General features: G+C 40.2%; 3 protein-coding genes across 5 annotated transcripts in view; 2 read left to right on the top strand and 1 right to left on the bottom strand.

Annotated features, from left to right (window-relative positions):
* Positions 1 to 3,286, top strand: part of LOC115022956 (kinesin-associated protein 3-like) — an 11,936-nt gene extending 8,650 nt beyond the window's left edge. The window contains exons 9-10 of the mRNA XM_029454078.1: positions 300 to 384; positions 1,845 to 3,286. Of these exons, the coding sequence (XP_029309938.1) occupies positions 300 to 384; positions 1,845 to 1,947 (188 nt within the window). The 3' untranslated portion in view covers positions 1,948 to 3,286. The remainder of the gene's footprint in view (positions 1 to 299; positions 385 to 1,844) is intronic.
* A 19,050-nt stretch (positions 3,287 to 22,336) lies between these two features.
* On the bottom strand, positions 22,337 to 36,300 carry LOC115021919 (protein Niban-like). Its single transcript, XM_029452646.1, has 14 exons — positions 36,108 to 36,300; positions 33,312 to 33,442; positions 33,058 to 33,195; positions 32,836 to 32,953; positions 32,244 to 32,405; positions 28,486 to 28,601; positions 28,184 to 28,288; positions 27,285 to 27,447; positions 26,895 to 27,073; positions 26,021 to 26,167; positions 25,767 to 25,877; positions 25,212 to 25,319; positions 25,002 to 25,113; positions 22,337 to 23,926 (listed from the first exon to the last, which is right to left on the bottom strand). The coding sequence occupies exons 1-14, from the start codon at positions 36,160 to 36,162 to the stop codon at positions 22,575 to 22,577; spliced, it is 2,997 nt and encodes a 998-aa protein (XP_029308506.1). The 5' UTR covers positions 36,163 to 36,300; the 3' UTR covers positions 22,337 to 22,574.
* A 1,153-nt stretch (positions 36,301 to 37,453) lies between these two features.
* Positions 37,454 to 46,812, top strand: olfml2bb (olfactomedin-like 2Bb). 3 transcript variants are annotated; one of them, XM_029453554.1, is made up of 10 exons: positions 37,454 to 37,568; positions 37,953 to 38,208; positions 38,931 to 39,203; positions 39,363 to 39,470; positions 40,429 to 40,593; positions 40,733 to 40,928; positions 41,429 to 41,977; positions 42,118 to 42,294; positions 43,813 to 44,009; positions 44,893 to 46,812. In XM_029453554.1, the coding sequence occupies exons 2-10, from the start codon at positions 38,005 to 38,007 to the stop codon at positions 45,280 to 45,282; spliced, it is 2,259 nt and encodes a 752-aa protein (XP_029309414.1). In that variant the 5' UTR covers positions 37,454 to 37,568; positions 37,953 to 38,004; the 3' UTR covers positions 45,283 to 46,812. The 3 variants fall into 3 exon arrangements, with proteins under 3 accessions (XP_029309414.1, XP_029309415.1, XP_029309413.1); XM_029453555.1 differs by lacking the exon at positions 37,454 to 37,568 and having other exon boundaries at positions 37,732 to 38,208; positions 41,900 to 41,977; XM_029453553.1 differs by lacking the exon at positions 37,454 to 37,568 and having other exon boundaries at positions 37,732 to 38,208.
* The last annotated feature ends 25,277 nt before the right edge of the window (positions 46,813 to 72,089 follow it).

The raw sequence follows: 72,089 nt of genomic DNA, 5'->3' as shown, positions 1-72,089 counted from the left end.
TAAAACTATCATGCATTCAGCGGCAATAATAGTTTTAAAGTTGACTACATGCGAAATTTACAGGAAGGAAACTCACATTTAAATATATTGTTTTATTTATTCACCAACAATCAAGTTGTTGGTGTCAGTGTGGATTGTCTTATTTTCTTATGAGACCAGTGTGTGTGTGTGTGTGTGTGTGTGTGTGTGTGTGTGTGTGTGTGTGTGTGTGTGTGTGTGTGTGTGTGTGTGTGTGTGTGTGTGTGTGTGTGTGTGTGTGTGTTGTGTTGTGTTGTGTTGTGTTGTGTGTGTGTGTGTAGATGGAATAACTCCAGCAGAAGGTTCAGTCAGCCCAGATTTCTTCAATGACCTACAGCCTCAAAATGGAGACTTGCACCATACAGGGTGAGTTAACATACACCAGAAACATGATAAACTGGTTTGGGTTAAAGAAAAATATATTCACCAGCTTAAACTGTACCAGCAGTTAGGAAAAATGTCAGAAAGTGCTTTCCCACCTGGAGATAACTGAGGCTGGGCGTGTTGTCCATTCAGCACATTCTCATGAATGCGACCTCTCAGGAACGTCTGGAGGGAAACTTTGGCACTAATGTCCACTTGGACTCAGGGATGACCTGATAAAAATGGTTAAAGACCAAGGACACTGTGACCTCACCAAACACGTTTTTGGCCATAACTCAAGAATTCATAGGCTAATTATGACACTTTTACACAAATGTCTATTAGGAAAGAATGATGACATTTTGACATTTTGGACAGATATACCGTCATTTTCGGACTATAAACCGCACCTGACTATAAGCCGCAGACGCTAAATTGACTAATTTGTACATATATAAGCCGCACTGGGCTATAAGCCGCAGACGCTAAATTGACTGATGTGTATGTAGCCGGTCTGTAGCTGACACCACGATCGACTCTGCGTTGTGTTGTGTAGAACCAGGAAATAACGATGGAGAACTTCTGCCTGTTCAATCAGCATTTATTGTCTCTGACCGTTGGTGTTTTCCTTAATTTGTCCATAAATTACCGTTGAAACAGAAGAAACACATGGAAGTCATCATCATACGGTAACTCCACAGTCGGGGTTTTTGGACATGCACCCCTCTCTTCAGGGTATCCTTCTTTCCGTCTCCCGAAAAAGTGGCGCGAACCCCCAGAAAGTGCCGGTTTCAGGAGTATCCGGTTTCAGGAGTATCAACATAAAAGCATATTTAACAAAATAAGACTCCTCGAAATAAATATATATATTTCCATAATGAGGGTGTCTCACACACTGCCTCGCTCTCGTAATGTCCGTCTGTCTCTCGTACCACTCGCTACTTTTGCGCGCTCTTTCCCTGCATCCGGTGGACTGTAACCTGTAAAATCCATAGATTTAGGAATTCCCCTAGTGGCCGTTAGCTGTAAAAATCCATAGATAAGCCGCACTGTTATATAAGCCGCAGGGTCGCAAAATGGGGAAAAAGTCGCGGCTTATAGTCCGGAAATTACGGTAGATGTAAACTGCCACATGACTGGTTGGCGGAGGCATACAACTGCGAGGCGGTAATTCTAGTTTCCCCCACAAACTATCAGAAGGGAATGTGGCCAGCAAACTTATTGCCTAAAGATTATCTGTAAACTGTAAAGAGCAGACTGCCAGGCATTGATTATCTGGTAACGTAAACATCTTAAAACATCAGACAATGCACACACACACATGCACACGTACGCACAAATATGCAATTTGAATTTAGCTAGATTTAGGATCAGACTTAAACTACCTATTTGTATTTATTTACATATAAATTCTTATCCTCTCCAGCTGATTGTCTGTTGATTTGACTGTCTTTGTCTTCCAGAGATGGCAGCGATGTCTTCGACCAGACCAGCTCATCACCTGGACGCCCAGCTACTGCCTACGGCTTCAGACCTGACGAACAACCTTTCTATCAGTACTCATAGACACACACAGGACGTCCTGTCGTTCCCCATCCACCTCCTGCATGTCCACTCTTACATTTTTGGATAAAATGTTCACTGCTAGAATCCCTCATGACTGAAGGCATCACGTTAGTATATTTACTAAGACATTGCTCATAGTGCAGATTTTAAACTAGTTATTATAAACTGCAGTTCCATGCAGTCACATTTCATTACACATTTAATTAATTCACCACTATTTTAAGCATATAAGTAGCTAAGTCTTCCTAAGCTAAGTACGGTGCCTAATTTCCCCAGAGGATTACATTTCAGCCTGTTTCTCGGCGGCTGGCTGCAGCAATTTCAAAAATAGTTGTCCCCATTAGAGAATAGGGTCCAGATTGAAAATATCAAAGTTTCCCTTTAACATTTCTAATATATGTTGATAAGATTTTGCATGTTTTCTTATGTAATAATGAATAATTTGTTGCCTCTTCAAATCCACTGAAAAAACATTTCAAGTCAAATGTTACTTTCCAATGTTTGACTCATCACTATGTCCACATGCTAGCCTCCAGTATGAGAGTTACACAGTCATTTTATTAACATGCACTACAATGTACATAGCTTTCTTTTGTCCATGTCTCTGTAGAATGAGCACATTGTTATGAGTGATCCTCATAACTTAGGGTGCTTTCACACTAGCAGACGTGTCTTCATCCCCGACTGTTGCTTCTTTGCAGCCCACACAGGTGGCTGCGCTCTACTCGCTCATGGTTACATCTCTCTGTCATTATTCTCCATTTTGCGCCTGCATGTCAAAACAGACACAAAACTTTTTTTGCAGGCAACAGTGGTCAGCAGCTGCTGATGAGTAAAGCATTAGCACAGACTGGAAAAACTATCTGAGCCGCAGGCTTAGGACAGAGGAGGGCGGGCAGATTCAAGTTCAAAATTCAAAAACGCAAACCCAGTGTGAAAGCGTCCTAAGAAATGTCGGCTCGAAGTTGAAGCTTAAAACGCTGCAGTCAGGTGCCAGCATGTGGCGCTGGCCACCACTCAGTGTGCTGTATATGTTACTGATGTCAGACCATAACAGTATTACATTTATTCAGTGATGAGAAAAATAGAAACCCTGTCACTGCAGAAGAAGTGGATATAGTGTGTCACTACATAATACAATGATGTTATTGACCTGCCGCAATACACCTCTTACACTATTTCAGTCCCCTTATACCAGCTGAACCTGGATGCAGGGGGGCCTCCACTCACAGTTTTATGGATCTTATGTCTGTTGTTTTTGTTGTTGTCCTGTATTTTAGTGCCTTGAGATTGCTTTTAGCTTTGAAAGGCGCTTTATAAATACAATTTATTATTATTATTATTATTATTATTATTATTATTATTATTATTATTATTATTATTATAGTTCCTTTGAGTCCCGCCAAATGTAGCAGCCAGAAATGGTCTGACACAGTGCTGATTTTTCTGGTTACTGAGTGTATATCTACTTAGTGTTATTCTTAGTTTGTATAAGAGGAGTTCAGTTTAAGCACCTTCCTTAAATGAACTGACTTTAAAGGCACAATGAGTAGGATTGGTCAAAGTTGGCCCCTCCTCTACGAGGGTTACAGTGTTCTCCAGCGTTTTGGAACGAGCTTTGTCCGCTTGGCATTTTGCCTCGCTATATTTGCAGTTTTTTTTTCTGCAATGTGTCTTGACATTTTTGTAGCTTCCTCTTGGATGCTTACGACCTTCCACTTGATTCGCTACGGTTTTATAGAGGTTGATGCCCAGAAACGTCCCAAACACAGCAAAATGAAAAGTAAAGAGAGGGCAGGGTCTCAGATGCTGCCACACACTTTATACATAAGTGATGATTGAGGGGTTATTTTTGTGGGAGGCTGTACATTGTTTTTTTTAAGGAAAATCCTTCTTATTGTGCCTTTTGAGTTTATTGAATAGTAGGAGAGGAACCTGTGGTTTTGTATTCTTGCTAAATTCTATAAATGTATCCATAATCCTTGGTGACCTAGAATAGTGAGAAGGCACTATATTGAAAGCATATACATTCTTCAAGCTATATACTAATAGTGTGCAAGTTTAACCATCCGACATGTTGAGTCCTATACACTAACTCTATTTAATATTCAGCACATGTTTGGACATTTACCAGTTAGGACATGCAGGTTGGAGGAGAGAGGGCAGTGAATGTCCCACAATGAATGTCAGCTCGTACATTTACTCACATATATTATGCACTTCATGTTGTTCATAATGCGTTTGGGTTCTCCATGTTCTAACAGCAGTGTGATCAGACCTGACTCGGAGCCACTTCCATTAGTACACTAACTGAGGAGTCAAATGTAAAAATGCACCAAGGAATGTGACTGGATTCTGAATTTAAATACCAGCGTGGATAAGGGAACAAAATCTGTTCCCTTAAACATGGCACTTACTGCTAGACAACAGAGCATGTCTGAATGTATAATGTGAATCAGAGCAGCATAGATACACTTTTTAAAACAAAAGCATAGTGTGCCATTGACTAAACTACAGATGAAGAGGAGGGCCATACTGCATTTTCAGGACACTGACAGTTAGCTACACGCTGTGTTACTTATAGGCATATTTGCACATATAGTTAAATGTTGATGCATGGTTATGTTTTATTTTTATCTTAATATATGTATATTCTGTTTGGTTTTTTTTTATAATTAATTGTATTACTACTTAACAAGACACTGTAAAAAAAAAAGAAGCAAGTACTGGACTATAGATTCTCTCCATCTCTTATTGTCTGTCATCCTCAGGTTTTTTAATAAAATAATTCCCACATTTCATATGACTGTTTTTCTGTGTTCACAATTGCATCCTGGATATTATGGGCTTGTTCAAATGGCAGTTTTGTGTTCCACACCAAAACGCATTGATTGTGCATTTTAAGCCTGTGTGACGCTTTAAATATATGTCCTCTGGTTTAGTTTGGTTTATCCCTTTGTCACGGATAGGACTGGTGTTGTCACAGTCCACTAACCTTTATCAAGATGGACACAGGCGTTGAATATCCGACAACTAATTTAAAGAAAAATTATTCAAAAATTTTTTCCAGGATGCAGACAAGGAAGAAAAGTAGTAGCAAGTGTAATAGACATCAGCCAGAAATGACATTAAAGACAATGATTATATGACACAGTTCAAGTCATGAAATTACGAAGCATATTGCCCATAAAACATTTGCAAAGTTTTGGATATATATGAAAACTGGCATTGTGTACTCCAATGTTTACTAGATTGTATTCATCTTTCCTGCCTTTTGTTGCCGCTTTTTTCTAATCTGAGAAATGTGTATTGTATTGCCTGTGTGCTGAAGCACAAGACCAACAAAACTAAGACCTCATAAAAACATTGCTCCATAGCCCGGCTGGTGGTCAGAAACGCCACAAAGTACTTTTAAATAAAAAACATTTATATGAACACGAAGTGTGATGTCAGATAAGGGATGGCTCGTAGAGATGAACCTAAAGAGAAATACTACTTTAAGGCCCTGTCACACATATCCGCATGACAGAAACGTATGCCGGCATACATGAAAATTGGTCAGAGTCCAAATACGTCCAACTTTTCATCGGACGTAACGTATAAAATATGACGTATACAAAATATCAGCAATACGCTGGTGTACGTTGATATAAGGTAAGGTATAAGTAGTATTCATTAAGAGCTCACTGTGTTACGCTGGTGTACGTTGATATAAGGTAAGGTATAAGTAGTATTCATTAAGAGCTCACTGTGTTACGCTGGTGTACGTTGATATAAGGTAAGGTATAAGTAGTATTCATTAAGAGCTCACTGTGTTACGCTGGTGTACGTTGATATAAGGTAAGGTATAAGTAGTACTCATTAAGAGCTCACTGTGTTACGCTGGTGTACGTTGATATAAGGTAAGGTATAAGTAGTATTCATTAAGAGCTCACTGTTACGCTGGTGTACGTTGATATAAGGTATAAGTAGTATTCATTAAGAGCTCACTGTTACGCTGGTGTACGTTGATATAAGGTAAGGTATAAGTAGTACTCATTAAGAGCTCACTGTGTTACGCTGGTGTACGTTGATATAAGGTAAGGTATAAGTAGTATTCATTAAGAGCTCACTGTGTTACGCTGGTGTACGTTGATATAAGGTATAAGTAGTATTCATTAAGAGCTCACTGTGTTACGCTGGTGTACGTTGATATAAGGTAAGGTATAAGTAGTATTCATTAAGAGCTCACTGTGTTACGCTGGTGTACGTTGATATAAGGTAAAGTATAAGTAGTATTCATTAAGAGCTCACTGTGTTACGCTGGTGTACGTTGATATAAGGTAAGGTATAAGAAGTATTCATTAAGAGCTCACTGTGTTACGCTGGTGTACGTTGATATAAGGTAAAGTATAAGTAGTATTCATTAAGAGCTCACTGTTACGCTGGTGTACGTTGATATAAGGTAAGGTATAAGTTGTATTCATTAAGAGCTCACTGTGTTACGCTGGTGTACGTTGATATAAGGTAAGGTATAAGTAGTATTCATTAAGAGCTCACTGTGTTACGCTGGTGTACGTTGATATAAGGTAAGATATAAGTAGTATTCATTAAGAGCTCACTGTGTTACGCTGGTGTACGTTGATATAAGGTAAGGTATAAGTAGTATTCATTAAGAGCTCACTGTGTTACGCTGGTGTACGTTGATATAAGGTAAGATATAAGTAGTATTCATTAAGAGCTCACTGTGTTACGCTGGTGTACGTTGATATAAGGTATAAGTAGTATTCATTAAGAGCTCACTGTGTTACGCTGGTGTACGTTGATATAAGGTAAGGTATAAGTAGTATTCATTAAGAGCTCACTGTGTTACGCTGGTGTACGTTGATATAAGGTAAGGTATAAGTAGTATTCATTAAGAGCTCACTGTGTTACGCTGGTGTACGTTGATATAAGGTAAGGTATAAGTAGTATTCATTAAGAGCTCACTGTGTTACGCTGGTGTACGTTGATATAAGGTAAGGTATAAGTAGTATTCATTAAGAGCTCACTGTGTTACGCTGGTGTACGTTGATATAAGGTAAGTATAAGTAGTATTCATTAAGAGCTCACTGTGTTACGCTGGTGTACGTTGATATAAGGTAAGGTATAAGTAGTATTCATTAAGAGCTCACTGTGTTACGCTGGTGTACGTTGATATAAGGTAAGGTATAAGTAGTATTCATTAAGAGCTCACTGTGTTACGCTGGTGTACGTTGATATAAGGTAAGGTATAAGTAGTATTCATTAAGAGCTCACTGTGTTACGCTGGTGTACGTTGATATAAGGTAAGTATAAGTAGTATTCATTAAGAGCTCACTGTGTTACGCTGGTGTACGTTGATATAAGGTAAGGTATAAGTAGTATTCATTAAGAGCTCACTGTGTTACGCTGGTGTACGTTGATATAAGGTAAGGTATAAGTAGTATTCATTAAGAGCTCACTGTGTTACGCTGGTGTACGTTGATATAAGGTAAGGTATAAGTAGTATTCATTAAGAGCTCACTGTGTTACGCTGGTGTACGTTGATATAAGGTAAGGTATAAGTAGTATTCATTAAGAGCTCACTGTGTTACGCTGGTGTACGTTGATATAAGGTAAGGTATAAGTAGTATTCATTAAGAGCTCACTGTGTTACGCTGGTGTACGTTGATATAAGGTAAGTATAAGTAGTATTCATTAAGAGCTCACTGTGTTACGCTGGTGTACGTTGATATAAGGTAAGGTATAAGTAGTATTCATTAAGAGCTCACTGTGTTACGCTGGTGTACGTTGATATAAGGTAAGGTATAAGTAGTATTCATTAAGAGCTCACTGTGTTACGCTGGTGTACGTTGATATAAGGTAAGGTATAAGTAGTATTCATTAAGAGCTCACTGTGTTACGCTGGTGTACGTTGATATAAGGTAAGGTATAAGTAGTATTCATTAAGAGCTCACTGTGTTACGCTGGTGTACGTTGATATAAGGTAAGGTATAAGTAGTATTCATTAAGAGCTCACTGTGTTACGCTGGTGTACGTTGATATAAGGTAAGGTATAAGTAGTATTCATTAAGAGCTCACTGTGTTACGCTGGTGTACGTTGATATAAGGTAAGGTATAAGTAGTATTCATTAAGAGCTCACTGTGTTACGCTGGTGTACGTTGATATAAGGTAAGGTATAAGTAGTATTCATTAAGAGCTCACTGTGTTACGCTGGTGTACGTTGATATAAGGTAAGGTATAAGTAGTATTCATTAAGAGCTCACTGTGTTACGCTGGTGTACGTTGATATAAGGTAAGGTATAAGTAGTATTCATTAAGAGCTCACTGTGTTACGCTGGTGTACGTTGATATAAGGTAAGGTATAAGTAGTATTCATTAAGAGCTCACTGTGTTACGCTGGTGTACGTTGATATAAGGTAAGGTATAAGTAGTATTCATTAAGAGCTCACTGTGTTACGCTGGTGTACGTTGATATAAGGTAAGGTATAAGTAGTATTCATTAAGAGCTCACTGTGTTACGCTGGTGTACGTTGATATAAGGTAAGGTATAAGTAGTATTCATTAAGAGCTCACTGTGTTACGCTGGTGTACGTTGATATAAGGTAAGGTATAAGTAGTATTCATTAAGAGCTCACTGTGTTACGCTGGTGTACGTTGATATAAGGTAAGGTATAAGTAGTATTCATTAAGAGCTCACTGTGTTACGCTGGTGTACGTTGATATAAGGTAAGGTATAAGTAGTATTCATTAAGAGCTCACTGTGTTACGCTGGTGTACGTTGATATAAGGTAAGGTATAAGTAGTATTCATTAAGAGCTCACTGTGTTACGCTGGTGTACGTTGATATAAGGTAAGGTATAAGTAGTATTCATTAAGAGCTCACTGTGTTACGCTGGTGTACGTTGATATAAGGTAAGGTATAAGTAGTATTCATTAAGAGCTCACTGTGTTACGCTGGTGTACGTTGATATAAGGTAAGGTATAAGTAGTATTCATTAAGAGCTCACTGTGTTACGCTGGTGTACGTTGATATAAGGTAAGGTATAAGTAGTATTCATTAAGAGCTCACTGTGTTACGCTGGTGTACGTTGATATAAGGTAAGGTATAAGTAGTATTCATTAAGAGCTCACTGTGTTACGCTGGTGTACGTTGATATAAGGTAAGGTATAAGTAGTATTCATTAAGAGCTCACTGTGTTACGCTGGTGTACGTTGATATAAGGTAAGGTATAAGTAGTATTCATTAAGAGCTCACTGTGTTACGCTGGTGTACGTTGATATAAGGTAAGGTATAAGTAGTATTCATTAAGAGCTCACTGTGTTACGCTGGTGTACGTTGATATAAGGTAAGGTATAAGTAGTATTCATTAAGAGCTCACTGTGTTACGCTGGTGTACGTTGATATAAGGTAAGGTATAAGTAGTATTCATTAAGAGCTCACTGTGTTACGCTGGTGTACGTTGATATAAGGTAAGGTATAAGTAGTATTCATTAAGAGCTCACTGTGTTACGCTGGTGTACGTTGATATAAGGTAAGGTATAAGTAGTATTCATTAAGAGCTCACTGTGTTACGCTGGTGTACGTTGATATAAGGTAAGGTATAAGTAGTATTCATTAAGAGCTCACTGTGTTACGCTGGTGTACGTTGATATAAGGTAAGGTATAAGTAGTATTCATTAAGAGCTCACTGTGTTACGCTGGTGTACGTTGATATAAGGTAAGGTATAAGTAGTATTCATTAAGAGCTCACTGTGTTACGCTGGTGTACGTTGATATAAGGTAAGGTATAAGTAGTATTCATTAAGAGCTCACTGTGTTACGCTGGTGTACGTTGATATAAGGTAAGGTATAAGTAGTATTCATTAAGAGCTCACTGTGTTACGCTGGTGTACGTTGATATAAGGTAAGGTATAAGTAGTATTCATTAAGAGCTCACTGTGTTACGCTGGTGTACGTTGATATAAGGTAAGGTATAAGTAGTATTCATTAAGAGCTCACTGTGTTACGCTGGTGTACGTTGATATAAGGTAAGGTATAAGTAGTATTCATTAAGAGCTCACTGTGTTACGCTGGTGTACGTTGATATAAGGTAAGGTATAAGTAGTATTCATTAAGAGCTCACTGTGTTACGCTGGTGTACGTTGATATAAGGTAAGGTATAAGTAGTATTCATTAAGAGCTCACTGTGTTACGCTGGTGTACGTTGATATAAGGTAAGGTATAAGTAGTATTCATTAAGAGCTCACTGTGTTACGCTGGTGTACGTTGATATAAGGTAAGGTATAAGTAGTATTCATTAAGAGCTCACTGTGTTACGCTGGTGTACGTTGATATAAGGTAAGGTATAAGTAGTATTCATTAAGAGCTCACTGTGTTACGCTGGTGTACGTTGATATAAGGTAAGGTATAAGTAGTATTCATTAAGAGCTCACTGTGTTACGCTGGTGTACGTTGATATAAGGTAAGGTATAAGTAGTATTCATTAAGAGCTCACTGTGTTACGCTGGTGTACGTTGATATAAGGTAAGGTATAAGTAGTATTCATTAAGAGCTCACTGTGTTACGCTGGTGTACGTTGATATAAGGTAAGGTATAAGTAGTATTCATTAAGAGCTCACTGTGTTACGCTGGTGTACGTTGATATAAGGTATAAGTAGTATTCATTAAGAGCTCACTGTGTTACGCTGGTGTACGTTGATATAAGGTAAGTAGTATTCATTAAGAGCTCACTGTGTTACGCTGGTGTACGTTGATATAAGGTAAGGTATAAGTAGTATTCATTAAGAGCTCACTGTGTTACGCTGGTGTACGTTGATATAAGGTAAGGTATAAGTAGTATTCATTAAGAGCTCACTGTGTTACGCTGGTGTACGTTGATATAAGGTAAGGTATAAGTAGTATTCATTAAGAGCTCACTGTGTTACGCTGGTGTACGTTGATATAAGGTAAGGTATAAGTAGTATTCATTAAGAGCTCACTGTGTTACGCTGGTGTACGTTGATATAAGGTAAGGTATAAGTAGTATTCATTAAGAGCTCACTGTGTTACGCTGGTGTACGTTGATATAAGGTAAGGTATAAGTAGTATTCATTAAGAGCTCACTGTGTTACGCTGGTGTACGTTGATATAAGGTAAGGTATAAGTAGTATTCATTAAGAGCTCACTGTGTTACGCTGGTGTACGTTGATATAAGGTAAGGTATAAGTAGTATTCATTAAGAGCTCACTGTGTTACGCTGGTGTACGTTGATATAAGGTAAGGTATAAGTAGTATTCATTAAGAGCTCACTGTGTTACGCTGGTGTACGTTGATATAAGGTAAGGTATAAGTAGTATTCATTAAGAGCTCACTGTGTTACGCTGGTGTACGTTGATATAAGGTAAGGTATAAGTAGTATTCATTAAGAGCTCACTGTGTTACGCTGGTGTACGTTGATATAAGGTAAGGTATAAGTAGTATTCATTAAGAGCTCACTGTGTTACGCTGGTGTACGTTGATATAAGGTAAGGTATAAGTAGTATTCATTAAGAGCTCACTGTGTTACGCTGGTGTACGTTGATATAAGGTAAGGTATAAGTAGTATTCATTAAGAGCTCACTGTGTTACGCTGGTGTACGTTGATATAAGGTAAGGTATAAGTAGTATTCATTAAGAGCTCACTGTGTTACGCTGGTGTACGTTGATATAAGGTAAGGTATAAGTAGTATTCATTAAGAGCTCACTGTGTTACGCTGGTGTACGTTGATATAAGGTAAGGTATAAGTAGTATTCATTAAGAGCTCACTGTGTTACGCTGGTGTACGTTGATATAAGGTAAGGTATAAGTAGTATTCATTAAGAGCTCACTGTGTTACGCTGGTGTACGTTGATATAAGGTAAGGTATAAGTAGTATTCATTAAGAGCTCACTGTGTTACGCTGGTGTACGTTGATATAAGGTAAGGTATAAGTAGTATTCATTAAGAGCTCACTGTGTTACGCTGGTGTACGTTGATATAAGGTAAGGTATAAGTAGTATTCATTAAGAGCTCACTGTGTTACGCTGGTGTACGTTGATATAAGGTAAGGTATAAGTAGTATTCATTAAGAGCTCACTGTGTTACGCTGGTGTACGTTGATATAAGGTAAGGTATAAGTAGTATTCATTAAGAGCTCACTGTGTTACGCTGGTGTACGTTGATATAAGGTAAGGTATAAGTAGTATTCATTAAGAGCTCACTGTGTTACGCTGGTGTACGTTGATATAAGGTAAGGTATAAGTAGTATTCATTAAGAGCTCACTGTGTTACGCTGGTGTACGTTGATATAAGGTAAGGTATAAGTAGTATTCATTAAGAGCTCACTGTGTTACGCTGGTGTACGTTGATATAAGGTAAGGTATAAGTAGTATTCATTAAGAGCTCACTGTGTTACGCTGGTGTACGTTGATATAAGGTAAGGTATAAGTAGTATTCATTAAGAGCTCACTGTGTTACGCTGGTGTACGTTGATATAAGGTAAGGTATAAGTAGTATTCATTAAGAGCTCACTGTGTTACGCTGGTGTACGTTGATATAAGGTAAGGTATAAGTAGTATTCATTAAGAGCTCACTGTGTTACGCTGGTGTACGTTGATATAAGGTAAGGTATAAGTAGTATTCATTAAGAGCTCACTGTGTTACGCTGGTGTACGTTGATATAAGGTAAGGTATAAGTAGTATTCATTAAGAGCTCACTGTGTTACGCTGGTGTACGTTGATATAAGGTAAGGTATAAGTAGTATTCATTAAGAGCTCACTGTGTTACGCTGGTGTACGTTGATATAAGGTAAGGTATAAGTAGTATTCATTAAGAGCTCACTGTGTTACGCTGGTGTACGTTGATATAAGGTAAGGTATAAGTAGTATTCATTAAGAGCTCACTGTGTTACGCTGGTGTACGTTGATATAAGGTAAGGTATAAGTAGTATTCATTAAGAGCTCACTGTGTTACGCTGGTGTACGTTGATATAAGGTAAGGTATAAGTAGTATTCATTAAGAGCTCACTGTGTTACGCTGGTGTACGTTGATATAAGGTAAGGTATAAGTAGTATTCATTAAGAGCTCACTGTGTTACGCTGGTGTACGTTGATATAAGGTAAGGTATAAGTAGTATTCATTAAGAGCTCACTGTGTTACGCTGGTGTACGTTGATATAAGGTAAGGTATAAGTAGTATTCATTAAGAGCTCACTGTGTTACGCTGGTGTACGTTGATATAAGGTAAGGTATAAGTAGTATTCATTAAGAGCTCACTGTGTTACGCTGGTGTACGTTGATATAAGGTAAGGTATAAGTAGTATTCATTAAGAGCTCACTGTGTTACGCTGGTGTACGTTGATATAAGGTAAGGTATAAGTAGTATTCATTAAGAGCTCACTGTGTTACGCTGGTGTACGTTGATATAAGGTAAGGTATAAGTAGTATTCATTAAGAGCTCACTGTGTTACGCTGGTGTACGTTGATATAAGGTAAGGTATAAGTAGTATTCATTAAGAGCTCACTGTGTTACGCTGGTGTACGTTGATATAAGGTAAGGTATAAGTAGTATTCATTAAGAGCTCACTGTGTTACGCTGGTGTACGTTGATATAAGGTAAGGTATAAGTAGTATTCATTAAGAGCTCACTGTGTTACGCTGGTGTACGTTGATATAAGGTAAGGTATAAGTAGTATTCATTAAGAGCTCACTGTGTTACGCTGGTGTACGTTGATATAAGGTAAGGTATAAGTAGTATTCATTAAGAGCTCACTGTGTTACGCTGGTGTACGTTGATATAAGGTAAGGTATAAGTAGTATTCATTAAGAGCTCACTGTGTTACGCTGGTGTACGTTGATATAAGGTAAGGTATAAGTAGTATTCATTAAGAGCTCACTGTGTTACGCTGGTGTACGTTGATATAAGGTAAGGTATAAGTAGTATTCATTAAGAGCTCACTGTGTTACGCTGGTGTACGTTGATATAAGGTAAGGTATAAGTAGTATTCATTAAGAGCTCACTGTGTTACGCTGGTGTACGTTGATATAAGGTAAGGTATAAGTAGTATTCATTAAGAGCTCACTGTGTTACGCTGGTGTACGTTGATATAAGGTAAGGTATAAGTAGTATTCATTAAGAGCTCACTGTGTTACGCTGGTGTACGTTGATATAAGGTAAGGTATAAGTAGTATTCATTAAGAGCTCACTGTGTTACGCTGGTGTACGTTGATATAAGGTAAGGTATAAGTAGTATTCATTAAGAGCTCACTGTGTTACGCTGGTGTACGTTGATATAAGGTAAGGTATAAGTAGTATTCATTAAGAGCTCACTGTGTTACGCTGGTGTACGTTGATATAAGGTAAGGTATAAGTAGTATTCATTAAGAGCTCACTGTGTTACGCTGGTGTACGTTGATATAAGGTAAGGTATAAGTAGTATTCATTAAGAGCTCACTGTGTTACGCTGGTGTACGTTGATATAAGGTAAGGTATAAGTAGTATTCATTAAGAGCTCACTGTGTTACGCTGGTGTACGTTGATATAAGGTAAGGTATAAGTAGTATTCATTAAGAGCTCACTGTGTTACGCTGGTGTACGTTGATATAAGGTAAGGTATAAGTAGTATTCATTAAGAGCTCACTGTGTTACGCTGGTGTACGTTGATATAAGGTAAGGTATAAGTAGTATTCATTAAGAGCTCACTGTGTTACGCTGGTGTACGTTGATATAAGGTAAGGTATAAGTAGTATTCATTAAGAGCTCACTGTGTTACGCTGGTGTACGTTGATATAAGGTAAGGTATAAGTAGTATTCATTAAGAGCTCACTGTGTTACGCTGGTGTACGTTGATATAAGGTAAGGTATAAGTAGTATTCATTAAGAGCTCACTGTGTTACGCTGGTGTACGTTGATATAAGGTAAGGTATAAGTAGTATTCATTAAGAGCTCACTGTGTTACGCTGGTGTACGTTGATATAAGGTAAGGTATAAGTAGTATTCATTAAGAGCTCACTGTGTTACGCTGGTGTACGTTGATATAAGGTAAGGTATAAGTAGTATTCATTAAGAGCTCACTGTGTTACGCTGGTGTACGTTGATATAAGGTAAGGTATAAGTAGTATTCATTAAGAGCTCACTGTGTTACGCTGGTGTACGTTGATATAAGGTAAGGTATAAGTAGTATTCATTAAGAGCTCACTGTGTTACGCTGGTGTACGTTGATATAAGGTAAGGTATAAGTAGTATTCATTAAGAGCTCACTGTGTTACGCTGGTGTACGTTGATATAAGGTAAGGTATAAGTAGTATTCATTAAGAGCTCACTGTGTTACGCTGGTGTACGTTGATATAAGGTAAGGTATAAGTAGTATTCATTAAGAGCTCACTGTGTTACGCTGGTGTACGTTGATATAAGGTAAGGTATAAGTAGTATTCATTAAGAGCTCACTGTGTTACGCTGGTGTACGTTGATATAAGGTAAGGTATAAGTAGTATTCATTAAGAGCTCACTGTGTTACGCTGGTGTACGTTGATATAAGGTAAGGTATAAGTAGTATTCATTAAGAGCTCACTGTGTTACGCTGGTGTACGTTGATATAAGGTAAGGTATAAGTAGTATTCATTAAGAGCTCACTGTGTTACGCTGGTGTACGTTGATATAAGGTAAGGTATAAGTAGTATTCATTAAGAGCTCACTGTGTTACGCTGGTGTACGTTGATATAAGGTAAGGTATAAGTAGTATTCATTAAGAGCTCACTGTGTTACGCTGGTGTACGTTGATATAAGGTAAGGTATAAGTAGTATTCATTAAGAGCTCACTGTGTTACGCTGGTGTACGTTGATATAAGGTAAGGTATAAGTAGTATTCATTAAGAGCTCACTGTGTTACGCTGGTGTACGTTGATATAAGGTAAGGTATAAGTAGTATTCATTAAGAGCTCACTGTGTTACGCTGGTGTACGTTGATATAAGGTAAGGTATAAGTAGTATTCATTAAGAGCTCACTGTGTTACGCTGGTGTACGTTGATATAAGGTAAGGTATAAGTAGTATTCATTAAGAGCTCACTGTGTTACGCTGGTGTACGTTGATATAAGGTAAGGTATAAGTAGTATTCATTAAGAGCTCACTGTGTTACGCTGGTGTACGTTGATATAAGGTAAGGTATAAGTAGTATTCATTAAGAGCTCACTGTGTTACGCTGGTGTACGTTGATATAAGGTAAGGTATAAGTAGTATTCATTAAGAGCTCACTGTGTTACGCTGGTGTACGTTGATATAAGGTAAGGTATAAGTAGTATTCATTAAGAGCTCACTGTGTTACGCTGGTGTACGTTGATATAAGGTAAGGTATAAGTAGTATTCATTAAGAGCTCACTGTGTTACGCTGGTGTACGTTGATATAAGGTAAGGTATAAGTAGTATTCATTAAGAGCTCACTGTGTTACGCTGGTGTACGTTGATATAAGGTAAGGTATAAGTAGTATTCATTAAGAGCTCACTGTGTTACGCTGGTGTACGTTGATATAAGGTAAGGTATAAGTAGTATTCATTAAGAGCTCACTGTGTTACGCTGGTGTACGTTGATATAAGGTAAGGTATAAGTAGTATTCATTAAGAGCTCACTGTGTTACGCTGGTGTACGTTGATATAAGGTAAGGTATAAGTAGTATTCATTAAGAGCTCACTGTGTTACGCTGGTGTACGTTGATATAAGGTAAGGTATAAGTAGTATTCATTAAGAGCTCACTGTGTTACGCTGGTGTACGTTGATATAAGGTAAGGTATAAGTAGTATTCATTAAGAGCTCACTGTGTTACGCTGGTGTACGTTGATATAAGGTAAGGTATAAGTAGTATTCATTAAGAGCTCACTGTGTTACGCTGGTGTACGTTGATATAAGGTAAGGTATAAGTAGTATTCATTAAGAGCTCACTGTGTTACGCTGGTGTACGTTGATATAAGGTAAGGTATAAGTAGTATTCATTAAGAGCTCACTGTGTTACGCTGGTGTACGTTGATATAAGGTAAGGTATAAGTAGTATTCATTAAGAGCTCACTGTGTTACGCTGGTGTACGTTGATATAAGGTAAGGTATAAGTAGTATTCATTAAGAGCTCACTGTGTTACGCTGGTGTACGTTGATATAAGGTAAGGTATAAGTAGTATTCATTAAGAGCTCACTGTGTTACGCTGGTGTACGTTGATATAAGGTAAGGTATAAGTAGTATTCATTAAGAGCTCACTGTGTTACGCTGGTGTACGTTGATATAAGGTAAGGTATAAGTAGTATTCATTAAGAGCTCACTGTGTTACGCTGGTGTACGTTGATATAAGGTAAGGTATAAGTAGTATTCATTAAGAGCTCACTGTGTTACGCTGGTGTACGTTGATATAAGGTAAGGTATAAGTAGTATTCATTAAGAGCTCACTGTGTTACGCTGGTGTACGTTGATATAAGGTAAGGTATAAGTAGTATTCATTAAGAGCTCACTGTGTTACGCTGGTGTACGTTGATATAAGGTAAGGTATAAGTAGTATTCATTAAGAGCTCACTGTGTTACGCTGGTGTACGTTGATATAAGGTAAGGTATAAGTAGTATTCATTAAGAGCTCACTGTGTTACGCTGGTGTACGTTGATATAAGGTAAGGTATAAGTAGTATTCATTAAGAGCTCACTGTGTTACGCTGGTGTACGTTGATATAAGGTAAGGTATAAGTAGTATTCATTAAGAGCTCACTGTGTTACGCTGGTGTACGTTGATATAAGGTAAGGTATAAGTAGTATTCATTAAGAGCTCACTGTGTTACGCTGGTGTACGTTGATATAAGGTAAGGTATAAGTAGTATTCATTAAGAGCTCACTGTGTTACGCTGGTGTACGTTGATATAAGGTAAGGTATAAGTAGTATTCATTAAGAGCTCACTGTGTTACGCTGGTGTACGTTGATATAAGGTAAGGTATAAGTAGTATTCATTAAGAGCTCACTGTGTTACGCTGGTGTACGTTGATATAAGGTAAGGTATAAGTAGTATTCATTAAGAGCTCACTGTGTTACGCTGGTGTACGTTGATATAAGGTAAGGTATAAGTAGTATTCATTAAGAGCTCACTGTGTTACGCTGGTGTACGTTGATATAAGGTAAGGTATAAGTAGTATTCATTAAGAGCTCACTGTGTTACGCTGGTGTACGTTGATATAAGGTAAGGTATAAGTAGTATTCATTAAGAGCTCACTGTGTTACGCTGGTGTACGTTGATATAAGGTAAGGTATAAGTAGTATTCATTAAGAGCTCACTGTGTTACGCTGGTGTACGTTGATATAAGGTAAGGTATAAGTAGTATTCATTAAGAGCTCACTGTGTTACGCTGGTGTACGTTGATATAAGGTAAGGTATAAGTAGTATTCATTAAGAGCTCACTGTGTTACGCTGGTGTACGTTGATATAAGGTAAGGTATAAGTAGTATTCATTAAGAGCTCACTGTGTTACGCTGGTGTACGTTGATATAAGGTAAGGTATAAGTAGTATTCATTAAGAGCTCACTGTGTTACGCTGGTGTACGTTGATATAAGGTAAGGTATAAGTAGTATTCATTAAGAGCTCACTGTGTTACGCTGGTGTACGTTGATATAAGGTAAGGTATAAGTAGTATTCATTAAGAGCTCACTGTGTTACGCTGGTGTACGTTGATATAAGGTAAGGTATAAGTAGTATTCATTAAGAGCTCACTGTGTTACGCTGGTGTACGTTGATATAAGGTAAGGTATAAGTAGTATTCATTAAGAGCTCACTGTGTTACGCTGGTGTACGTTGATATAAGGTAAGGTATAAGTAGTATTCATTAAGAGCTCACTGTGTTACGCTGGTGTACGTTGATATAAGGTAAGGTATAAGTAGTATTCATTAAGAGCTCACTGTGTTACGCTGGTGTACGTTGATATAAGGTAAGGTATAAGTAGTATTCATTAAGAGCTCACTGTGTTACGCTGGTGTACGTTGATATAAGGTAAGGTATAAGTAGTATTCATTAAGAGCTCACTGTGTTACGCTGGTGTACGTTGATATAAGGTAAGGTATAAGTAGTATTCATTAAGAGCTCACTGTGTTACGCTGGTGTACGTTGATATAAGGTAAGGTATAAGTAGTATTCATTAAGAGCTCACTGTGTTACGCTGGTGTACGTTGATATAAGGTAAGGTATAAGTAGTATTCATTAAGAGCTCACTGTGTTACGCTGGTGTACGTTGATATAAGGTAAGGTATAAGTAGTATTCATTAAGAGCTCACTGTGTTACGCTGGTGTACGTTGATATAAGGTAAGGTATAAGTAGTATTCATTAAGAGCTCACTGTGTTACGCTGGTGTACGTTGATATAAGGTAAGGTATAAGTAGTATTCATTAAGAGCTCACTGTGTTACGCTGGTGTACGTTGATATAAGGTAAGGTATAAGTAGTATTCATTAAGAGCTCACTGTGTTACGCTGGTGTACGTTGATATAAGGTAAGGTATAAGTAGTATTCATTAAGAGCTCACTGTGTTACGCTGGTGTACGTTGATATAAGGTAAGGTATAAGTAGTATTCATTAAGAGCTCACTGTGTTACGCTGGTGTACGTTGATATAAGGTAAGGTATAAGTAGTATTCATTAAGAGCTCACTGTGTTACGCTGGTGTACGTTGATATAAGGTAAGGTATAAGTAGTATTCATTAAGAGCTCACTGTGTTACGCTGGTGTACGTTGATATAAGGTAAGGTATAAGTAGTATTCATTAAGAGCTCACTGTGTTACGCTGGTGTACGTTGATATAAGGTAAGGTATAAGTAGTATTCATTAAGAGCTCACTGTGTTACGCTGGTGTACGTTGATATAAGGTAAGGTATAAGTAGTATTCATTAAGAGCTCACTGTGTTACGCTGGTGTACGTTGATATAAGGTAAGGTATAAGTAGTATTCATTAAGAGCTCACTGTGTTACGCTGGTGTACGTTGATATAAGGTAAGGTATAAGTAGTATTCATTAAGAGCTCACTGTGTTACGCTGGTGTACGTTGATATAAGGTAAGGTATAAGTAGTATTCATTAAGAGCTCACTGTGTTACGCTGGTGTACGTTGATATAAGGTAAGGTATAAGTAGTATTCATTAAGAGCTCACTGTGTTACGCTGGTGTACGTTGATATAAGGTAAGGTATAAGTAGTATTCATTAAGAGCTCACTGTGTTACGCTGGTGTACGTTGATATAAGGTAAGGTATAAGTAGTATTCATTAAGAGCTCACTGTGTTACGCTGGTGTACGTTGATATAAGGTAAGGTATAAGTAGTATTCATTAAGAGCTCACTGTGTTACGCTGGTGTACGTTGATATAAGGTAAGGTATAAGTAGTATTCATTAAGAGCTCACTGTGTTACGCTGGTGTACGTTGATATAAGGTAAGTATAAGTAGTATTCATTAAGAGCTCACTGTGTTACGCTGGTGTACGTTGATATAAGGTAAGGTATAAGTAGTATTCATTAAGAGCTCACTGTGTTACGCTGGTGTACGTTGATATAAGGTAAGTATAAGTAGTATTCATTAAGAGCTCACTGTGTTACGCTGGTGTACGTTGATATAAGGTAAGGTATAAGTAGTATTCATTAAGAGCTCACTGTGTTACGCTGGTGTACGTTGATATAAGGTAAGTATAAGTAGTATTCATTAAGAGCTCACTGTGTTACGCTGGTGTACGTTGATATAAGGTAAGATATAAGTAGTATTCATTAAGAGCTCACTGTGTTACGCTGGTGTACGTTGATATAAGGTAAGTATAAGTAGTATTCATTAAGAGCTCACTGTGTTACGCTGGTGTACGTTGATATAAGGTAAGGTATAAGTAGTATTCATTAAGAGCTCACTGTGTTACGCTGGTGTACGTTGATATAAGGTAAGGTATAAGTAGTATTCATTAAGAGCTCACTGTGTTACGCTGGTGTACGTTGATATAAGGTAAGGTATAAGTAGTATTCATTAAGAGCTCACTGTATTACGCTGGTGTACGTTGATATAAGGTAAGGTATAAGTAGTATTCATTAAGAGCTCACTGTATTACGCTGGTGTACGTTGATATAATGCTGATGTTTTGAGCATGTTCAAAATTACCGGACGTACCCGACATGTGCTTCATAAGATATGCAGATGTTACGTTAGATATACGTGAATACGGAATACGTACATAAATACAGTGAATATTTACCTACGTAAATACCTACGTGAATACCTACGTGACTACGTTAGAGGAACGTTAGATAAAGGCTACGTCGGCTGACGGTGAATCCTACAGCCAATTTATTGATAACGAGTGGATACCCTATTCCTACCCTATGTTCAGATTATGCCTGACGACGGAGTAATTTATTAAACGTGTTTCTACAGTACAGCTAGCGTTCAGCATGTTAGCCGTTATCCAGCATCAGCATGACGTGAACCAGATGGCACTTTTCTAGCTCCGTTGGCCAGATGCTCTGATACGTTTTAAATAAGTAAGTGATACGCTATCAATGTTTGACATACGCATAATAATTTGTTATGTATACGTCAGTTACAACACCGCTGTGGAAAAGTTGGACGTATTTGGACTCTGACAAATTTTGAGCTAATTTTCATATACGCCGGCTTATGTTTCTGCCATACGGAACTGTGTGACAGGGCTTTAAGATTATGGAGCTTTTTAGCCTTTTTTTGGTTGTACAACCTACAGTAACAAACAAAGTCAGTGAGTATATTATTTGTTCACAAGAATTGATGGAGACCAAAAACAGCTAAAAGGAGAATTAATGTTGACTTACATTCTTTGGTGGCCAGACACACGACACCAAATGAATGTTGTTCTGTGTCTGCTGGATGTGTCAGTAGACAGCTGGTTGTAATTATATCAACATAATAACAACTTTATAATGTGGTAATAGGTCAGCGAGCTGGACCCAGAGTCCCCTCAAACAAAACCGCATGTTTGCTATCCTGACTCCAAAATGGTGGAACGAGCTCCCCATTGATGTCAGGACAGCAGACAGTCTTCACACCTTCCATCGCAGACTGAAAAAAACCTGTTCTTTGTATGTTGCACTTACATTGGTTTGGCTTATTTGTAGCTAATAGTTGAATTCATATTCTATTGTTTCTGTATGTTACACTTTTGTTTGTCTTATTTTAAGCTATTGTTCTGCACTTAAAGGATTTCACCTATTTGAAGCTAATGTACTTGCAAGATTCTTGCTGTTCGGAGTTGTATCCTCATGATTGTTTTCACTTATTGTAAGTCGCTTTGGACAAAAGCATCAGCTAAATGAACTGTAGTGTAAGGTGTTGGCCCAATAGCCAACAAATCAGTGAATGCAGCTTTAAATCATAATGTTGACAAGTTTTACATCTTTATTGAGTAATTTTATTCATTTGTGTTTGCAGGAAAACAAACAGTAATTGCAACAAGTCGAAAGAAGCTGTAGCTTTTATAAAAAAAAGAAATCCTGACTAAAGTATGTAAAAACAAAATTTTTGTCTCCTTCAAAATGTAGTATAAATGTGATTCAGTAATAATATACCATTTAATAAGATACCAACGGTCAGTTGTCATGGTAACCTGTCTGTCAGGGTGTATGGCTGCTGTTGGGAAAGGGGCTGACTACTGTCTCCACCTCAGTTATCTCAATAACAAGGTCTCTGATGATAGCCACACTGTCCAATGGCAGCTGCGCAGCACTCTCAGACTGCGATTCCATTGGCTGAGGGCTTTGGAGAACCTCCCCTTCGTCTTGTTCTTTCTTTTCTTCTTTCTCCTCTGCTTCCTCCTCGTCTTCTTTTCTTTTCTCGGCCTCAAACTCACTATCTCTCTTTTCATCATCTACCTTTTCTGCACTCTCTGTCTGCTCTGTGGTTAGGGCAGTGGCGCTATCTGCTGGCCACTCAGAGGATTGGCGACCTTCATCGATATGCTCACCTCCTGATTGGGCTCCACCTTCCATTTGTCCTTCATCTCTTTCCTCCTTTATCTCCTCTTCTTTCTCTTCTCCTGCCTGTGTGTCTTCTTTGCCGTCTTTGATTCTCTCAGGTACATCCTTCTCCTCGTTTACCCTCTCCACCTCCCAGTTGTCCTTCATTTCTCCCGTCAAGTAGACAGCTCTGTCAGTGGTGTTCTGTGCCATTGTCTGTGTTATAGAAGGTGCTGCGGAGTTGCAACCAATCGCTTTGCTTAGTGATCCAAGGCTGATTTTCATTGGACTATCTATACAAGGTGGGTGTGACAATGGGGGGCAGGGATGCTGGATGGAGGTTGTGTGTTCTGTTACTCCATCTGAGGACGAGAGGTCAGATGGAGGAGAATTTTTAGGCGCTGCAGATTGATCACTTTGAGCAGATTGATCACTTTGAGCACTTTCAGTTGGAACATCTGTGGACTGCAGCGAGGACAGAGTGGATATTGGAAGGTCAGGATTTGTGGAATCTGGGTTAGCAGGTGCATCGGGTGTACCAACTTCATGTGTAACAGCTGCATCAGCGTCAGGTGTGGCAGAGTTTGGCGGCTCAGCCATAGTTGACTCTGTTGTCGATGGTGTGTCGGTTCCAAGCTGGACCTCTTCTCGGGCTTCCTCGGTTGCAGATTCATCAAACTGTTGTGTCACGACAATCTCAGGAGACAGAAGCACTGTGCTCTGGTCACAACTTTGAGTGATACTGGGCTCAGATTTGGCATCAGCGTTAAGATCTGGGTCACTCTGAGAGCAAACCTTAGCTGTGACTGTCTGACGTCCCTTCTCCCCCACCGGAGCAGGCTCTTTACCTTCACTGGGGGCTGCTAAGGAGGAGTCTCGAGCGGCTATGGCCGGGCTGCCTGGGGCAGAGCGAGGTGGTGTCTGCTCCAGCAGACTGTACTGACTAATGGCCAGATCTGAAGTGTCCAATAAGAGCCTGTTGCTCTTCTTACTGGCTGCATCCAGGACCACTGAGTAGAGGGGAGGACAATTATGTTCCATTTAACATTTATTATACAGCAGACGTTCTTTTTATGAGTAACTTAAAATAGATGGACCTACAGCAGAGGGATGCAACTACTATCAAGAACACAAAGCTCATGTACCTTCAGGGAATTTGTGACCTGAGGAGTTAACATTCGAAAATCACATACACATGACTGGTAAGTCTTTTAAGCCCGAGTGTGTCAGTTTGTAAATGGGAGTGTTTTAGGGGGAATAAACTATATACTTAATAAAGGAATCACTAATCTGAAGGTCAGTGTTTCGATCCCCGGCCCCTGCAGCCTACATGTCGAAGTGTCCTTGGGCAAGATACTGAACCCCCAATTGCGAGAGTGTGCCACCAGTGTGTGAGTGGGTGAATGCTGGCTTGTGTTGTTAAGCACTTTTAGTGGTCGCTAAGACCAGGAAACGTACAATTAGTAAACAACTGTGCACACACTCTTGACCTCAGTATTTCCAAATCCCTGGCTACAGCCCTGCTACAGGAGGTGGACAAAAAAAGAGAAATAAACTGCAGTTTCAATATAAACTGTAGAGGGCATGGGCCTTAGAAATTGTTCCAATTACAATACTCCTGTAATGAAGTATGCACAAATATGTCACTTACTGGCTTTAAATGTTAAATGTGTGTGAGATCATTATCTGTACATATCTTACCTAAAGTGAACACACAACATACTGCCTGGTGTTTTTACTCAAGTCTATCAACATACCACATTTACAGATTAAGATTTCAGCAGGAAATGAGATTGTGAGAGTTTTATACTTCAGAATACAAAAATGTTGTTTAACTTTGATGGACTAAACTCAAACTGGTCTGTACTCGCTGTGAGTGCAATCCTTATATATACAGTCTATGGTGCAAACTAAAAATACTAAAAGAGTTGCTCTGATAATCAGCTCACCTAATTACTCTTGAAAATGATCAGATTTTAAGAAGTTTGCTCCTGTGTGTGTGTGTGTGTGTGTGTGTGTGTGTGTGTGTGTGTGTGTGTGTGTGTGTGTGTGTGTGTGTGTGTGCGTGTGTGTGTGTGTGTGTACCTGTCTCTATCTCCTTACTGAGGATGTTTCTCAGTACATCGTCATAGACATTATGAACCAGGATGAAACTGGTGTAGTCTGAGAAGATGTACTGCTCGAACTGCTGCAGCTCCTGGACAGAAGACACATGTAATATTTCAGAATCAGTACAGTGAGTATGAATGTGTACACTGTAATGTGGGACAGACCGCAGTCGTGTATTTGACTTACGCTTTTCCACTTGCTGTCCATCTTCCTGGTGAGAGCAGGCAGAGTGATCTCCAGTACAGCCTCCTGATAGAGCCTCCTCTGGACAACTCTGCTGTCATAGTCCAGCTGCTGCTCACACACACACACACACACACACACACACACACACACACACACACACACACACACACACACACACACTTCAGCGTTCTGTCTGTCTGTGGTTGTTCATACAATTGTAAATATACAATAAAGATGTATATTCCAGTATATTCTGGAGCAAATATCTGAGGTCTCTCCTGATACATTATTGTCCTACTATAAAGGAAACCGGACAGACCTGCTAATCCTTGTGAGGTGTTTGAAGCGTGTTCTCATCTCTATTTTAATTTCATACCTTATATTAATTTTAATATAAAAAACAACATATTTTCTGCAGTAAATTATTATGCAGCTCACACAAAAAAAAAATTCTAAATTCAATTTTGTCACAAACTGACTGGGTGGATTTCCTCTGCTGAAGAAGCATTTTTTGCCACATAATTCATTTGATATTCTATGTTGTGCTTTCTTTACCTTCATGACTCTTTCTTTAGCTCGTTCCATCTTGACAGGAATTTGAGAAGGCTGCAGTCGGGCTGATGACTGCAGGAACAGCTCTAATGTGTACACAGCGCTGTCCAACAGCTGGAAGACACACATGAAAAAACTGTAGCCTTTCAACTTTTTCTATTTGCTTCAGGTCCTTGAAAAACCTTGGCTGTATTGACTGCAGCATTTTGCCAAAGCCAGCAGAAGGCCATGACTGAACACCCAACACTGCTCCATACCTTTTCCATCTCCAGGTGTGCAGAGTGAACCAGTCTCTGAGTGCTGCTCAATCCAAACCGCTCTTTTAAGATTTCAAGTTTCTCTGTCAGGTTCTCCACCTGCCTGTAGCACTGATCCAGACTGATGGAGCGCAGAGGGGACAAGTCCTGCAGAACACAAACAAAACCACGTACAGGAAGTTAAACTACATAATAATAACAATACAAGCGGTAATTCCAGGGTTTAAGCCAACACAAGGCGTTATAAGTTAAACGCTGCGAGGGGTCTAGACCTTTGACAGTTTCCGATACCTGCATTAAAGATAACAGCTTTAATGACTATCGGAGAGACGCTCATTCTTTTCCGACAAAATCTGTGGCAGGCCACGCCCTGCTTTGTCAGTGCCATCGCCCCCTATTGGTCAATTTCAAAAACATTTTGGGGACATGTTTCAATAACAATAGCTATCAAGTTTGGTGATTTTTGGCCAAAATTGCAGCAGGTCCATGCACATGTTTGGAACTGGTTGCGTCCACTATTCAAAGTAGTTTTACACACGTGGTTCAACTTTGTTATGAAACATATCCTGCGGTTTTGTAAGGATTTCTGATTTATAGTCTGATTTGTGTTATATCATGCTCATGTTTTGCATTTGAAGTGCCCCCTAGTGGTCAATTTCATTGGAACTTTCATGGTATATTCCAAGGACTTATTTTTAAACATATCCTGCAAGTGTCATGATGATTTGACCAACACTTGTGGAGTTAAGTTTATTGATGTTGTCTAGAAAAAAATATAAATCAGCACAAAATGACCAAACTAAAATAAATAAAGTTAAAATTCAATCATAGACTCTTTCTTAAAAGACACACAGACGACACAAATGTTACTCACCTTCTGTGTCTCAGTTCCTCCGTTTGTGTGTGTGAAGGCTGAGTCCATCTGTGTGTGCAGTGTGTGTTGCATCCCCTGAATCCCTGCACTTATGTTTTCTGTAAGTGCTTCAAGTATGGAGGACATGTAGGGTGCTACAGACTCACTGCACACTTTCTCTGCTTCTTCACACATACACGCTGGAACACACGCACACGCACACGCACACACACATACATATTCACTTATAGGACACATAATGTTTAACAGTGACTTAAAAGTTATTGGAGGACTCTTATAAGAAGGGAGTCACAGATATTTGTTTAACAGCATTTTTTGTCCTTAAAAAACAAATCCATTCATATTCTAGGTCTGTTCAAACTGTTGGGGTTAACGTTGAACATGCAGTACCTTTCACTTTCTCCCGCAGGAAGCAGTGAGAAGACATTATCTGGTCCAGGTTGGATCTGATCAGTGCCTGATTGGCGGATGCTGTCTGACGACACTCCTCCCTCAGAGCCTCCAGACTTGCAGTGAGTTGTTCCAGCACCAAAGAGTAGGTAGCCTGCACTGTCTATGCATACATACATAAACACATAATAATGCATGGGTGCAGCATTCTGAGAATTATAAGATTATAATCTGAAATTGGAGGAAAGCAATGTCTAAATACTTAAAAGGTCAAAGCTTCATTACACTGAACGCATTCATTGCTTTGTGTGGCTACTTGTGGGCAACATAAAAGCTGTAAACATAAAATTGACATATTTTCATCTTATAAATAAGTATAAGTGTTAGTCCTATTAAAACATCAGATGGTTGTGAGTTCAATACCAGAGCTGCCACCATTGGTACTTAACCCTGAGTTGCTCCAGGCTGAGGTGGAGGTGGTGTATTGATAAAAACAAAATGTGGAAATGTCACTCAAGCTTTCACTGAAGAGAAAACTGTAATCTTCCTCAAGTCAATGCATGACACAAACAGAAATGCCATATTTACATTATCTATTCTACATCTTCTGTTTGAGGTTTGACTAGCGCTCTTTGAATTAGGTAATCTCGTTGTGTCCTCTTCTTCTTCAATGGTTTAATGACACCCAACAATTAGTGTCACCATGTGTTTATCTCGAGGTCCCCAACTCCTAATGTTAACATAACACTTGTGGATGGAAACACCCATTCAATTGCATTTTCTGTTATCATTTGTGCTTTATTTGGATGGAAAATGTATTATTGTCAACAGGTTTTGTTGTTCTGAACTACATTCTACCAATGACCCAAAACAAGAAAGACAACATATGTTTAACTCACTGCCAACCACTGTCGAATCCTTTCAGTCTTTTTTCCCTTCACTCTGGACTGAAGCTGACTCTGTAACCATGACAACACTTCCTCCATCACCTGGGAGGCCAGAACCTACACATGCAAACATACAATTAAATAAGCAATTGTATGAACAACCACAGACAGACAAAACGCTGAAGTGTGTGTGTGTGTGTGAGTGTGTGTGTGTGTGTGTGTGTGTGTGTGTGTGTGTGTATGTGTGTGTGTGTGTGTGTGTGTGTGTGTGTGTGTGTGTGTGTGTGTGTGTGTGTGTGTGTGTGTTTGCTGACTTGTTCCTCAGTGCCAAGCAGAATATCCCAGGATTCATAGCATCTTTTGTCCTGTCGGTAGAGTCGGAGGGCTCGGACGTAAGCCTGGTTTTCATACGATGAATCACACCAGGGGTCTGCAGGAAGGGCTCAGTTAGGTTATGGAGGAGTTTTGTTGAAATCATGTTTGTCCTTCTCACAAACATGTATTATATTTGTATCCAAAACCTGATATATCGTACCCCTCTCTGCCATTGAGCTCTATTGTTGTCCAAAAATGATTAAAAACACATCAATGAGCCACACTGTTGCTCTGCGTGACATATTCCTTCATTACCTCAACTCACTAGAGCACCAGATGTGGTGGAATATGCTGCTGAACATAGTCCCCAACAAATGCACTATATACTCCTGTTTGACTGATGTTTGATAAGAACTACAGTGACCAGCTATTTTAAGAAGTTACTGAACATTTTTAACAACAAGGTTCCTGGTGCAACCTTTCTTGCATGTCATTCTCAACCTCTCACTATCATAGTTTCCTGTCATCTCTCTACTGTTGGTTATCTAATAGAGGAATACAATGCACCAAAATTAATAATGTAAAAATTTAAGATTTCCTTTTTAAATGGTAAATGGACTGCATTTAAATAGCGCTTTTCTGGTCTTAGCGATCACTCACACATTTATACACTGCTGGCAGAGGCTGCCATACAAGGTGCCACCTGCTCAACAGGAGCGATGAACATTCACATGCACTTGGGGTTCAGACACTTTGACATGTATGCTCTACCTCCTGATTCACGTCTTGAGTAGGAATACTTGGAGCTGAGAGCCACAGACGGAGTGGGGGAGTCAGAACGTACTGAGAGATAAACTAACACATTGTGGTCTTAAAAATCTCTAATAAAAAACAGTAAATGTGTTTATATGATTGGTAAGTAAACTCTATCACATGCTTTGTTAGTTAGCAGTACAGTTACTCTTCACATCATGCATAATTGCGGTCACTGCTATAATTGTTTAGTCACCAGTTGTAGTGTTGCTTAGTTTAGCGGTGTTAGTTTTCACATCTCTAGTTTTCCACATTCTTGTGTTCCAATTTTGTGTTGTTGTATTGCATTATTATTTATTTTGTGGTCTTGTTCCCTATGAGGCTTTTGGCCATTCTCTTTTTCTCTAAAGTGATTGAGGATATTAGAGGAACAGAAACCTCCACTAATGCTGAGTATACTGTACTTCCCTTTATCATCAACAGCTTCAGTATGAATCACACTAGTGCAGCTAAAAGCAGAGGCAGGCAGCATGAATGATGATGACACACACACACACACACACACACACACACACACACACACACACACACACACACACATACACACACATACACACACACACACACACACACACACACACACACACACATTCAGCCAAAGTGATTGCATGATTAACTTTATAAATTAAATTAAACTACATTTCAAGTAAGTAAGTTATGCAATTAAGTGCAATGTGTATGATTTATATCTTTATATTTTATATCACCATATTTCTTTACAATGATTATTCAGTAGATTAAAATGAAAGTGCTTCCCATGTAGCTACAGTAAATACATTTAAGATATCCATCTTTGTACACTTAAAGCTACTTACTGTAGTTCAACAGAACAAAGCTCAGTTTTCCTTAAAAATTGTAATCACCAGAAACTACTGTAAACTAGCTTTATTAAAGCTGCATATCAGAACTCCAAGCTGAACATCACACACGTTTCACATGTTTTCACCTTATAAAGTTGCTTGTGTGTAATAAATTGACTATTTTGACATCCAGTATACATGAAGCAACATTAGCATTGATTAAGAGTCATTTGTCTGGCCACCTGATAAGTCTTAGTAAAATATTTACTCTCCTTCTGGTTCTGATTTGGTCTCCACCAACAATGAGAGGAATACATCCAAATGTAGCTGGTTGCTGACTTTGTCAGTCTTCTAGTAGTGTACCATGAAAACGATGCAAGCAGCTGTCTGCTACTACTGTAAATTAAGCTAATGAATGAGAACTATTGATTGTACAAAAATTAAGGCCTAATATTCCGGATACGGGCACTGCCATCTTGCCCTAGTGACATCATTTGTAGTCTTTGCAGTGGTGGTTTGATGGTGGAGCCGCAGTATCGAGGTGATCACAAACACAGCTGTCAATCATGAAGTCACACCCTTTTTTTTATAGCATCAAAATAACTAATTAAAATCAAACTTATCAGTAAAATGAACACTTGAACATACTGTATATCAGCGTGATGACAACAACAACAAGAAAGGTTTCATGTGTACTTTGACTTTTAGACCATTATTTATTTGGACCCATTATTTATATAAAAACATTATTGATTGGTGTAGCTATAAAACTGCAGAAAAACTAACTTACTTTGCTAAGTCATTTTAACTGGTAAAATAAAACAGAAAGTCTGGTCAACACACAAATTATGTTTGACACCAGAGAGAGACATCTCCAGTGTATTAAATCAAATCATTAAAGAGAGTAAAGTGAGAATGTTATTTGGAGTAACATATTACTTTGGAATTAATACGACCAAAACTGTTTTGTATTGTAGCTCCTGTAAGTGTCTAAAGTACAATATTCACTGCTGGCCAGCTGTGTTTCCTGTTACTGCTGATGCCATGTTTTGCAACCTTATGAGTTAAGTAAAGGGGTAGTTTTTGCTTTGTATCATAGCTAACCACACAGGAAGTCAACAGTATTAATGTTTTTAACTGTCGTCAGGGCAACTGCCACCACAAGTGACAAATATAAAGAGCTAATGTACCTGCACTCTGCTACAGCAGGTTTAATACAATGTTTTAAACTCATCTGTCATTACAGACGTGTTAAAGGCCGATTTGAGTCATTAGAGGCCTCTCACCACCGTAGCAGTGATTATGACTCAAATACCATTTTTGCAGTTAAAATACTGTGTGGGACCATTTTTAACAGGATATAATTCAAAGCATGTAGTACATTATCAGTCTGTTTCAAACAACAAACGTCAGCGGTAATAAGGAAAATAATAAAAGAATTCCAAGGACCTATTAGTTATTTTAACATTTTGTAAAATAGGCTTGTTTGCTTTCTTTTTAAATGTTCAAAACAGTAGCAAGGACTTGTTTAGCATAAAAATATGTTGTGTTTCATATGTTTAATCAATATATAAGCAGAAATGCAAAAATTACAATTTATGTTACATGCTGTAACCAATTATTTATGAACTGTAAGTAATAAGTTATATGTTAGTAAGCTTTAGAGGTGCTGATTGGCATGTTTTTATTTTTATTTTGGACAGCGCAAAGCTTGCGGTTTTCTTCTGCTTCCAGTCTTTATGCTTAAATTCTGACTCGAGATTTGTACTTAAAGCATGACCATGTAAGGGTTAATCTTAATATTACTGAAATCAAACGTTCATATGTAAGGTTGTTTTGCTAATTCTTCTTTGAAAAGTTTAGTATCTTCTCATCTCACTCAGAAAGTGAACGAGTGCATTTCAGAAAATGTTGGAACTCTGCAGCAGAGATGATGCAAGGGTTGTTTTTTTCTTACATTGTGTGGCAATCTGTTTCGGCACTACACCCTATGATTTTGCAACTTGCAAAGGAAGACAGCTGCTTTAAACTCTCTTCATTGTGTCTCTTTATTTTTTTAATATACTACATATTTCAATCACAGGTACAGCACTAAGAGTAAACGTTGGACGCAGAGAAAATGTACATGTGAGTCTGTGTTTTACCAAGATTGCCGTGTCTAATGCAGGTCTTGAGGGCAGACAGGAAGTTATCACGTTCCTCTTCCTGTTGGAACAGGAAGCAGGTGTGGCCCATATAAGGCAGGTGAAGATACACAGCAAACACATCTGGAGAAGATACCACCGAAGAAGAATCCTCCTTCACTCCTAAACACATGGACACACACACACACACACACACACACACACACACACACACACGTGTTACAGGTGTTGGTTTGACTGTCTTCATTCTTCAGTTAGAACTTTTAGAATTACATCAAGCTGCATCTGAAGTAATTTAACCTTAAAGTCGTTCAGCTTAAAGTGGGGCCTTGCCGACCACCCTTTACTGTAGCTAATACATTGACTATGGATAAGTACCTCATACAACCCCACTTCAAAACATCCACACTATCCCTTTAACATGTCCTGTGTCCATGTTCGACCCAAGAAATTCACACGAGCATAAAGAGTGAATCCCTCAACCACTGATACTCTACATTTGATCATTTCTGCTGGTAAAATGGCTGGCAGTGAATCAAGCTATTGTTAAAGACTGTAGGTATAGTGTTGTATAGGAATATGTTTATACTGCCATTGAGTATTCCAGCACAGGTTTGCTCCAGGTGAGCTCTGGACTCCTCCTCTGTTGTGAACACCCTGCCCCCTGCTGGCTGGAGGACCAATTTTGCTGCACATCCACGACTGAAAGTCTACAGATGGGAACACAGACAACAATGTCAAGCACTAGCATACATATCACTTATATTCTGAATGTCATATTTTGTTTGTGAAAGTGTGTATGTGCAAGTGTTACCGCCATGTTTTCATGTATCTCCACTTTGTAGTCTCTTTTTAGGACAATAAATCTCTCTCTGCATTTCTTCCCCTGCTCATCCCAGCAGGAGAACTTCACACTCCCTTGGTACAGTGCTTCCTTTGGAGCATACTGAGGCTGCACACACACACACACACACACACACACACACACACACACAGATTTCACTTTGACGTCTTAAAAATTAGCACAGATTTTTGTTTGATGGACCGATTGACAGGTGCAGCTCCTACCCCGTGTGCGAGCAATAGGCCCCTCCCCTCTTTCTTAGGCTCCACCTCCTGGTGTAAATGTCCCGTGTAGGCAGCAGAATACTGCTGACAGTAAAACACACTGAAGCTCTGGAACGTACTGTCGACAAGTCCTGGACACACACACAATCACAAAAATTATGTCATTCTGTATTTATCTCTATTATTTCCTCCATCTGAAAACTAAATATCAGCTTATATATTTATTGCAAGAAACCATTGGTACATAGTAGGTTGTAGATTTTGCTTTAATGACGAAAATGTGTATATTAAAGGTTCTAAATATGATATTCAGAGCATTAATACAACAGCAAAACAACTTTCTCCTATGTAAAGAGAATGTGAGTGCATGTGAGTCCTTGTTTGTGTGCTCACTGGCTAGCTAATGTCCGCCACTCTGCACTGCTCTCATTCGGTGGTTACAGCTGATAACCCGTCACAACCAACGACATTGTTGCGGAAACGTGAAGGCAACCTGTTAGCTCTGTCAGCACTAATACCATTGTTTGCACTGCTTTACTGTTAGCACCGCTAGCTGCTAGCTACCAGCTCAGCTGTTGCCATGTTGAGAGCCATGTCAAGGCAATCCCTCTGTTCTGAATTTCAAATTAAGAACCTTTAAAGCTGCACAAATCAATATTTGTATTCTAACAATAAACTAAATAACTATGTGTTATGTGAAACTGGACACTCTTCTTGATGAACCCAGGTATAATTATAAACATACTTTGCAGATCCCCTCCTACAGAACGTTCTAACCTCTAAGCTCATTGTTTTGATTTTTTGGCCCCCAACTTTACTGTTTTGGTTAAAGTTAGCATCTTTTAGCCGCTAAAGAGCCAGATATATTTCTCAGGAGTTGGTGGAGTGCAAACCAGAGATAAATGAGAGTGAATAGTGGACTAACATTCATTAGGCACACAAATGGACATTCTTGGAGGTGACTTCAAATGAATGCTAATGTTTCTCCATGTCAGCTGGATGTGTAAATAGGTAACTTTTTGCTAACATGTATAATGTAACAATAAAAGCTTTACATGAAGATCATTTGACAATGTTGTGTTTTCAGTTTGTTCCACTGTCCCCATGTTTAAATCAGCTAATAGCTTTACAGTGCATCTGCTCAGGCTACATAGATATGTAGTATAGGAGAGGAGGTTATGTATTAGCATATTACCATATTCTGCAAGACAGAAATTGGGACTTAAAAACTCCAGGAAGACTTTTTCATTCAATGCTACTACGTAGATGATTTAATCATGCTTGGAAATGAGAGCTACTTATACAATATATACTGTTTATGGAGGCTATAAGTTAGTGATCAAAAGTGAAAAATGGATTGAAATGGGCGACCTGCTATGCTCTGAGTTCAGTAATAAGTAAGGGGGGGTGAGGACGATATTAGTTACATCACACACGCATGCGCACACAGACATACATACACACAGAATTAATCTGATCACAGAACAAAATGCTCAAGAATTAATGATGGGACAACAAATCATAAACAAATACATAACTACACACACACAAATAGTGTGTAAGAGATTGTTTCAAAATCTAAAATACATATTTAAAGATTTAGATGTATTCGGCATGGAAATGCTAAATTAATTTTGATCTATTAATCTAACTAATTTAAAGCTGCATGACGTTTGTCAAATGTCAAATATCTGTCGATCTATAAGAAGAGGTGGATTAATGTATTGCCTCAACTGGAGGCTCTTGATGAGTTAGAATGTGGATCCATCATAATCGGTTGTTTATCATTCGGTTACCGAGTATGGCCATTATCACACATTGTTTGGGTCACTCTGTAGCCTGTCTTTCATCTTACACACACACGCACACGCACACACACACACACACACACACACACACACACACACAGACAGATCAGACAACCCATAATAATGTAATAGTTGGAAATGGCTGTAATTACTTTCGAGGAGATTAGTGACTGACAGGAAGTGACTGTGCTGATAACATGTATAGGAATGCACACTTTCAATTAAAAAAAAAGTTATGCTATCTGTTGTGGTGGCCTGGTGGTCAATGCGAGTACCATTTAGCGCGATGTCCCCACTTTGGTTCCGGGGAGCTTAATCGCATGTCACACCCCTCTACATGTTTCCAATGTTTCAAACAGCACCACAACAGCCTCTAAAGTGACCACAGATGTGAATATACTCCTCTCTGTCTCAGTACTGTTAGATTACACATTAATGTTTTTGGTCAAAAAATGTTACAAAAGCATATGCATCCAGGCGATAAATACTAGGTGCTGGACAGAAGAACATGTAAAAGACGGAAAAAATAGAGTCCATACACTAGATAATACTCCCATGCAGATATATTTAAATAATTAATAACCAGTTAACCAGTCCTTGTCTTAAGAAGAGCTATGGTAGTTATTAATGAAATATATGTGCATGGGAGAATTATCTTGTGTGCAGATTCTATTATTTTCGTCACTGTGGGAAACACCCCTAAGACAACAAGGCAAATCATTCATATATGGACAGTATATACATAACTATTAAAGGATTTGAGGACAGAAACTGTGGGGTTGGAACTGGACACTCTAAAGCAGATAGGGGATGATAAACCAACCTAAACTGCAACCAACAAACAAATATTTAAATAAAGCTGACATACAGTATAAGATACCGAGGCCATCAAAGTCCTTATGGATAATTCTAAATAGCAAGTGTCTAAAGCTGCAAACTCCACACATGTTGAAGACAAGAAGAAAAAAGAGAGATCTCTTAGTTTTACCTTTGATGTTGCAGATTTTAGCCTCATCCAACAAGCCAGAGGAAGATGCTCCCATAATGTATCTATTTCCCTTCTTCTCAAATGAAAAGCTTAAGTCAGTTATCTGGATATGTATACACAGGAAACCTAAACATAACACATGCCAACCAAATGAGCTGCTCTCATGTGGTTTTTGCTCAGCTCATTTCCTCTGTTTTCTGTGAGTCAGTGTGGTGAGCTGGGCGGTGCTTTTAAAACATGAGGTGAAACCTGTCACAGCAGTCATCTCACCAACGACAACATCATACACAAGTGTCAAAACCTTTCCTTGTAGGGCCATCTGCTGGTCAACACAACAGGAAACAGGACTCTGCAAGAGTGTTACACTAACATAAGAAGTTCTATCATAGTTAAAGTCTTACCAAATTAGAAAAGTGATTAACTGTCATATGTAAATACACTGTCAAGAAGAGTGGTGCAGGTGGACCCAAATGCAGGACACTGCAGGCAACAGAAACAACTTTAATTTAAGGTTTAGGTGCATGCAAGACAAACACACACAAGGATCCAACAAGAACTGACCTGATCTGAGGCCAGTACTACAAAGCAAATTCAACATACCCAGGATATTTTTGTGTTATCTGGCATCACTAACTCTAACAACCTCGATCGAGAAACTGGGAAGGAGTGCTGGAAAAGGTAGAGGGGTGCTCGTTATCAACAACTTGGTGGAGTCCACCCTCTTGCACAAGCTAAAATGTGTGTAACCTGTTGGTCTTTTAAAAAGAAGAAACAAAAAAAATTGAATTTTTTTTGGGACATTGGTTTCCCCAGTGTGTAGTACACACTGTGTACTATACCTGCCAAATTAGGAGGGGAAGCAGGGGTTCGTACACCTGGAGAGCCAGACCACTGTTTTTAGATTAGATTAGTTTATTTTAGATGTTCAGGGTGGCAGCAGACCTGGACTTGCAGAGAGGCTACAAACAGCTGCAGTGGTTATCAAACTGAGGAGGATCCTGGACACCATAATACAGAGGCGGTGGTCTCTGCTTGGCCTGAGGTCTGCCAAATTTTCATTGTATGTCAGGCCAAACTGCAATACAAGAGCTAACATTTTTTTATCATTGATAAAAGCAAGAGTGAGAGTGGACTTTAGATTCCATTCTCTGATAAACAACATTGAGTTTTTAACCCAGTAGTTTTACTATAGCTGTGTGCTCTGTGCTGGAGGGAGAAGTGGTCTGTAACTCTGTTTAGATTAGCTTTTCATTTCATTTTTTCTAAAAAAAGATTTTTTTGAAAAACATCTTATTTATTGAAAACAAAACAAAAAATCATCATGCACACGCACACACAGGCACGAGGGCAGCCAGTCCTGGTTTGTACCGGGTCCGGTGTGGAGGTCTGCTTCCTCTGTCGGTGCCGCCCATCTCACCGGCGACACGTCGCATGGAACCGAATACAGCTCCTTTGTCTTCGGTATTTTATACGTGAATTGTATTTATTTATTCAATCTTTTTCATACATTTAATGACCGACTTCATAGAAAATAAGTGAATTGAATGCGCGAGTTGTGTAAAGTTTGATCAGGCTAAACTTGAAGCAGCGTTCATTCAGTGCGGTGGAGATGGTATGACGCGTTTGAAGACGTTTTTTAAGCGTTTGGAAGTTGGACAATCCTTCTCCTATAAAGCCGTTAGAGCCGGCAGACTGCTGGATGCGTGGACGTGTGTTCTCTCAGCTGTCTGACTGGAACTACCTGATAATTATCTGAGACTAGTTTCTTGACACAGAGCTGGTCCTTGTCTTCTGTAGAGAAATGTGGCGCAGATTTTCACTGCTGGTTTTATGCTGTGCTGTAAGGGGTCTTGATGCTCTGGAGGCGGACAGAAGCGCTGACCCCTGGCTGGAGAAGATGCTGTTGGTCGAAGCAGCGGAACTGGGGAAAGCGGACAAGGATGCTCCCCGCGCAGCTAAAGTAGAGGACACTATGCAGGGAGGGGAGCAGCACTCCTCGGGAAGAGACGCTCCTGTTGTGGGTGCGGAGGGGAGAGCTCAGCAGGCCACCGCCGACCCTCTTGAAGAGGAGCTGGATAACCAGGAGAATATCATTAGCCAGGTCAGTGTAATGTGCGCCAATTCCTTCATCGCCAAACGCCATAATGAAACTCGTAGTTTAATGACAAAATGCGTACAGCAAACGTGTAAAACTAGATGAAAGATTTCAAATATATTTAACAGAGGCCCCTTCAATTCGGCATGTAAAAATGTGTTATTCACATGATATTCCTGCGTTTAGCGGGCGTGTGAATCTGTTCAATTCAGTTGAAGTGAAGTTTTGTATGGGCCATGCTGGCTAAAAAAAAGTGATTGTAGCAACTACTTGCAAAACTAGGCCTATACTTATTTTCTTTCCAATAAACACAATCCAAAAAAAGTTTGTGAGTTCAGTTTAAATGACGTGTAAATCAGACCCAGGATTGTGCGTACACCAGGGCAACAGAGTGCATCCTTTTGGTGGTTGGTTATGTAATATCCGTCAAACTGTACTCCAAACCAAAAAGTGGCTGTTTGTAAACGCCTACAGCGTCTCACCGCTGCTGCAGCTGCAAATCATCACTCATGCTGCAACTTGTTTTTTTTTTTTCCTTCATTCAAGTATTTCTGCTTAGAGAATAATCCAAATGATCAAATATACATTCATATTAAGGTTGAATAAAAAGTTAAAGTTAGCGTATTATTTCTTTAAAGTTTCCTTTCATCTGAGCAGCCTGACTAAGTTAAAAACATTTTTTAAAAGATGTTGAGAAAGAAAAAACAAACGTTGTCTCTCTCTTTCAGCTGCTGGGCGACTATGACAAAGTAAAGACTGTGTCATCAGGGTCTGACTGTGTGTGTCGCTGCATTGTTCGACCAATCAAACGCTCTGACTGCAGTCGTATCTATGACAGCGACCAGGCATCATCTCCCCAAGATTCTTACACGGTGGAGACCATTACCAAGGGAACAGACTGCAAGAAGTGTGTGTGCATGGCTCCACCTTCAGCTGTCAACCCCTGTGAGGGAGAGTACAGGTTTAAAAAGCTACAAGAGGCCAGCAAAGATGACATTAAGGTAAAAAACACAGACACACACAATGTCTCTTTCATTGTTTTTCTATCGGCTATTGAGGACAAATGACTTCTTGAAGTAGTGTAGCGTTTGAACTTTAGCTAAAGATGATTCCCATAGGCCTAATCAAAGTTTCTCATCTCTGTGACTTTGCATGTTTAGCTGGCGACTATTATTGACTTGTTGGAGGGCTCTCTGTATGGAATGGATTTGTTAAAGCTCCACTCCGTCACCACCAAGCTGCTGACCAGGGTGGACAACATGGAGAAGGTACACAAAGACACAGAAGTTGACACACACAGATTTGCATAGGGGAATAATTCACTATACATTTTATTTAACCCACATCTAGGTTATATACATAGTGTGTGGCATGGAGGGAATGTAACTCCAAACATACTTTTAAAAAATCTGCTTTCCATAAGGAAGAATGCCACAAGATGAAACAACGTTTTCAGGTTTTCTTTTATCCAAAGACTGTAGCCCCAATCACATAATACTGTAGATACTTGTCATTTTCATTGTCAGGACAAGAAAAATATATTCTAATAGCCAACTAGAATGGCATTCGGAGAGACCAGACCTCCGGCAAGGCAAATGGTGTATTCACGTGCTCCTCGAATGGTCCTTTTTTCTAAAGATGGTCCAGAGAAGATGTGTTGTCAGACTGAGTTCATGTGATTTTCCCACAATAAGGGAAAAATCTTTCCGATTATTCAAACACCACATGAATGCAGCACAAATGCCCTATCTCACAATGTTAACAAAAGTAATTAATGTTACCAAATACTAATGTTAGTAAAATAATTCATGTATCCGCCTGTGATTCGGATCCTTTCAAAAATGTAAAAGGTTTAATGTCTGCCGTGTGTCTAGTACTAGCGTCTTATCAAGAGCATATTTTCCATGACAAAATCGAGACAACTGCACCCCCCTTTTTTTTAGCCTATATTTGTTTACATTTTGACAACTGGCACCATTAAAAGTATTGTGAATTAGCTATTAGCAGTTCCCCATGGATGACACCTGACACAGGGTAACTTTGATACTAAAAAACTTAAAAACAGGATGATTCTCAGGCAAGTTCTGGATTAGTTATATTTCTGCACTCATTTATTGTGGTTTTTCATTGAGTATGCCATTGTGAATCCTGCTTCGAATGGAGCTGTTTATATAACTTTATATATGAATGCTGTTTATGTACTGTCATCATGTGTGTGCACTCCAGGGTATTGCCCGTAATTTTACTGAGAGAGTAAGAGAGAAAGAACGTGTGAAGGAAAGAGCAAAAGAAAAGGACAAAGAGAAGAAAGCCCAGCAGAAAAAAAAGAAAGTTAATAATATGGAGCGTGAAGGACAGAAAAGTGGAGCAGCTGCCTACGGCAACAAGCAGGTATTAACTGCCTGAAAACGTATCATATCATATAACAAACATATCAGAAGCAAAGACAGACTCCTGCATCCGATCTGTTTTCTAAAAGAATCCCATATTCTGTATAAATTAGACAGAAAATGTGCTTGTTCTGTTGCAGAACAATAATGAATGTCAGCTGAAGAAGAACCAACAGCAGGATGGTCTGGAACAACAGCCAACCAGGAATAAGACGGGAACTCAAAAGCCAATCAAAGACAAGAACAGCATGGTCATCAAGGGTGTGACCTTTTACAAGGCCGAGGAGGAAAGCTACAAAGAGGAAGAGAAGGATGAGAAAGGGAAAGGAAAAAATAGTAAGTCTAACGTACCCATCAAGTGCCTAGATCAAGATAATTGGCACTTTCTGATGAATTTCAAGACTTTATTTCCAGTCATATTCTGAGGTCATTTGCTAATAATATCCTAAATGTGTGTTTTATTTTTGTAACTAGCCTCATCACTGTGAGCAATCCCTTTCACTTACAATTAGTCAGGATCCATTTTTAATATAAAATGATCGAGGTTATGGATATGTTCCACTTTTGATTGGCGTATATCCATAAGCTCCCAAGGACAATTATATCAGGTGAGAGCAATCTCATTTACTGATACTTATGAAAAATACAGTTTGATTACCTCAGCAATATTTGTATATGAAAGAGAATGTGACCCCCTCCATCATTTAATTAAAAAAGACATAATAGTGTTCTGTGTCAAACTGACTCTAGCAGGCAGATACAAGTATTCAACATAAAACTGTCCTCTTCTTCTATCTTTCATTTTACTTCTTTTACATCAACTGCAAATGCTTCAGTGGACTTACTGATCTCCGAGCCACCTACTTTGACATTCCCCACCAAGAGTCCGGGTCCTTCAACCACTGTGAGCACACAACTAGACCTTCAGGACCTATTAAGGAGGCCAATCAGGCCTGCACCCACCCAGCAACCAACAGTTCCCCCAACTACCACCCAAAAAAACACAACTACAACCAAACCAGTTCCCACCACCACTAAACAAACGACTGAATCTACCACTAACATACCACCGACAACTCCAAAACCAACTACAATCAAAACAGTTCCCACCACCACCACCACCAAACAAATGACTGAATCAACCACTAACATACCACCAACAACTCCAAAACCAACTACAACCAAAACAGTACCAACCACCATCAAACCAACAACTACTATTCAGCCTACCCGGCACGTCAATCAGCATACCACCTCACTCTCGGATACCAATTTAGGTCCACCCAATGATGTGTCTCCCCCGGCAGATACTCAGCCAGGATCCAAAAGTCGGCTCAGCTGGACGGAAAGCCCTGCTGACAAACCAGGGACCACAAAAAAGCCTGGTAGAGATACATATTGTACAGTATATTATCTTCTAGTGAATGCATGTATTTTTAGAATTTTTATCATTAAAATAAGTGAGAAATACAAATCGTGTTATAGTCTTGATTCACAGTGTCACCTTTCGTGTGTGTTGTTGCAGCCGTGTGTAAGGACACAGTAGCCAGCATCTCTGAACCGGTTCAGCAGAACTCTTACGGCCTCAGTGCTGGAGCTTGGATGAGAGATGCTCATGGCCATGGCAACGTCATCTACCTTACTAATGGTCACTATGGCAACAACCTCCTAGAGTTCCGAGACATGGACACCTTCAAATCAGGTAAACATGAAGTTACTTAAAGAATCTTTGCTGCTACATTTACAAACAAATTGGCAAACAGACTGGATTTTGGTCACCTAGTCACTATCATTAGAGATCCTGAGGCAAATCCACCCCAGAAATCTATAGATCTTCTCAACCCAAACAGAGTCTCAGTTTCAAAGAGTCATCTTATGAATCGTTCAACTACTTTTGCCAAAGACAAATCTGCCAGAGCGACTGATAAATACATTACTTGTGCCATATTGCTCTCAGTTCTGTTTGAATACAAGTTGTGTTTTGTTTCAGATAGACTGTACACAAGTGAAAAATCATTTTCTGAGATCTGTACAGTATGGCTGCCACAGACCAGCCCCAATAGCACTAGCCCAATAACAACCAAGTAGTAAAATTGTGTATTGTGTGTACTTTGATCCTTTCAGTTTGTGGTTGAGTTAGATGCACATCTACACACAGGAGTGCTGCAGGAATGAGTCCTAAAATTAGTTATTATTTTTTCACTTCCAGTTCACTTGTCTCAAAGTCGATGGGTTTTTGAATGGGTTGTTCAAAATAAGAACTGTGGTTAACACAAGCTTAAGATATTTTCACATTTTGTTCTTTGACATAAAATAAGTCGGTACATACGTTGAAGTCATGTGACCGTGCTGTAGTTTGTTTATAGCCTCACGCTAGCTTTTTATTCCTGGCAATTGCATTTTTGCTTCAATCATCATTGAAATAGTGTTTGTTTGTGTAAGTATCGCTAACTTTTGTTTGTCGCAGAGCTTCTGCAATAATCCAATATTCAAAGGGAAATCCCATTGGTTTTGTCGAGGCAACCAGGGCAACGCTAACTTCCTGGTTGGCCTACAAAAATATGTCATCCCTGCAGCAATGATGGTTCTCATAAGCTTCATAAATATATGCGTCATGAACATCATTTGATCATCAAATTGACACTTCTGTAACAGACCCCACAGGCAACTGGAAATTTCAGGTCAATAGAAAATGTGTGGCAACCAAAAACAAAATAACAGGAAAATGCATTTCAGCCAGATAATATTAATAACATATTGGAGATATAAGAAACAAGCTCTTGCCTTTAAAAAAAACTTTTTATAGAATGTTTGAACTTCATTTATCTAAACCTTGAGATGCTTTAGGGAAATGGGGCCATTAACCTTATAGTGCTATCAGTAAAAGATGGCTCAATAGTATCTATGGAGCTGTAGCAAACTACATTGGAGAATGTGTGTCTTGTTTTTTCTTTTTTTAGCATTTATACAGTATTAGGATTTGTCTCTCAACCTCATCACCCATTATATAACATTACTAAGTTTCACAGTGTCAACTGTGTTTTAATATCCCTCAGGCTAGCGTTTAAAAAATATCGCTATTGAAACATGTTCCATAGATACTGTATGGGTGGATCACACCTTGATATGCAGTCATGGTAACACTTGTTCTAAAAGTCATGTTGTGGATTGTGAGCCTGACCAGCTGCATGTATGTTTTCTGTGTGTTCTTCCTGCTCAGGTCAGGCAAGTAACTCATACAAGCTGCCCTACAGTTTTACTGGAACTGGCCACGTTGTGTTAAATGGAGCTTTCTACTACAACCGTGCCTTCAGCAGGGACATCATCAGATATGACCTGAGACACAGATATGTAGCCGCCTGGACCACACTACATGATGCTATACTGGAGGAGCAAGTTCACCGGACACAAACTGAGGTAACACCCATGCTATACTTTATGTTAGGGTGGTAACTGTGATTTAACCGTAAGAGGAACACTGCACGATGACTTGTGGAATACACACTCGGGACACTTTTAAGGGTCATAAAAGGTCAGTGCGGGGAACAAAAACACTACAAATCACTCGAGTTCAAAAGGTCAAATAGCGAGGAGTAGAAACAACTGCTGTAGTTCTGTTCACAGTTCCTTTCCAGATATATTTCAACTGAAAGTTTACTTGATACTTGACCCCGATAAAAGTGAAGAATTGATCTTCAAAGGAAGATATCAACATTCTGGGAAAAACATTTATTGTTTTTTCCGAGAGTGAGATGAGAAGATAAATGCTCTCATGTTTGTGAGTTAAGTACATACAGTAGTTGCAGTTTGGAGGGGATTGGCTTAGTTTAGTGTCAATAAAACACTTACTTATCTAAAACTCACTAACGTGTTGTATTTTGTTTGTCTAATCCAGACATCAACAGAATGGAAAATGGCACTTTGTGGTTTCAGGAGGGAGTTAAAGACTGTTAACATTTTTCCTAGAGATGGCATTTAGACGTGTTGCTTGTAGTAGGCCCATATCAAGAAGAATGTGTTTACTTCTCTGTATTTATAGGGTACCTGGGTGCACCCCATAATAAAAACCTTTGGATCAAGGGGTAACTTTAGAGATAAAATCTCAACAATAGCATTGTTAATTTCCCCAAAAAACTCACTCATCTTAACACAGTCCCAAAGACAGGGGGCTAAAGTCCCCCTATCCTGACTACCTTTGATATATGAATCTGGATTATTGCTATGAAATCTAATTGTAGTAATATTAGTGCACATTAGTTATATATACATAACCTCTGTAAGATGCATGTTGTACTTCCAGGTGCAGTTTGCTGTTGATGAGTCAGGCCTGTGGCTGCTCTACCCCGCTCTGGACACAGAAGGCTTCCACCAGGAAGTAATCCTGCTCATCCACCTCCGCCACCGAGACCTGCAGCCAATACAGAGCTACCGCACAGGTCTTCGGCGCGGTCGCTACGGAAACAGCTTCCTGGTTTGCGGCGTGCTTTATGCAGTGAACAGTATGGAGCATCGCTACGCTAATGTCACATATGCCTTTGATACACACACGCTCACACACACCGTGCCGAGCCTGGCGTTCACCAACATGCACGCACACACCTCTCAGGTGGCTTACTGCCCATTAGACAAGAAACTGTACGCATGGGACAATGCACACCAGATGACGTATGATGTCATCTTCGCCTATTAGTACAATGAATGGACACACAGTTGGAAGATTTAACAGCAATCCAGCATATCCAGCGAAGAAAGCTGAGGACAGAAGACTTCCGAAAATGACTGACAGATATTTATCAATGTTTGGTTTCTAAATGACTGTGGATCAGTCTAACTGAATGTGTTTTTTATATTGACCTCTGCTGCTGCTTTGTCACACACACACACACACACACACACACACACACACACACACACACACACACACACACACACACACACACATACACACACACCAAAGTCAGTATCAAGCAGCAAGAGAAGCATTTAACTAAAAAAACAAGTGGAAATATACAGAGGTTACATGAATGAAAAACTACAGTATGTATACATGTCCCCCTGCATACTCACACTGTGATGGAGAAATCACTGTGGAGTGAACATGCATGAGTACACACATGTCCACTCCCATATTTAACACCAATGGTTCTGAAAAAAGCTGTTAATGACCCTGGTTATCCTCTTCTTTAAGAACATGTGCTTCTAGCATTTGAGTTTGTGGACAAAAACACACTTTCTCACATCAAGTTTATTTTTCCTGAATGATGATCAGTGTGCATGAGCGTTTCCTATACGTTTTCAGTTCTCTCTTTCTGGTATGACCTTCCATGAGTTCAGTGCTTGGCAACAGGAGTTATTAGTATCATGTTAAGTGGGATTGATCTAGTCTTTGAAAAGTTCCACTTTCATTAGAGTTAAAAATCACATTTTGTAAAGTTTAAGAGAGAGCACTATTCACCTTTGGCTTTAAGACCACAACGTATGAGCCTGTGTTTACCTTTTTAAGTTGAAAATAAATAAATAATCTTAACTCCACTCACTAGCTTGTTTATAACTTCCATTCTCAAATAGAGGTGTGAAGTTAGGAAGACCTAGGCATTGAGCAAGCAGGGTCGGTCGGATGAAAGATGCTATTGGGTGGACAGGGAGGATCCAGTGTTTTTGGGAATAAAAGTCCAAATATCTTGGGCTCCGCTGCATCAATTTTGACCAACTCTGTCTCTTGTGAATCACCTAACTTCATGGAAGTGCAACAGTTCAGGGTTTCGGCCATAAACAAAATCCCTGAACTCCTATACAGGCTTATGCTACTAAAAATCAATAAGCTACTGTAATCAGAAATATAACGTCAGATAAAACCAGACATGACATTTTAATTAGAGTAAAAACTGATTCTGATAATGAGTTATGATAGACACTTCATACTATATGCATTGCCTATGCAGAGTAATGCCTTTATTTTCAGGATGTAATGAAGCAGCAGCCTATTTTTTTTTACATGGTCAAAGTGTGTACTGTACTACATTGTATACTGGTTTATTTGTATTATGTCTGCTTAGTGTGTTGCATATTTACCTTCACTCCTGTCCTGTAATGTTCTTATCATAAGGTATGGAGCTCTAACCCTGGTACAGTTAGGGCTTCATCTACCATTGAAGTTCATTCATTTAAAACCATTTGTAAATCTAAAGACAAGGTTGGTTTCAACTGCTTTAATACAAGTTTGCCGTTTTGTTAATTTATAATAAAATGTTTCAAAAAGAGGATGGTGGACAAGCGCCAGTCTTTCTCCCTTTCTTTCTCCTCAGTCTGTCCTGTGCATGTCCAGCCTGCTGTGGACATTATTTCTGGGATTGATTTAGTTTTCCTGGAAGCTGCAGAGCCACTGGAAGGATCCCAGGGTGGAAAATAAGCCCCAGCCAGATGCTGGTGAACCTCTGAATGCTCAGCACACATACCAGACCTTCTACATGTTAGAGTCTCATGCAGATTCCTATAAGATCACTTCTGGGGTTTGATTAGATTTCATCTCAGAGAGACGTTTTCACTTTAGTCTGGTTTGTTCTGCACAGCGCACTTCTCTTCAGATCAGTTCATATGCACTCAAAAGGTAATGAAAATGCACTAAAATAATGAACACATTAATGACGATAACACAGTTTCAAAGAAGGTGAGCACATAGGGAGTTATTAGGTCTGCTTCATGGACTAGTTTATGGGCCCTCTGCTCCAGTCTTGCAGATTCTGAAACGTGTTTGCTAATGGATCTCGAGAGAACTAACATGACATGTACATCACAAACTTTCAATGGAAATATATTTCAAAATAACTCCTGGCTACTAATAATATATAGGCTATGGGGATGTGTTCACTGCTGAATTCAACTACATTTACCATCAACACATTCAAAGTGGCAAATGTTCCCTTTACATTTATGGTGCAGTCTTACCTGCACTGTGATACAGTTCAGTAGAGAAGAGGAGATTAAGATTTTAAACAAAATGACTCCAAAATATATGAACAACATAATGGGCCTCATGCAGGAAGCGATATAAGAACACATTTCCTATTATTTTTGCCTTATTTTGACTTCATTGACTTCTAGGCTGCACCAATGTTTCTTATGTTTGCTCTTCTCTTAGGTAAAAATTGCAGTGGTCACAAGCAGTGTTACCAAGATAACAAAAACATTTTGTTTTCAAAGATCACACATTGTTTGTCCAATGCAAGGAAAAACAAGTTTTAAATTTGAGGAACATGTGAGGAATTTGTGGGCTCAGAAGCTCACAAAGCTTATATACTGCTCTTAGATACTTTTTGATTTGCCTGTAATGCCAGTACTGATACTCACGAAGATCCCATGTTTACCTTGTTTAAGTTTATTTAACAGTACCTTAATTTCACTACTGCTGAAGTTCTTCTTCTTACTAGCCTTTTTGGTGTCATCCCTGGAATTCTTGGGCGTGGGCTGGAGTATTTGCAAATGACACAACACCTGTGGGGGTGAGATCCAACAGTGTTTAGGCCGTTACCTATGCTAATAAAAAACAATCGGCCACACGCCTCCAATTTCTGATCAAGTGGAAATCATCACTAAGTAACACATAGACGTCTTTGACATAACTTCAACACTGTTACCTCTTCCCAATCTGTTAATAATGTTAGTTCATCGTTTTAATGTGTTACATTTTAATTCTGGCATATCTTACTGCACCTTTAACCAAGGTCTTTGCATCCATCATTTGAATGTTTTATTTTCGTTCCTCCCTTTTCACAGATTCCTTAAAGGCCCTGTCACACATATCCGTATGACAGAAACGTATGCCGGCGCATATGAAATATCGGCAATAGGTTGATATAAATTAAGGGTAAGTTGTGATCGACGCAAACGTTACGCCGAACACGGCAGACATCCGTATGGCAGAAACATATGCCGCCGTATATGTAAATTAGCTAAAAATGTGTCAGAGTCCAAATACGTCCAACTTTTCCACAGCGGTGTTGTAGCTGACATATACATAACGTATACATAACAAATTATTATACGTATGTCAAACATTGATAGCGTATCACTTACTTATTTAAAACGTATCAGAGCATCTGGCCAACGGAGCTGGAAAAGTGCCATCTGGTTCACGTCATGCTGATGCTGGAGAACGGCTAACATGCTGAACGCTAGCTGTACTGTAGAAACACGTTTAATAAGTTACTCCGTCGTCAGGCATCATCTTAACATAGGGTAGGAATAGGTTATCCACTCGTTATCAATACATTGGCTGTAGGATTCACCGTCAGCCAACGTAGCCTTGATCTAATGTTCCTCTAACGTAGTCACATAGGTATTTACGTACAATATTTAAGTAGGTAAGTATTCACGTACTGTATTTACGTAGGTAAATATTCAACTACGTATTCCGTATTCACGTATGTCTAACGTCACGTAACGTCTGCATATCTTATGAAGCACACGTCGGGTGCGTCCGGTAATTTTGAACATGCTCAAAACATCAGCGTTCAACAACGTACACCAGCGTAACACCGCCTGTTCTTAACGAATACTACTTATACCTTACCTTATATCAACGTAAACCAGCGTGTTGCCGATATTTTGTATATGCCATATTTATGTATACGTTATGCATTCGTAGGGCATTCGTCTGATACATTTTGTATAAGTAAGTGATGCGTTATCAATAGGTTAGACATGCGTATCTGTATATGTTCACCTTTCCGATCCGATGAAAAGCTGGACGTGTTTGTATGCGCCAGCATACGTTTCTGTCATACGGATATGTGTGACAGGGCCTTTAACGGATGCTCTCTCACCTCCTTTAATTTTGTCCTCAATCTCCTAAACACAAATTACCCCTGAGTGACTGTATTTATGACGCAAAGCTCTTGATCTGCACGACAACCTCCCTCCTTTCTTCTCTCTCCTTTTCTTTTTCTTTCTTTGTACAGATTTTCAGCTCAGTGGTAGTCAGGAATGTGTATGCAGATACCGCTGCTATTTTTAAACCAGACATTATTCGTGTGTGTGTGTGTGTCCGTGTGTGGTCCCTATGCTTTCAGAAATTATGTACAAGTGGTTTATAGACAGTTGTACAGAACACACACACACATTCAGCTCGGTGAGTCTTTTAGAGTATGCAGGTGATGTGAATGGGCGCCTTTCTTCTGGCATCCTGCTAGGTGGTCACTTACCACACACACACACACACACACACACACACACACACACACACACACACCACCACCACATTATATTTATATCACTTTTGATGTCATCTCCAGAGGATCCAACCAGCTTTACTGGAATATACCTGCTGTAAGTCAATGGGCCTCATGTAGCAACATTCTCTTAAATATCTATTAACATTTCTCTACATTTTCTGTTAAGGAAACAATTAAGAGAAGTCAACTTCAGATGCACCAAATGTCCTCAGCGATCCAAATCTACTCTTTCCCAGGTGTGATTAATGATGATTTCCACTTGATCATAAATTGGAGGCGTGTGACCGATTGCTTTTTATTAGCATAGGTAACGGCCCTAAACATTATATAAGGGCAGGTGTTGTGTCGTTTGCAAAGACTCCAGCACACGCCCAAGAATTGGAGGGATGCCACCAAAAAGGCTGTAAGACAGGGGTCACCAACCTTTTTGATACTGAGAGCTACTTCAAGGGTACTGAATAATATGAAGGGCGACTTGTTTGATACAAACTTCCTGAATAACATAGTTGCACGGTTCACCTTTAATGATAATATTATCATTAATAATAATAATCATAATAAATATTCATATATGTGAAGAGACTGTCTGATCACATGTTAATGTTAATTATTCCTCACAATGATTATTAACAATGATTTACCATGGTAGGAAACAGATATATTTAAACATGCAACATTATTTATTTATGTTCTCAATCTATTTCAACATTTGAAATCACATCTCTGATATTTTTGTAAATATCTTTATTGCCAGTTTTGTATGAATGAGCACATTTGTAGCATTTTGTTCAAAATCACACCAGTTATATTTTAGTACAAAATATCACCTCTGTAAAAAAATTAGGAAATCATTAACTGTCACATCTTCAAATCATATCCTGTTTGTACAAACCACTAACTTTGTAAAATCGGAGAGAGTGGAGATCACATCGGAACCTTTCTTCTCGTCTTAGAACAGTGTTTTCAATAACATCATTGCACCTTTCACAAGGAAACGGGATCATATTACTCCTGTATTAACTGCTCTGCACTGGCTCCCGGTAAAGTACAGAATAGAATTCAAAATCCTTCTCCTGACTTACAAATCAATTAATGGTCAGGCTCCAGCATATCTTAAAGATCTCATAGTACCTTATAAACCAACTAGAGCATTACGCTCCCAGACTGCAGGGTTACTTGTGGTTCCTAGAGTCTCTAAGAGTACAATGGGAGCCAGAGCCTTCAGCTATCAAGCTCCTCTCCAGTGGAACCAGCTTCCAGTTTGTGTTCGGGAGGCAGACACACTCTCCACATTTAAGAGTAGGCTAAAGACTTTCCTTTTTGATAAAGCTTATAGTTAGGGCTGGCTCAGGTTTGCCTTGGATCAGCCCCTAGTTATGCTGCTATAGGCTTAGACTGCCGGGGGACACCTCCCTGCTCTCTTCCTTCTCTTCCTCTCTCCTCCCCTCCCTCTCTTCTTCTCCCTCTCTATCTGTATGCATTTATGTAAATGTATGTTACTAACTCATCATCCGGGGTATCATCCCCGGAGTTTCTGTGTCTCTCATGTGGCAGGTTGCCACTGATAAAGTTTACGTCAGGATCATGAATCGTGGCTGCGCCTGCTGCCCTGGTCCTGCTGGACACCGGGAAGCCTTTTTGACATTTTCCTGGATTCATCCATACTTTCTCTTTTTTCAACACAACATAATTTCTGTCAAATGTTGTATTTGTACTATGTTGTTTATCCTGTACACACGACATCTATTGCACGTCTGTCCGTCCTGGGAGAGGGATCCCTCCTCAGTTGCTCTCCCTGAGGTTTCTTCCATTTTTCCCCCTTTAATTTTGGGGTTTCTTTTAGGAAGTTTTTCCTTGTGCGATGCGAGGGTCTAAGGACAGAGGGTGTCGTAACCTGTAGTCTGTAAAGCACACTGAGACAAATGTATAATTTGTGATATTGGGCTATACAAATCAATTTGATTTGATTTGATTTGACCTTTCAAGACCTCTCCGTCCGAAAAGGCTTTCTTGTTCTTTATTTAAAAAAATGTGCAGCTCTATATGAAGTTTCTGTTGCTTTCTGGGACTTGTTCACCGGCCTTGTGAAAAGAGACTGCTGCTTGTTCAAAGCTGCCTTTAACTCACGGCTTGTTCTGCCCGCAGTGCTGCCAGCTGGGTAGTTAGCATGGCAGCTTTTGTGACACTTACTGAAGTCTCTCTCCACAATGTGCCGATTTGCCGTCACCCCGCAAATGAGACGTATACACTTTTCTTTCACTGTTGTAAAAAATTATTCTTCCTCCAAATCAATGTGAAAATAGTTAGTTTTCTTTTGCTTTTCTGCCATGTTTAGCGTAAACAACGCACCTAGCGCCCCATTGTAGCCGCTAGCTTGTCTCAGCGACAAGGGAAATGGAGATTTAGCTTAACTCTGACCCCAGACAGGGTCCGAGTTCATATATACATAAAACATTTTAGTTTTTAAAATTCTATATTCAATATTGTCATTTTAAAATATTGGCGTTGGCTACCCCTGCTGTAAGAAGAAAAACTTCAGCAGTAGTGAAATTGAGGTACTGTTAAATAAACTTAAACAAGGTAAACATGGGATCTTGTGTCACTACTGTCACTACTGGCATTACAGGAAAATCAAAAAGCATCTAAGAGCAGTATATAAGCCATTCAGAGGCTTTGTGAACTCTTTAGTCCACAAATGTAATAATCCAATTTTTGTTCCTCAAATTTGTAACTTTTTTTCCCTTGCGTTGGACAAGCAATTTGTGAACTTTAAAAACAAAATGTTTTTCTTATTGTGGTAACACTGCTCCCGACGCTGGGAATTTTGCAGGCGGAATCCGCCATAGCTGCTAACTGAAGCTCTGTCCCCCAGAGCCAATTGACTGACTGGTGGTATGGGTGTACAGCAGAACCAAGTCTCGGAGACACCGGAGGAGCATGTGCAGGTGTGGTGTAAGGATTGGGTAATGGGTGGCTGGGTGTAAAGGAGCCCCGCACGAGTTGCAAGGGCCCTCCAGTGGGTGCTCTGGTTGAACTGGATAGGTAGTTGTCCAATTCCGCCCTGCGGAATACTGAACAGATGGTATTGCGGTATAGGGGAAAAGCAAAGGCAAATTCTGCCGTGAGCACCTTGAAGCATGTAGGCAAGGGGTGCCTGAGCTGGGCTTCACCATGGTGTGTAGAAAGCTCACTAGGACCGACGGAGGCACAAGTTGATGGCTGGAAGAGCTGAGCGAGGTTGATGTAATTACCTGCTAGTATTTTCTGCCTAAGGGAAGGTGGAATGGGGGAGGGTTGTGCAACTGGAATGGGATGAGAAGGGGGAATGGCGGAAGCCAGAATGAAATTGCTGGTGGTAGTAGGATTAATGATGGCTGGAGCAAGAAAACTGATGGCAGAGAGCTGTGTAGATACAGGAAACACAGTTGGATGTTGGGGGACGGATGGGGGAGGGAAAGTAACAGGGATAGAACAGGATGAAGTTGAGAAGGTCTGAAAGAGGTAGTGCCGAGGCTCGTAACAACTGTATGGACGGCAGCGTTGGTAGTGGCTGTTGCGAGACGGAAGGGGGAACGATCTGCACGAGCAAGCAAGCCCAAAAGGGGCTATGTTAGCCACAGCTGAAGGAAAGGGAGGAAAGGATGCGTGGATGAGGGGTTTGATGTTAAACCTGTGGACACAGGGATGAAAGAAAAGAGGACAGAACACGAGATCAATCAGAAACAGAGGGAGGTGGTACAAACGGAAATACGACCTGGCCCTGAACGAGGGAAGGAGCAGTTTGCTGCGCCGCTGTAGTGGGCTGCACCATGATGTCATCGTCGTAGTTTGGGCCAAAGCGCTGGGAAGGGAAGCACGAAGAGAGCAGCCGGTCGGAGGGGTGGAGGAAATGGAAAGTGCGAAGAGATGGAAAAGCGCGGTTTTGTTGTCGCTCTTGTGGAAATTAATTTTACTTTCCTTAAGAGGATGCTGGAGGCGGGCAACTGTTCGGTCAAAGATGGTAGTTGCATGCGTAGGAGCTGAATCTGGGAAGGGGCGAGTTGGCCGGCGTCTGCGACCTCTGTGGGGATCTGGTTCAGGTGGTGTCTGACTGGAGTTTCTGGATGAGAAGTAATCGAAAATGTTATGCCGAATGATATGGATGGCGGAGGGCACCCGTGATGGCTGCACCCGTCGAATTGGAGGCGATGGCGGACGGAGGAAATTCAGAGACCACAGATTGGTCATCAAACAGATAGCAATCTGAGGGGGTGAGATCCAGCTCGTAGTCTATGGTAAGCGAATTACAATTGTTAAATTGATAACACGAGTAATGTGTAGCACTGTGTCTGAAACTACAAACGAAACAGTCGTGAAAAAAAGAGGGTTAGACGCACCTACCTGGTCTGCACAGGGGATTGCATTAGAGAGGGAGGTGGTCTTGTTCCTGAACCTTAGGTATTATAACTCCATTAAAAAAATACACAGTAATATATACTATATATATATCAACACTAAAAAGAGGGATATATAGCTGTAGAATACAATACACAATATAAAGAATGAATTACAATACTTAGAATACAATAAATATGCTAAATTACTAAAACCAGAATATGAAATATAAAATATTTTTTAGCGGGTGACTGTCAATTTAGATTGTATGCACCCCGTAGTAGAGGTGAAATACTGCCCCCTATTTCTTTGGAGCAGGTGTCTGGAACTACACATTTCACCTTTAAGTGTGAAAAGAAGAGAAAGGGAAGGAGACGAAAAGGAATAAAAAGATAGCAAGGTAAGAGAAGAGAGAGAGAGAGAGAGAGAGAGAGAGAGAGAGAGAGAGAGAGAGAGAGAGAGAGAGAGAGAGAGAGAGAGGGATGCACATATAGGTAAAGGTCACAAGATTATGACGCTGGTGTTATTCTGTAGTCTACTTATTGTCAACAAATCTCATTAAAAGCAAACCAACAATGTGTAAGTCCATCATTCAATGCTTTCTGACTTCCCTCTCTGTCTGTTGCTCTCAGCCACAGAACGTTGGTTCCCACTGAAGTTGTACATCTCTAAAATCATACAGTAAAATTCAATTTTTTGACCAGATTCATAAATTTTCCACTTTGTTAACCCAGGAGAGAAGAAGGAGGAAGAAGAGAGGGAGCGGTAAAAGAGGAAACAGAAAGGAAAAGACAAAGTAACATGTCATCTAGTGTAACAGTGTGGCTTATTTAATACATTTTGGGAAACAATAGAGCTTTATGGCACATACAGAAGAATGAGATATACCAGACTTTGATACACACACAATACTCGTTTAATATACATTCATGTTATGTTAGGTCTGCACATCAGGAGGATAGACTGACTCAGAAGGCGACGCAGGTTCTTCTTCAGGCTCTTGTCATCTCCCGCCTTGACTACTGCAACTCCCTCCTTGCTGGACTGTCTGCATGTGCCATTTGACCTCTACAGCTCATCCAGAATGCAGCAGCCCGACTGGTCTTCAATCTACCCAAGTTCTCCCACACTACACCGCTTCTCCGCTCCCTTCACTGGCTATCAGTGGAGGACCGAATCTGCTTCAAGACTCTGGTGCTGGCCTACCATGCTTTGAATGGATCAGCCCCTTCCTACATCCAGGCCATGGTCGAACCATACACCCCAGCGCGTTCACTTCGCTCTGCGTCGACCAATCAGCTCGCCACTCCCTCACTACGAGTGGGACCCAGATTTCCCTCAAACAAAACCCGACTGTTTGCTATCCTGGCTCCAAAATGGTGGAACGACCTCCCCATTGATGTGAGAACAGCAGACAGTCTTCACACCTTACGGCGCGGACTGAAAACTCACCTGTTTCGACTGCACCTCGGCGAATGAAGAAAACTAAATAACTGTACTCTGTATGTTGCACTTATGTTGTTGCACTTCAAACTGGCTATTTGAAGACAGTGTTCACTTATACGATTGTACCTATTTGAAGCTATTGTACTTACAAGATTCTTGCTGTTCAGAGTTGTATCTCCATGATTGTCTGTCTGATCCAGACAGAGAGGTATGTTTGCTGTTTCAAGCTTTTGGTTTTACCTTAAAACCATCATCAGGAGGAGGTGGACAAATTACGAAACAGCAACTAACCACTGTCATGCGCGGTGCATCATCAGCATAGGATAGGCCTACTTCTGACCAATCAGTTGACATAACTATATTTGCAGGTAGACAGGCAAGTCGGCCAATCATTTCATTTTGACTGAATTAAATGATTGGACAGCACTATCACAGTCCTGCAACAGCCACAGATACCAAATTTTTTTGGCAGAGCATTTGATTTATTTACTGCTGTCGGAATGTAAATAGAATTTCAACCTATATAACAAAAAAATAAAATAAAAACTACATTACCCACCTTAGCTTTAAAAGAGTACTCCACTTGTTTGCTGTTGCACTCTTCTAACACTGTCAGGCTCACGAGGGACAAGTCTTCTTCCTTGTCAAAACTTGGTAACTACATTACCCACATTGCAATTTCGGGTGACGCATGTTCAGGTAGAAATTCGGGTGTGACGACTGATGGGACCAAGTTGGATTGGATCGGCTGTTAAAATCATATATAATGTGTAACATGTAAAGACTCTTCAGATTCTCATATATCCATCCATCCATCGTCTACCGCTTATCCGGGATCGGGTCGCGGGGGCAGCAGCTCCAGTAAGGAACCCCAATCTTCCCTTTTCCGGGCCACATCCTCCAGCTCCGACTGGGGGATCCTGAGGCGTTCCCAAGCCAGTGAGGAGATATAATCTCTCCACCGAGTCCTGGGTCTTCCCCGGGGTCTCCTCCCAGCTGGACGTGCCTGGAACACCTCCCTAGGGAGGCGCCCAGGTGGCATCCTTACTAGATGCCCGAACCACCTCAACTGGCTCCTTTCAACGTAAAGGAGCAGCGGCTCTACTCCGAGTCTCTCACGGATGGCTGAGCTTCTCACCCTATCTCTAAGGGAGACGCCAGCCACCCGTCTGAGAAAACCCATTTCGGCCGCTTGTACCCGTGATCTCGTTCTTTCGGTCATGACCCAGCCTTCATGACCATAGGTGAGGGTAGGAACGAAGATCGACCGGTAGATTGAGAGCTTTGCCTTCTGGCTCAGCTCTCTTTTCGTCACAACGATGCGGTAAAGTGACTGTAATACCGCCCCCGCTGCTCCGATTCTCCGGCCAATCTCTCGCTCCATTGTCCCCTCACTCGCGAACAAGACCCCGAGGTACTTGAACTCCTTCACTTGGGGTAATGGCTCATTCCCTACCCGGAGTAGGCAATCCACCGGTTTCCTGCTGAGAGCCATGGCCTCAGATTTGGAGGTGCTGATCCTCATCCCAACCGCTTCACACTCGGCTGCGAACCGATCCAGTGACTGTTGAAGGTCACAGACCGATGATGCCATAAGGACCACATCATCTGCAAAGAACAGCGATGAGATCCTCAGGTCACCGAACTGCAACCCCTCTCCTCCACGACTACGCCTCGATATCCTATTCATGAAAATCACGAACAGGATTGGTGATAAAGCGCAGCCCTGGCGGAGGCCAACATTCACGGGAAACGAGTCCGACTTACTGCCGAGTATCCGGACACAACTCTCGCTTTGGGCGTACAGGGATTGGATGGCCCTCAAAAGTGACCCCCTCACCCCATACTCCCGCAGCACCTCCCACAGTATCACCCGGGGGACCCGGTCATACGCCTTCTCCAGATCCACAAAACACATGTAGACCGGATGGGCGTACTCCCAGGCCCCCTCCAGGATCCTTGCGAGAGTGAAGAGTTGGTCCGTTGTTCCACGACCAGGACGGAATCCGCATTGTTCCTCTTCAATCAGAGGTTCGACTACCGGCCGAACCCTCCTTTCCAGTACCTTGGAGTAGACTTTACCAGGGAGGCTGAGAAGTGTGATACCCCTGTAGTTGGCACACACTCTCTGGTCCCCCTTTTTAAATAGGGGAACCACCACCCCGGTCTGCCAACCCCTAGGCACTGTCCCAGACTTCCACGCAATGTTGACAAGGCGTGTCAACCAAGACAGCCCCTCAACACCCAAAGCCTTCAGCATTTCTGGACAGATCTCATCAACCCCTGCGGCTTTGCCACTGTGGAGTTGTTTGACTACCTCAGTGACTTCCATCAGGGAAATTGACGATGATCCCCCATCAGCTTCCAGCTCTGCCTCAACCATAGAGGGCGTGTTAGTCGGATTCAGGAGTTCCTCAAAGTGCTCCTTCCACCGGCCGATAACCTTCTCAGTTGAAGTCAGCAGGGTCCCACCCTTGCTGTACACAGCTTGGATGGTTCCTCGCTTCCCCCTCCTGAGGTGCCGGATGGTTTTCCAGAAGCACCTTGGTGCCGACCGAAAGTCCTTCTCCATAGCTTCTCCGAACTTCTCCCACACCCGCTGCTTTGCCTCTGACACGGTGTTCAAGGGTTACCGCCCCTTGAGGCACCTAAGACCTTGAGACCACAGCTCATCACCGCAGCTTCAGCAATAGAGGTTTTGAACATCGCCCACTCAGGTTCAATGCCCCCAACCTCCACAGGGATGGCTGAAAAGCTCCGCCGGAGGTGTGAGTTAAAGATCCCCAGGACAGGGGCTTCCTCCAGACGTTCCCAGTTCACCCGCACTACCCGTTTGGGTTTACCAGGTCTGTCCAGAGTCTTCCCCCACCCCTTGATCCAACTCACCACCAGATGGTGATCAGTCGACAGCTCCGCCCCTCTCTTCACCCGAGTGTCCAAAACATGCGGCCTCAGGTCAGATGATACGATTACGAAATCGATCATTGACCTTTGGCCTAGGGTGCTCTGGTACCACGTGCACTTATGAGCATCTTTATGTTCGAACATGGTGTTTGTTATGGCCATTCCATGGCTAGCACAGAAGTCCAACAACAAACGACCGTTCGGGTTTAGATCAGGGAGGCCCTTCCTCCCAATCACGCCTCTCCAGGTGTCTCCATCGTTTCCCACGTGTGCGTTGAAGTCTCCCAGCAAGACTACGGAGTCCCCTACTGGAGCCCCCTGCAGGGCTCCATTCAGGGTCTCCAAGAAGGCCGAATACTCAGAACTGCGGTTTGGGGCATAGGCACAAACAACAGTCAGAGTTTTCCCCCCCATAACCCGAAGGCGTAGGGAGGCGACCCTCTCGTCCACCGGGATAAACTCCAACGTAGCGGCGCTCAGCCGGGGGATTCTCATATAGATTTTTTAAAACATGTTTTATATTTGTTACTGACATCTGGGTCCGATGACGTCACAGTCCTGCTCAACAGACAGACTGAAGAAGTATTTTGTCCCCCAGGACATACAGCACAGGACATTTAACTCCTCCCAGCGATAGAGGGGGAACATCGACTGAATGGATGCTCACCTGCTTGTCAGTCAGCTACTGGCTATATTAGCCTTGCATTTACAAACTATAAATACTATCAGGCAGTCAGGCAAAATAGGAAAGGTGGAGGGATTGCCGCTATCTTATCAGCGTCACTTGTATGTAATGACATTGACCTGGGTGAATTTACATCATTTGAATATCTTGCTATTGAGCTCAAAGCAGAATTGGTCATCATTACATTGTACAGGCCACCAAAATATTCGGCACTATTTCTAGAGGAATTCTCAGAGCTGATTTCAATCAGCATCACTAGATGTGAAAGAATAATCCTGCATGAAGACCTAAATATTCACGTAAATAAGAAGAAAATTCTAGAGTACTATTCTCGACTATTAACCAACTACTGAATACTGTCCCCACCCCTCCGCAGTCCTCTGCATCAAAGTGTGAAGAACTCGCATTATTCCTCAATAATAAAAATAACTTCAATCAGAGCCAGCATCACTTATGATGCAGACACAGAGAACATCTGCAAACATTGTGAACATTCACCTGCATCACATTAACTGAGCTTCATAAAACTGTGATGGAATGTAACTCCTCCACCTCTTGTGTTGACCCGATACCTACAGCATTCTTTAAGCGGATATTCGACAGCATTTCAAGTCACCTCCTACATATTATAAACACGTCTCTTCTAACGAGCATCTTCCCAGACGTCTTCAAAACAGCCGTTATAAAACCCTTGCTAAAAAAACCTAACCTAGACAGTAATACGCTGACCAACTATAGGCCAACATCTAACCTTTCATTCATCAGCAAAATACTAGAAAAAATAGTCTCGGTCCAAATAAACTCCTTTCTTAAAGAAAACAACATCCTGGAGAAATTTCAATCAGGCTTCAGAGCCTGCCACAGTACCGAAACTGCTCTGACTAAAATAATGAATGACCTCAGACTAAACTCTGATACAAACAAGGTCTCAATTCTTATCCTGCTAGACCTGAGCGCAGCATTTGACACGATCGACCATGACATCCTAATTAATCGTCTAGAAAAACTGGTTGCTCTTTCTGACTGGTTCAGAACATATATCAAAGGGAGAAAGTATTTTGTCAGGCTTGGAGATCATGTGTCAGAGAAGCATGATGCCCACTTTAGAGTTCCACAAGGGAGCTGCCTCGGTCCATTACTGTTCTCCCTATACATGCTACCACTGGGGGACATCATTAGAGAACACAATGTGTGCTTCCATAGCTACGCGGATGACACACAACTGTACATCTCTGCAGAACCAAATGATACTACAGTTATTAACTCCATCACCACCTGTCTGTCAGCAATAAATAAATGGATGAGCAATAATTTCTTAAAATTAAATGAGAACAAAACTGAAATCCTACTAGTAGGTCCTGTAGCAAAAAGAGAGATGATGCTGAATAACATGGGGAAACTTGCTCCTTAGATTAAACCTGAAGTCACAAGTCTTGGTGTTATCATAGACTCAGATCTAAGCTTTAAATCCCACATAAACAAGGTGACAAAAACATCATTCTTCCACCTTAGAAATATAGCTAAAATCAGACAATTTATAAATCAAAAGGATGCTGAAAAACTAATCCATGCTTTTATCTCAAGCCGACTCGACTACTGTAATGCACTTTTTACCGGCCCCCCAAAAAAAACAACGGAGAGACTTCAGCTCATCCAAAACGCTGCAGCGAGGCTGCTGACTAGAACCAAGAGGAGAGACCACATCAGTCCAGTGTTAGCTGTCTTCCAGTAACTTTTAGAATTGATGTTAAGGTCCTCCTTCTTGTATACAAAGTAGGGCTGTCGAATTAACGCGTTAATTTCGATTAATTAATCACAGAAAAAATAACGCGTTAAAAATATTAACGCAGATTAATCGCGCTCCTAGATGCCCCTGACTTTTCGTCCGACAGCACGGAGCACGGAGCTCTGACAGCACCCGTCCCCTGCGCCCGTCCCCCTGTCTCACTTCTGTCTTGTGTGTCATGGGTTTGAACATTCGACTTACAGTATAAACATGATGTAGCTTCAATGAAGGAACAAGCTGATATAGAATATCTACTGTTTGTGATGCTTTCATCAGATTATGGATCATAGTGAGAGAGAAGATATCAATAGGTTATGGAGGTTTAAATGTTTTGGTAGCACATGATATTAAATACAGAGACTTTCTTTAGCTTTCAGCCAGACCTGCAAATACTAGAAAGCAGAGGAGAGGTGAGGGATGGGGGCAGGGGAAATGGAAAAGCAGAGAGACAGGAGAGAGAGCTAATGCGTCTCCCAGACATTACATTTCTACATCTGGTTTGTTACTCTGAGAGTCTGAGACAGACAGAAAATAATAGTTGTGGTCCGTTGTACAAAACGAAGGAGGATTACAAACACAAAATGACAAGCAGCTCAGGTAGCTTATAGAGATATAAAACTGAAGAAATGGACAAACAGTATAACACAGTTAGAGACTAGAAGATGTTGAATCACACTTCAATCACACACACACAATGGAAACTCATTGTATTTGCAATGTATGTCTGCAGCCAGAGTTTGAGAATGTAATAAGAAACAGAAAGACAGAAATAGCTAATTCTTTAAAGTTGAAAAGGAGTTCTTGCATGAATCTGAAAATATTGCATGTTAGACAGAATCCCACAGTTTGCTGCCAAAAACCATTTACATTCTTTTAAATAATGACTGAGACCGCAACTAGTGAAAATAAACTTTCCTGTAAGTCCAATCAGAGAAGCAGATCTCTCCTGAGTGTTCTCTCATGAGCCCAGACACAGAAACCGCACACAGTCAAAGGGTCGGGGGTTTGAAGGTGACTCACATCCTCCATCGTGTCACTCCTTCGCTCTCCTGCTGTCGTTCCTGTAACTCTTCATTGGATCAGGTTACAGGAAGCAGGTTAATGAAAGTCATCTTGTAGTCTGATGCATGCAATGAGTAAAGCTAGAGTGTCAGTCATCTACATGAAAGCTCTGCTTATTTTATGATGCGACTAACTAGTCCAGACTGCAGCAGCAGGACACATCTGCTGTATTAATCTGATCTCATTTTCTCTAAAAGCAGCCAGGTCGTCTCCATCCTAAACTCACTGTTGTTTCTTTGTGCAGGAAAATGAGAACAATAACTTGCCCAGTACGTGGAAGTGTATTACCTGACAATTATTGTTAAATCAAGTCAATTTTAAAGCACATTATGCAGAAGTAACTGTGACACAAATGTGCTTTAAAGTCATCAGACATATACAAAGATTAATAGCAGTCTAATGCAGCATAAAAGGTAGTGATGGCGAGATGAAGCTTCATGAATCATTGAAGCTTTCCATCCAATTGGTTCACTCATGGGCCGAAGTTTCATGGTGCTTCATTTGCTCTACTGCGCCATCAAGTGGACAATAAATGTAAAACCGGCAGAGTGATTATAATGGCATGGCTTAGGTGTGTGAAGTAGTGATGGGCAAATTAAGCTTTTGTGAAGCACTGAACCACTTCAGGCAATTGTTTAAAAAATGGGTTCATTACTCGAAGCTTCAGGTACAGTGACCTCTACTGGCGAAGTGCAAGGCTGCAGTGGATTTAAAGTATCTTTGCCTTGAAAATTCTTTAACGCACACATCTAAGATGAATGAATATCATGTTCTACTTAAAAATAAAGATTGATGATTGTCTACGTGTTATTGAGAAGAGAGTGCTGGGAAGAAAAAAAGTGGGCTTTTTACGCTTTAAATAACAGTACAATTTAAGATTGGATGAAGGGGAATGACATGGTCACTGGTTGGATTCAAACCCCAGGACGCTGCGGAGAGCATTTGAAAGTGGGTCGCCTGCTCTATGAGCTGCGCCACCAGGGCTGGTCTTTAGTATGTGGGATATACATTATTCTTTCAACAGATTTAGATTTGGTATCTTTACTTGCTCACAAGGAAGATGATGCTGGCGTGCATAACAACTGTTTCACTAGTTGGCTGGCTCCATAATGATCCAATACAAACGCAATACCAATAACAACAATGCATACTACTATGACAACAACCCACAAATTCGCAGTTATATAAAGTGTTGATTATGAGGGGGCTCAATTGCGGTTCGCTCCCCCTTATATTTCAAATCGCACGTCAAACCCGCAAACCTGTTCCTGTATCAGTCACGTGGTACGGCAGGTTCGCGAGGCTTCGAACGTCATCACATACGTCATCAACACAAGCATCGATACGCGCTTCACAAAACGGAAGGACACATCACTAATAAAAGGTTCTTTTTCTCACTTGTTTTGACACAGTCATTCAATGAAAATCATAATTCTCTTAACAATGTGTGCAATTCTCAAATCTATAGTTAATTGTCTTAGAGCATATGTATTTCTTTTAGCTTGAGTTGATGCATTGACTTTGTTATTACAGGATCAATTTACCCGTTGTGGTATTAATAAAGGATTTCTGATTCTGATAAATAAAAAAATAACCAATGATAACAATAATGTAAAAATCAATATCAGTGTCATCACTGTGAGATCTGCAGGCTATAATAGAATACAAAAGAAAGAAGAACAGAAAGATTTGATCACCAACCTACCACCTTGTCACTACATGTAACTCAATATAGTCATTAAAGGAAACATCAGGCCATTGTGTCAACAAAAAAGAAGTCACTGAACATTTTCTTTGTTTCGAGCAACATCTGCTATTGCTTACTTTTATTACTGCAATCACTCAATGCCAACTTTATTAGCAGACACACCACTACAGACTTTCACTGGCTGCCCTGGGACTCCCTGCTCACCAGATCATAAAAAAAACATGCCATGTATGTGACTTTTTTAGAGCACTTAAACAAGTATTTTTCAAAATCCTACATGTTTTTGATGCTCTTACAGACCATAAAGTTAAACAAAACCATCTGAGGAGAAAGGAGGACTATGCTTTTATGGACAGTTGAACAAAATGTGGGTTACCAGCCTTGGATCTTTGATTAGTTAAATTGTAAAGATGCAATTGCAAATATAGTATATAACGTGCTATAATTATTAGTGCATATGGCTTTTGCAATATTTAGTTATCAGTAGTTGACATTCAGCGCCAAATCACAACAGAAGTTATCTCATGACACGTTTCATACACAGCAGAGACCAAACATAAAATTTCACTGTGAGCAAGACCTAGTGCAATGGCAGCGAGGAAGAACTCCCCTTTGACAGGGAGACACCTAGAACAGAACCCGGATCTCTGTGCATCGACCTGTTGGGTTGAGAGCGAGAGAGAGAGACATAGATATGCACAGCAACAACGACAATACCAACTATAAAAATAATAAAAATATAGGCATCAAGCAGAACCACGACAATAAGCACAGCCACGATGCAGGCGTGACCATCATTGATGGCAACCTTCAAGACAAGAAAGCACAAAAACTCCGGTAAGATGCCCTGGACGCCAAGTTAGTAAACATGCATGGGACATGAATGAATACAGATAGAGCAGGAGAGGAGAGAGGAGCTTGTTGTAAGTCCCCCGTCAGTCTAAGCCTATAGCAGCTTAACTAGGGACTGGCAAGCCTGAGCCAGCCCTAACTATAAGCTTTATCAAAAAGGAAAGTCTTAAGCCTGTGTGGAGAGGGTGCTTCGCAAACACAAACTGGAATCTGGTTCCAGGAGAGGAGCAAACTTTTCCACCTCAGCCAAACGTAAAAACCTTTTTGGGATATTTGGAGATTTTCCAAATTAAAAATGTGCATAACCATAACAGGTGGATGTAAACCAACTGAACCACGGAGTAACAAACAGAGTGCTTAGAATAAAATGGATTTTATATTGGTCCTTTTATTTTAGAGTTCACATAGATGGAACAGGTATTAAACTATTGCTTTGATAAGTCTGGAAGTAGAATATGTGTGTTGGGAAAGTAGTAGGATTATAATGGTGACTAGCATGTTAGCCAACATAGCTGATTATCACTCTTGAGTATTTTGTTTTTACAAACCAATCAGTTGTCACAGTGACGTGTCCATAACACAGCAGACTTCTTCTTACCTGCCTTTTGTTGCTGCATTGTTTTTTCTTGCCACGTTACCGCCGCCTATAGATCAGATATGTCCATATCGCTTGACATCAAAATCAAGTCAATGCAGTAACCTTTTCTAATGCGTAAAAGTATTACTTCAAACGCACTTCCACTTTTCCTTTAGTGTTGAAAGTGTTTTTCCTCCTGTCTAAGGGTATGTTCACGGCAAGAGGAGCTTGATAGCTGAAGGCTCCGGCTCCCATTTTGGAGACTCTTGGAACCACAAGGAGCAATGCATTCTGGGAGCGCAGTGTTCTTGGGGATGATCATTAAGGGCTTTGTAGGTGAGGAGAAGGATTTTAAATGATATTCTGGATGTTACAGGGAGCTTGTGCAGCCAAGCTAATATGATCTCTTTTCTTAGTTCTTGTTAGCACACGAGTCACAGCATTCTGGATCAACTGGAGAGTCTTAAGCTCATTATTGGGGAAGGCTGGTAATAAGGAATCGTAATAATAATAATACTGCAGCCTCTTGAAATCATGTCAAAGATGAAGATGTGGCATTTAACATAGTACTACTTTAACACTGTGGAACAGTCCTCCCCCACATGAGCAGTCTTTCAGATCATTTATTTTTCTTCTCTTCCTAAGGAGAGATTGTGGTTGATGTGGTAAAATATCCCACACACACTGTGGGAAGTCCCCTTTAATTGATTCCTAATTCCAGTGCTTATGAGAGCATGGAAAACTCAGACCACATCCCCAGTCTCTCTTTACTGTCTTTTCTTGTCATTTTCACACATTTTCACTTTACCTTATTTAAACCTCTTTTACATAACCCTCTCTTTGTGTTGCCATTTTCACTGCTCCTCCTCACTGCACCAAATTTCCAGTGTGTGCGCTCCAGTTTTCCAGGCGTCAGTGCGACAGGACAGCACTGTCCAGTGCTAGTGCTACAGTCTCACTGTGACAATGCACATACTGTACTGTGAGGCTTACTGTTGTCACTAAGTTCTGGACTTAGTGAATTTATCACACTGAAACAAGAACCTGCATACTCAAAAGCTTCAAATTGTTGCTCAATCATGTTTCGGACAAAATTCTTAGATCAGTAAGATCTTACAAAAAGGTTCTGTTTATGAAATGTCATCAAAAACTGTCCTTATGGGTGGATTATGAGACAATGCCTGGGCACAGACATGCAAAGGACCCCACCATCTTTACCTGGGAGCAAGACACAGACTTGTTGTTTTGTTTATTTTTAAGCTAATTTTAGTCGTTTTTGTGATGACTGTGAGTCTCTTTGTAGTTGTTTTGCATCTCTTTGTAGTCTGTTACTTTGGGATCATTTTGAGTCTCTTCATGGGAGTACGTGTCTCTTTTGGTGACATTTTGTAGGTAAAGGCCAGGGCGGCCCCTGACACTTTGGGCCCTTGGGCCTGTCCCCTGTAGGCCCGATCCTTTCTAGGGATTTGTGTAGTGATGGATCAGGACAGGACAAAGTTCATAATTTACTAACACATTAGGTGGATGAACCTGAACCTGAAATGACCTTCCCACAGCTGACATTTGATGGTTTATCCAGAATAATGGCTTTATTCAAAGATGGAAAAGCCTCTAAAACATTCATCAGCCACAGCAACTCTCCACTAAAACCACATATGAAGATAATAAACTAATCATAATAATACTGATGAAAAATATTCCTTCAAGGAATTTGATTAAAATGTCTTTCTAGAGTCACAAATGATGTCCATCCTCTATATCAGAACACAGGATATGTATATGCTAAACCTGTCATTTGACAGCCATTTTATTATAATATATATATATTATAATATATATATAATATCATAATCCATCCATCCATCCATCGTCTACCGCTTATCCGGGATCGGGTCGCGGGGGCAGCAGCTCCAGTAAGGAACCCCAATCTCCCTTCTTCTATTATAATATATATATTATAATATATACAAAATAATCTAATATATATTATAATATATATATATAATATATATATATATATATATATATATATATATATATATATATTTATTATATTATAATATATATATTATATTATAGGGGGGCGGAAAGCTTTCCTCAAGCGACTGCAGAAGGAGTCGATGTTTTCAGTGGAGCAGATCTGCCATCTTGTGGCCCTAATATGTTAATATTAGGCTGGGCCTCTTCAAAGCAAGACAAAGACTCCGTTGGAAAATAACAATTTATCAGCAGTGATGAAAAAAGTGTTCTGATTGAATAACAGAAAATAATAATCCAATAATATTATAGGAATTATTCTAAATGGGCCATTCTGCGCAATGAGTACTTTTACTTTTGGTATTTTAAAACCTCTTAAGGGGTGGGGGACTTTACTCGAAAATACGAAAAATACCTACAAACGAAATACCCAAAGTAAATTGAAAGCTGATCTTCAACCATTTGCACCAGATGCATGATTTTGGTCTCATTCAAAAGATAACTCTTCTGTTCTTGCAAAACATTGATTAATCACTCCAAGTGCTTCTGGCACTGAGTAATAGTGGTCTGAATATACTGAATTTGAAGAAAATACACTCCGCCTGAAGTTTGTTGTTGAAAAAGATGCCTGAAGATGGGTATAGCTGGTAGGTATGGACTGGAAAACACAATAGAAACATAGCACCAAGTGTTATGAAGATTACAACATTTGAAAAAATAAAAGCATGAGTGTCAGATGTCTAAAGATCGAGCAGTTCATTGGCTCCACAATAAAAGCGTCACCAGGAAGCTGAGCTGCTTCAGCTCAGTCTATCAACAGAAGAAGAGGGCTGGCACTTCCTTATCAGGTGGACACTGATTGGCCTTGATGGCTTTAGATATCGAAACGCAGCACCATTGGCTCAGATCAAGTGTCAATCTAACAGCTGATGCCTGCTCTCCACGCGGATATCAGCTGTTCGGCGGCGCATGCAGATAGATCTGCTCCGTGTGAAGAAAAACATCTCACAAATGATTAGCTGATTTCAAAGATTGCAACAGCTGTTCATGGGCTTTTATCAATGTGACTATGTTCAATGTTTTGTACTGGAAATAAGTTATGGGTTTGACTGCGAGTGTGCTTGCTTATGTGATATGCCTACTGTACTTGCTGTTGTGATTTTGATCTCAAAACAGTTTATCTCACTAAATAGATGAGATTCGAAGCTTTCTAAAATATGCGACATTGCACAATAACTCCAACTACAGCTGACTGGACGGCCCGCCGTCCACCCGTTAAGACAGGGGTCGGGAACCTTTTTGGCTGGGAGAGCCATAAAAGCCAAATTTTTTCGAAATGCATTTCCAAGAGAGCCATATAGCCTATTTAATAAATATTGAATGCAGCTTTATGCATGCATTTTTCATACAGTTTTAAAGACTTTTTAACACTTCTCCGAGTACTAAAAGCGCTATATATAATAAATTAGGGCTGTCGAATTAACGTGTTAATTTCGATTAATTAATCACAGAAAAAATAACATGTTAAAAATATTAACGCAGATTAATCGCGCTCCTAGATGCCCCTGACTTTTGGTCCGACAGCACGGAGCACGGAGTTCCGACAGCCCCCCCCCGTCCCCCCGTCTCACGGAGCTCAGAAAGCACGGAGCACGGAGCTCTGACAGCCCCCCCCCCCCCCCCTCCCGTTGCACGGAGCTCTCACAGCAAATATTGTTATATGCGATTAATCACAAAGCTTGTAATTAATTAGATTAATTTTTTTAATCGCTTGATAGCCCTATAATAAATATATTTATTATTTTTAATACTCTTGTTGATATACTGTAGCTAACCAATAATAAATTAAATACGTCTTACCATTAATGCGACTTCTGGTGCTGCATGGTTTTGCTGATGGCCTTGTAGTCTGGTTCATAAGTGGTGAGGTTCAGCTTCATGCAGGCGTTGAGGCTTCCATCAGTTAAACGTGAGCGTAGGTTGGTCTTAATGTTCCTCAGATGCGAGAAAGACTGCTCACATGCATATGTAGAGCCAAACATGGTTAATATGGCAACACTCACATGCTGCATTGTGCGGTATGTGACCGGAATCTCCTTCCAAGTTTTGAGAATCAGCTGGTCTTCAGGTTGAAGTTTTTTCATTTCTGTCCACTTGTGTTCACTCGCCAGCTCTGCTCGCTGTCGCGCAAGTCTTTCCAACTCTCCATTAAGGGACTTGAACTTACTCACCCACATGTCTGACGCCTTCAGGTCAGCAACTTCCAGCTCAAAGTCTCTGATGGAGACCCCGGGGATGCATCTCAGGTCGACTTTGTCCACTGCACACTCGTGTGGATGAGTGATGAATTTAAAAAGATCAGTGCACTCACGAAATTCTCTAAAACGCGTTTTGAATGACTGCAGGAGATTGGACGTAAAGCCAGCTAGCTGCTGGAGATCAACATGTTGAGTGGGCTCACTTGATAAGCACGCATCTCTAAATTGTTGCAGTGTTTCAAAGTGCAGAAGACGACCTGTTTCAATGTCCCTGATGAAGAGTTCCAGTTTGCTTTCAAATGCAAACACTGCTTGTTGAAGGGATAAGATTGTATTTCCAACACCTTGCATTTTCACATTGAGCTGGTTCAGATGGCCAGTTATGTCCACGAGATAGTGAAACTGCAGGAGCCACTCAGTGTTAGCTAGCTCCGGATGCTCAACGCCTTTCATTTCAAGAAAAGTCCGGATTTCACTCAGGCAATCTGCAAAACGGCTGAGCACTTTCCCCCTTGACAACCAACGCACGTTGTTGTGTAAAATCAGGCCGGGATATGTATTCCCAACTTCGTCTGACAGTGCTTTAAACTGGCGATGATTTAAAGCTCGGGCAACAATAAAGTTGACCACTCGAATGACCAGCGACATCACCTCACCAAGCTGCTTGTCGCACGTTTGAGCACAAAGCGCCTCCTGGTGCAGAATACAATGAAAACTTAGGATGGGTCTTTTTTCATGTTCACGGAGAAGCGCGACAAATCCTTTGTTTTTCCCCAACATACAGGGTGCACCATCAGTACACACAGAAATCAGTTTATCCATCGCTAGATTTTTTTCTTTGGCGAACTCCATGAAAGACTTGAATAAATCCTCTCCTCTTGTTGAGCCTTTCATTGGCAAAACAGTAACACTTTCCTCACGCATTGTGTCACCTGCAGCATACCTCGCAATGATGCTAAACTGAGATAAATGGCTAACGTCTGTCGACTCATCTAACGCGAGAGAAAAGTATGTCCTTGCGTTTATGTCCTTAATTTGCGTTTCCTCGACTTGATTTGCCATCATGATGGTACGGTCGTGAACAGTCCTTGCTGACAGAGGCATGTCTTTTATTCGTTTGATTATCCTGTCTTTATGTGGGAAGTCATCAAACAGTTCATTGGCCACATCAAGCATGAAACTTTTGGCATACTCGCCATCTGTGAATGGCTTTCCATTCCTTACTATTGCCAAAGCACCAGCAAAGCTAGCTGAATTCCCGTCACCTTGCTTGGTCCATCCGAGGAGCTGCTGCTGACTGGTTAGCACTCTCCGCTGTAGCTCTTCGCAGGCCTTTTTCCTGCTGTCCCCAGCTGGATATTTCGACGCAAATGAAGCATGGTGTGTATCAAAGTGCCGCTTTACATTTGTCCGTTTCATGGATGCAATTTTATCGTTGCATATCAAACATACCGCAGATCCTGCTCTCTCCACAAATGCAAATTGCTCTGTCCACACGGCCTGGAACAGACGATAATCCTCATCTTTTTTTCTTTTCGACATCTTTTCTGTTTTAAGGGTTGGAAGCAGATAAACTAGCGGGCTACCTGACGAAAAGGAGGAGTTTATTTCTCGACCTCTCAACGACCCGTTCAATGAATCGCTCCGCATTATCCAATTAAAATGTTTGGTGTCGACTATTTTATATTTGGAATTTTATTTTTAAAACTAATTTCTGCTAAACGTTTTACTTTAAAATAAAATGATTTATTAATTGTTAATCATGTTAAAAAATGTCAGCTCAAAATTGTCGGCGAGCCATATGGCGTCATCAAAAGAGCCATAGGTTCCCGACCCCTGCGTTAAGAGGTAATTAAGTATACACAGTGTAGACAAACTACACCTTTTTGTGGACAAACTTTTCATTTTGAGTGTTTTAACATTAGCCTGTTTTAACCCTCTTGAGGAACTGTAAGTTGTTTAAATGACAAGCTTTCTAATAACAAAGTTTTAAGCCTTAAAGGGAAAGTTTTTCTTTTAGATGAATTCTTCTCTGTTGAGTTTTTGCTGAATTAGACTTTTAACCAAAAGTGTTTTGACATGAAAACAGATTCTATATCCTCAATGTTTGATAATGGCTGAGGCTTGAGGTTTACAAATATTCATCTCTTTAGTTGTGTATTCTATCTGGTATAAGGATGATTCTTCAACTATCGTCATTTTTGTGTCCCTGGCAAAAATAAGAAAACCAAAAACACATTTTCTATTTTTAATTTTTGTGACACTCACTCAACACCAAACGGAACATACACAAATTAAATCATAGACCAGTCATTATTTTTTATTACATAACAAGTGGCCTTTTATGTGTTGTTCTTGCTGTATATCACTTGTCCCTGGGCCTGATGTTGGATATTCAAACCTGCTAAGTTTTGAATTTAATATTGACATAATATTAATTTTATGTACAAATGACACATCACATAGGCCTAAATGGCCATTTTAATTAAATGTATCATGTGTTGTAAGATATATTAGTATTTCATGTGTTTTTTATAAAAAGAACACCTGTCCCTTGGGGTCCCTGTCATTACCATCACACCATGCAAAATGTGAATTTGGTGAGTTTTTTTAAAAGGTTTTTAAACTTAGTCATGTG

The sequence above is a fragment of the Cottoperca gobio genome, chromosome 17, assembly GCF_900634415.1.
Source record: "Cottoperca gobio chromosome 17, fCotGob3.1, whole genome shotgun sequence".
In the NCBI taxonomy this organism is placed as follows: Eukaryota; Metazoa; Chordata; class Actinopteri; order Perciformes; family Bovichtidae; genus Cottoperca; species Cottoperca gobio.
Note: the sequence above shows the minus strand (reverse complement) of the source record. Positions and strands in the feature narration are given on the sequence as shown.

What these genes read in the sequence shown, in the direction of transcription:
- olfml2bb (XM_029453553.1), top strand. Translation starts at nt 37,909, where the DNA reads ATGTGGCGCAGATTTTCACTGCTGGTTTTATGCTGTGCTGTAAGGGGT. An exon ending in AGGAGAATATCATTAGCCAG is followed by an intron (nt 38,209 to 38,930) that starts GTCAGTGTAATG and finishes TCTCTCTTTCAG; the next exon opens with CTGCTGGGCGACTATGACAA. An exon ending in CTGCCTACGGCAACAAGCAG is followed by an intron (nt 40,594 to 40,732) that starts GTATTAACTGCC and finishes GTTCTGTTGCAG; the next exon opens with AACAATAATGAATGTCAGCT.
- LOC115021919 (XM_029452646.1), bottom strand. Translation starts at nt 36,162, where the DNA reads ATGGGAGCATCTTCCTCTGGCTTGTTGGATGAGGCTAAAATCTGCAAC. An exon ending in GAGGAACTGAGACACAGAAG is followed by an intron (nt 26,168 to 26,894) that starts GTGAGTAACATT and finishes TGTGTTCTGCAG; the next exon opens with GACTTGTCCCCTCTGCGCTC. An exon ending in TGGACAGCAAGTGGAAAAGC is followed by an intron (nt 25,114 to 25,211) that starts GTAAGTCAAATA and finishes TCTTCTGTCCAG; the next exon opens with GAGCTGCAGCAGTTCGAGCA.